The 72,089-nt window shown below is 37.2% G+C and overlaps 7 protein-coding genes and 2 pseudogenes across 7 annotated transcripts; 6 read left to right on the forward strand and 3 right to left on the reverse strand.

The window, feature by feature from the left end:
- The first annotated feature begins 12,627 nt into the window (after window positions 1-12,627).
- LOC136774906 (clumping factor A-like) lies at window positions 12,628-13,353 on the forward strand. Its single transcript, XM_066729381.1, has 3 exons — window positions 12,628-12,639; window positions 12,683-12,853; window positions 12,895-13,353. Exons 1-3 carry the CDS (start codon window positions 12,628-12,630, stop codon window positions 13,351-13,353), a joined length of 642 nt encoding a protein of 213 aa, XP_066585478.1.
- A 1,604-nt stretch (window positions 13,354-14,957) lies between these two features.
- On the reverse strand, window positions 14,958-16,268 carry LOC136774907 (V-type proton ATPase catalytic subunit A-like; annotated as a pseudogene).
- Window positions 16,269-20,224: 3,956 nt separating this feature from the next.
- Window positions 20,225-21,275, reverse strand: LOC136774908 (uncharacterized; annotated as a pseudogene).
- Window positions 21,276-22,327: 1,052 nt separating this feature from the next.
- On the forward strand, window positions 22,328-23,761 carry LOC136774909 (piggyBac transposable element-derived protein 2-like). Its single transcript, XM_066729382.1, has one exon. It carries the CDS (start codon window positions 22,328-22,330, stop codon window positions 23,759-23,761), a length of 1,434 nt encoding a protein of 477 aa, XP_066585479.1.
- A 646-nt stretch (window positions 23,762-24,407) lies between these two features.
- On the reverse strand, window positions 24,408-26,369 carry LOC136774910 (uncharacterized). The gene has a single exon (XM_066729383.1). The coding sequence runs from the start codon at window positions 26,367-26,369 to the stop codon at window positions 24,408-24,410; it is 1,962 nt and encodes a 653-aa protein (XP_066585480.1).
- Window positions 26,370-35,300: 8,931 nt separating this feature from the next.
- On the forward strand, window positions 35,301-37,157 carry LOC136774911 (uncharacterized). Its single transcript, XM_066729385.1, has one exon. The coding sequence runs from the start codon at window positions 35,301-35,303 to the stop codon at window positions 37,155-37,157; it is 1,857 nt and encodes a 618-aa protein (XP_066585482.1).
- Window positions 37,158-37,298: 141 nt separating this feature from the next.
- On the forward strand, window positions 37,299-38,455 carry LOC136774912 (uncharacterized). Its single transcript, XM_066729386.1, has 3 exons — window positions 37,299-37,383; window positions 37,492-37,640; window positions 37,685-38,455. The coding sequence occupies exons 1-3, from the start codon at window positions 37,299-37,301 to the stop codon at window positions 38,453-38,455; spliced, it is 1,005 nt and encodes a 334-aa protein (XP_066585483.1).
- A 166-nt stretch (window positions 38,456-38,621) lies between these two features.
- On the forward strand, window positions 38,622-39,097 carry LOC136774913 (uncharacterized). Its single transcript, XM_066729387.1, has 2 exons — window positions 38,622-39,020; window positions 39,080-39,097. The coding sequence occupies exons 1-2, from the start codon at window positions 38,622-38,624 to the stop codon at window positions 39,095-39,097; spliced, it is 417 nt and encodes a 138-aa protein (XP_066585484.1).
- A 481-nt stretch (window positions 39,098-39,578) lies between these two features.
- Window positions 39,579-40,577, forward strand: LOC136774914 (uncharacterized). The gene has a single exon (XM_066729388.1). It carries the CDS (start codon window positions 39,579-39,581, stop codon window positions 40,575-40,577), a length of 999 nt encoding a protein of 332 aa, XP_066585485.1.
- Window positions 40,578-72,089: the final 31,512 nt, after the last annotated feature.

Here is a 72,089-nt window from a genome sequence, read left to right on the forward strand (position 1 = left end):
GACCCATAGCATCTCAGCCTTGCTCGACCGCTGCTTGACCGCAGCAACAGCAGCATCTTTGACGCCTCCACGGCTTCTTTTTTGGACGCCTCAACGGCAGCGCCTCCTATTGGCCAGCAAAAGAGCGCCTCCACTGCCGAACTCGACGGGTAGATCTTTGGTAAGTATCACCCAACCACCCACCGCCTACCAAGAGGGGACTACCCCTCTGCGGCAATATCCTCCCTCCTAAGGGGAAATTTTTCCGGAGACTGCCCGGGAGAAGTTAACCCTCTCCTTCCCCTCCACACTGCCTCCGAGGACCACCTCGGACCCAGTGTTCCGACCCTCAAGTCCAGGGCTCTCGAAAGAGTCGGGTAGCGGGAGGGGTAGCATTCACCTTAGGGGTTAGGGTGGCTCGGAGCCACTATAGCTCTAGGAGAAGTAGGCCGAGGGGTAAGGGGACTTCCCCTTCCCTAAAACCACTTCTCCTATTTCGCTTCCTCCCGTGGCTGGGGATTTTACTGGGGAATACTTCAGGGAAAATTGCCCAGTCCGGAAGCTTCTAAGTCCGCGTTCCTTTCTGGGGAATTCTGATTTCTGGGGTTCTAGGGAATCTTCGTAGACCGAAATTCCCTAGAAGTTGACGAGAGTAAATTCCCTAGAAAGTCGATCATTAGTCTAGCGGTTCTTTTGTAAATATATTTTTGGACATTTTATTTATTTAAATAAAAACTACTTTTACCTCTTATCTTTGGCTTTGAATATTTTATTCTAGAATAAGACCTTCCCTTGTGACCACAGGTACGGAGCCAACTTGGGACATTGTGTCGCACAACGACTGTATAGTCTGCAAATAGGCTCGCACAGATTCGTTAGCACCCTGAGTTCTTGTTAGAAGCTCAGTCTCCAGTTCTTCCTCCCATGTTTGTGATCTGAAATAAGACCTTAAGGCGGACTTAATATCAGACCAGGTTGAGAATTCATTATCCTCAAACCACATCCTCGCCACACCTGTTAGGATGTGGGGAAAGACGTCAACCAGGTCGGAATCTCTTACCATGAGAAGGTTCAGGACGGCATCGGTTCGAGAAATAAAACTCTCAACCGCCTCCGTTCCATCGCCCGCAAAGGTCAAGTTTGATCTCTGGAGAGATTCGAGAACACGCTAACGGAGCATAAAGTCATCCCCTTGGCCGGTAGCTTTTCCAGGTTTTCCCTTCAGGACCCTTGTCCTGTAGGCCCCCTGGAATATCTCAGCCGAAGCATCGTCTGATGTCGGTTGAGATTCGAGATCATCGCTCGGCCTTGTCACTGTCAACACAGGTTGACCCTGATTGGCCAATGCCGGTAGAGCGGCCGCGGTCTTTCGCGATCGGCCTCTAGCGCGCTTTTCGGTAGCAGAAGCAGCTGCCACTGCTGCTTCATCGGGAACAGTCTTATTTTTCAGCAGCTTGTCAAAAGCCTGCTGGACTTGAGATATGAAATCCTGGAAAGACCCTTCCAGTTTTTCCATTCTCTCGTCTAGACTCGAGATCTTCTTCTCCAGGTTTGCCTGGGAAGCATCGGTAGCTGTTGGTTCTACGAACTCATCAGAGTCGCCCGACCCGGTACTCCTCTTCCGTCCAGTGGACTCAGCCATCTACGTATCAATAATAGTGCGTGTTGTTTGTTCTGTCTGGTCCAAGGGTTATCGCTGGAGTGATCCGGCACAATTCTGTTTTGCCCCGTTAGCCGTCGGTCGGATAGGTTACCCCTACCCGAACTTTGAGCATGCGCAGACGATCTAAGTGATTCTCGTATTCTCACTTATCGCTTCTGCTCGATAACAATTGCCTTTCGATTAATCGAATTTCGATCTAGGCGTTCGATAGCCCTGCTTCATCTACGGGCCGCTAGATGGCAGCACTAGGATCGAGTTCATCAACCTCTAGTACCGTCGATCACGACCGACGGCAGCACTTCGACGAATTATTGATTCATCTTGCCGTCAATTACCGCTAGATGGCAGTACCGGTATCATTTCTCGACAGAGGGTCCATGTGTGGTCTCTGTCTCACCTCGTCCTGAAAACATTGGCCTTTACTGGCTCAAGCTCATCAATTTCTGTTTTTGTTTTGGATGGATAGGAAAGGAATGAAATGGAAGGAAAATAGGGTGGAAATTGATGGGAAATTCACCGAGGTGTACGGTAGCATGCGGGATCGTACGATTTCTCGTACCGGTAACAATTCGGTAACTTGCAGGAGGAGTATTTCTAAGGCTCGACTACCTGCGAAACCCTATCCATGCAAACCTCCTTACGAGCCGCCTTCGTCTTTAGCGGCATCGAAGGTTTTTCCTTCGGTGGGGTCACCACCTGGGGAACTCCCTTCGGAGTCGCCTCGGAAGGTCGTGGTTGGGCGTGTGCTTTCCCACGCTCGGATCTGCGTTTTGCCGCTATCACCTTACGTGGTACGTTCGTACCCGCTTTCGCCACGTATGGACCGATTGTCTCCCAATGCGGCCCACAGGCAGGGCAGGTGCGCAACGTTTTCCCGGTGCGCCCACACCCCTTACAGAAAGCATCTGTAATTGGCGTAGGACACTCGGAAAACCGATGGCCCTTACCCTTGCAATTCCAGCATACACGTATGCCGAAATTGCCGGTAGCGCGCGTGGACACTGGATCGGAAGGCTTCGCCTTCTTCACCGGTGGTGCCGGAGTCACCTTAGGCGGCAACGGTTACTTTGCTCCTTTTGGAGGCTTAGCGGTCGCCATCGCTGCGTACGACGGCCGCTTCGTCTCCGGAACAGCTACCGCTGTCTCCCGTTGGGCCTCCCTGGCCCGCTTACGCTCCACTCGGGAGAGCTTGCGGACAGGGGTGCTCAACCCAGGTGCCTCGGCCACCTCGACCGCTGCCACGACTTCGTGGTAGAGGTCTAGGTCCGCTCGAAAGAGAGCAGCCAGCAACTCCACTAGACTACGTCTAGGAAGACCCTGATTGCTCCCCTCCATAGACGTCGGGATTACCGAACGCATCCTGCAGTGTCGCTGCATTAATTCGCTAAGTACATGCGTACCCAGCTCCTTATACCCAGACTCCGCAGGGTGTTTCGCCAACCCCCGGTAACAGGTGGGCTACCGCCCACCTCGGTAACAGCAACGCAGGTTGCCGCCGGAACGTCAACCTGCGCCACGGGAACAGGTGCGAAATCGGATGCGGGACCCTCAATAGGGCCCGCAGGAGATGGGGATGCCAGAAGGGCATCCTCATCGAAGGAATCCTGTGCCATAGGCACAGGAGGAGCGAGAGCGTCGCGAGCGGCGACAGTAGTAGCCGAGGGCGAGGCGTTCGGGGATGCCATTGTACAAGGTGGCGAGAGAGAGAGAGAGAGAGAGAGAGAGAACAATAGTTCTGCCGGGATCCAGGGTAGGATGAGTTGTGAGGCTTCTTGCCGGGTCGGGGAACGTTAGCGAGGCGTTATCATCTGTTGCCAAATTTCCCATTCTGCGCTTAATTCGTTAATTATGTTTGGCAACATCTCGATAGCTGGCTAATTGAACTGCTCTGACAGTTAGCCGGTCGGGCTCCGCCAGGCAGCATGGCTCAGCTCAGCCGGTCGACTTGTTTACAAACAAGCGCTCAGCTGTCACTTGCCAAGTCAAGAAGCCTTTTCAGTAGCGTTAAATTTTAACACGGGCGAAAATAAAATTAAATTATATTTGCGCCCGTGGTTCTCATCCAATTTTTCCGTTAGCTTAGCATGGGTTGCTCGAATTCTACGTGAACACGTCAATTCGATCAGGCTATCAATTCTTAACAGAATTTGATCCCTTTCACAACCTGATGATCTTTTCATGCATTTTCAGCGTTTCTGAGCCTCCAGAAAATAGTGGGCCACCTATTCCCTGAAAACTCCAACACTTCCGGTAACTTCTCGGACTTGTGGATTATTCGTTCGCCGAATAATTAATCTATAATCAGAAACCACGTTGGGCGCCATTTGTAAGGTTATTCCCGTCAGTGTGAGGGGCCACTCACACTACGGGTTTTCCCATTACCTTCGCCCGTCCTTTTCTATCGGTATCAGGGTGCCAGTTGGTCAGTTGGGTGGCCAACAACCCTACGTTATCAATTGGGTCCTTCGACCCCATTCTCTATGCATCTTATACAGCCCTGCGGCCATGCACATGGACGGCAGCGGTAGCCAGGGTCGCTCAGGATGCTAGGTCGTGGAGAGAGGGGGGGTTCCTTACGGAAGTCCGAGCCTCGCAGACCTACCTGCTGAGGGGCATACATTCATCCCTCACCACCCATACCCAGGCGGTGGTGAGGAGTGCGGGAACGTGCGGTATCATTGCCAAGCATAGAGTTTGCCACGAGCGGACCACCACGGAGGCAATGTTCGCGGCCCGACCAGCCATAGCGCCAGCCTATGGGATTATGGAGGGCACCGGGACACATTCCAGCGGGCTAACTACGCCCCTGCACAAGCTACTATGCATTGGCCGGTATCCAGTCGTGACGTACGTGCAGGCTGGCCTATAGCACACGCCTCACGTACGCGAACCGACCCATGGCTGTCTGAGTGCCGCGTCACGCGCTCACCAGCACGCACGGACACATCAGCACAGTCTCATGGTCGCGTTCCGACAGCCTGCTATGGCAGTCTGCGCACGACATTCGCGCAGCCTGCTTGACGCGCGTAACTAGCATTCAAGCCAGAGACTCGATGTTCTGTCTCCCCTCCTCGTGGGGACTTATAGACACTGTCATTCCTTTAGGACTCCCCGAGGCCGCTTCTCCTTATCTCAGGTTGCCTGGGTTGTTTGGCATGGCCCTGCCTTACTTCTCAGGACAACCTGGACATCGTTTACTGGAGCGCCGGTCTTTTCATCCGGGCCTCTGCTTGTCAACGGGGTCTATCCTTGACGTTAGCTATAATCCACTCGTGAGCCTATCTCACGAGTCGGTAACGTAGGGATTAATAATATCCACTGTTCGGTAGCTTTTATACTTTTTATTCGGTATCTCGCATACGTAACGGGGAACTTCGTTACAAATTATCCATATGGGACGGTCGAAACAACAAGTCAAAATAGACCCCATAGTTGGACAAGCAGGACTCTTTTACGAACGTATTGGAACTATAAACTACTATAAAGAAAAATGGAAGCTAGTAATCACAACGGACGTCACTTAATATTATACGAGACACAGGACACTAGAAAAAATAATGACAGAACAACGATTTTGTAATAACGACAATAATAAGCAAACTTGCATGAACACGATAAACGACATTGACTACAAATTAAACACGACAAAACGAAACTTACAAGAACTTACTGAAATAACGGAATACACAGATAGGTCAAACCGAGGTTTAGTTAATGCGATTGGTTCCTTAGGAAAATCGTTATTCGGAACAATGGATAGCGAAGATGAGGAAAGAATAAATAAACATTTAGAAGATCTAGATAACGAAGTAGACACTAATAAAAAAGCATTAAAAATTCAAATACAAATTGTTGTTAGGAATCTAGAAATATTTAATAGTAGCGTAAGAAATCTGTACGCGAACGAAGAAATTCTATCACGCACGGCGAATAATCTGCTTACGCAGCAAGCAGAAAGAGAAACCTTATACAATATAGACTTTGCCGCAGAACAGTTAATGATAGATACCGATCATCTCCTAAATTTTGCGATACAAGCAACAGACAGAGTAATAAACCCAAAGGTTATTACACATTCAAAAATCTTACAATATTTAAAAGATGCGGTACAATGACCGGCAGAAATGGCGTCCCTTGATGCGTTTAGGAACCGCATTTTAGGATCCTTCACTGTATACTCTATTCTGCTTGGCGGAGATAGGGGAATGGAACGCGATAACTATAGTAGTTAGTTTATCTCGCTCTAAATGCGTGAGTGCGAGAGAGAGAGAGCTTTATACGGCATAGCAGGGCAAGCCAGGCATCCCGAGGCTTATTTCTATCTGTGCCATTGCCTATGGCTATCTCTCTCGCTCGGTAAGAATCATTCGTCCGTCCTTGTTTAGGTCAGTTCTACGCCAATGGATACTCTCTAAAGAAGATTTTCTCAGGCGACACCATTGAAGACTGCGATTACAGCGGGGATTTTAAAATACTGTGCACCTGTCACTGTCAAACGTCAGTATGAAAGATTATTGTCGCTTACAGCGTTTGGTGCAATTAACATTATAAGTCTGGATTATTATGTGATATTCTGTAATGCACAAAAACAAATTCCGAAGAAGCGAGCTCCTGCTCATATGGATTAGATTACAAAAAAAGCATAAATATAACATTTTATATTTTAAGGTTTGCAAAAATATGTTTGGAGGCAGTAGCAATGCTTCCAAATAATTAACAAAAAGAAAAGATAATAATGCTTTTAAAACGAAAAAAAAATATCTCCCGCGGGACTCGAACCACCGACAAAAGCGCTTTAACTAATCTTCGAGGCAAGCGACCTAGCCATTGAGCCACGAACTCTTCATGACCATTGATCAAGATTTCTTCAATGTAAATGATATTTTAAACTGAAGGATATTGAGATGTATTATTATCAATGTGTAACGATTATAAAAATATTTCTCTAATAATAATTAGTTAAGTGTGCGCGTTTAGGATATTATTCTATACATGTTAAAATTTAAAAGAAATAACTCTTAGTCTGATTAATAAACGAGTGAATTTTATTAATTAAAATTATGTTATATTTACAAGAAAAGTTACATAAGTGGAAACCAGTATATTCTTATATTTAAATGAGTTTCTTCTATAATGCCAATAACTTATTGGTTTAAAAAATTAAAAGTAAATTAACATATGTATATATATATGTGCATTACAGAATATCACATAATAATCCAGACTTATAATGTTAATTGCACCAAACGCTGTAAGCGACAATAATCTTTCATACTGACGTTTGACAGTGACAGGTGCACAGTATTTTAAAATCCCCGCTGTAATCGCAGTCTTCAATGGTGTCGCCTGAGAAAATCTCCTTTAGAGAGTATCCATTGGCGTAGAACTGACTTAAACAAGGACGGACGAATGATTCTTACCATGGAGGTACGAAGTACCTGGAGAGAACATATAAGGCAAGGGGAATGTGGAAAAGGGGACGGGGGAAGGTAAGGCTGCGGCCATATTGTCTGTGGAGTTTTTGGCATATATATATCATATACATATGTCAGGTTGTGGAATTCATCCGTGAATTTAGACGAAAATTCTTAATCTACATTTGTGATTAGATTTATGGAATTAATGGACTGGGACTGTTAAACTGAAAAAAACAAACTGGAATCTGGACCAATCAAACGTTTTTAGACTGTGGACACTTGAACGGATCGGACTAATTTTTCAGGTTAGCACTATTCTTATTCATTTTGAAAATATTAGAACTAATTAGGTACAATTTGGTACGTAATTTGAAAATTTATTTTTTGTAATTATTTTTTACAAAATAAAATAATTATATTTTAATTATTTGCATGAACTATTTGTAATATGCCTGACTGCCAAGCAAATGGGTGTAAATGTAGAAGAGGATCCCAGAGAAGCAAAAAACAAATTGCTTTGGAAAAGGAAACAAACAGAAAGATAACATTTCACAGGTAAAGTTATAAATTCTGGTTCACATATTATAAATTAAATTAATGTTTAGTTAGCATTACCCTAAGCAACTGCTATTCTAATGATATTTTTACTCAATGTATTACTTTAGGCAACGTTAACTGAGTACTATTTTAATAATTTTGTTGCTTAATTTTGTAGACTGTATATAATTATTAACTTTCAGATTTCCTAAAGATCCTGAAGAACGTAAGAAGTGGATGGAAATAATGGATATAGCGAATAAGGATATTCCACTAAATGCTACATTGTGTTCAAAACACTTTGAAGAAAAATATATGGATAGAACATCTTTAAGTGTTGTTCGCCTGAGATCTGGTGCTATACCTTATGTAAGTATCTTTATTGATTCACTATTGCTTATTTAAAAGTACTGGGGTATTTAAATTAAAATAGTTTACATATACATTATAAATTGCAAAGTCATTTTTAATTTTTTCTTTATGTTCTGATTTTAATATGTATTTGATTTCAACAGAATGATAGAAGTGAAATAGTTCTGAATCCTGCAAAAAGGTGTAGACGAACAAATTCAAATTCAGAAAGAGACCACGAAGTACAACAGGATCGTACTGAAAGTGATTCAATAATAAATGCATCTACCTATACCCAAGTGTCAGAATGTGAAAGCCAAAGTGGCCCCTCAAATTTCAACAGGGAACAGATAAACAAAGAAAATGTTCCTGCAGAATGTGAGTACAACTTGTGACTTTCTAAATAAAAATCTATTCTTTATTATTCATTAACTGCAAGAGCTCAGGAGTCTTCTTATAATATAATATATAAAATAATAGTTTAATGTTTTAAAAAGGAAGCGAGGTTTAAATAAAATAGAGAAGCATGAACCTTTTTATCGTAAAATGGATGGCGAAACTTAAGATCTCTTTGTTAATACATTACTCACCACACTTTTTCCTTTTATTGATCTATTTTACATATAATTTTTGTCTTAACTCTAACATTTAAATAAATATAGAAATATAAAATCTGTATAAAACTTAACTTAATATAGAATTTGCTAAGACTTCACATAATTTCTATTATTCTCAATTATTAAATTAGTTTTACTCTTCTTATACTTTCATTTCTTGTGTTTATCTGTAAACATATAAAAATAAAATTATTCTATACATATAATTCAGTTTTATACAGTTTGATAAATTAAATTTTTTTATACTCAAATCTTAAATAAATTCTTAATTTTATTCTTAAACTAATTTAACATCTTATCTCAGATATTTATGCGCATCTAATTGCAAAGGTTTTGTCATTATATCCGCTAAATTCTCCTTAATTACATTCCAAAAAACTTTAACTTTTTGTTCATCAACACATTGTTTAACAAAATCACCATGAGTATCAGCCATATGTTTTCTGTTACCAGTTTTCTCTCTTTCTAAAAAAATTCCTCTCAATTTCTTCTATGTTATCATCAAATATTTTATGTTTATGACTTCCATCCTTTTTGGTACAGTCTCCAGCTTATTTATTGTCACACCAAATTGTCACAGGGAAAACGTGTTTACCTATAACATATCTGATCGACTTAACTATTGATATTAACTCTTTGCATGCATCACTCATTGCCAAATATTCAGCTTGACACATTGAGAGAGACATATATGATTTTTTATGACTTCTCTAAGCTATAACGTCTCCGTAAAGTTTAACAATATAACCTCCTATAAATGTTGATTTTTGACCAGATCTAAAACTTGCATCTTTTAATGCTTCTAACTTATCAGTTTCACCTCTATACTGTAATCCCCTAGTCGTGGAGCCTCTCAAATATCTAAAATCTCTTTCAACATCAGACCAATCCTCTTTAGTTGGATTTAATTGTGTACTTGCTAAATAATTAACTGTAAATGTTATATCTGGGCAAGAAGCATTAGATAAATACATGAGACTTATGATAGCTTCTCTATATGGTGCTTTCTTCATTTCTTTAACTTGAAAATTATTTTTATAATCATTTTCTTCTATTTTTATCGTTTTGTTTCTATTATTTATGTACCGTGTGACCATTGGAATATTTCGAGGTTTACAGTCATGCACATTGAATCTCTCTAAAATATTCTCTATATAATTAGCTTGATGTAAAATAATAATTTTACCTTCTTTATATATTTCGCTCTATAGAAATTCCGAGAAAAATGTTAGGTTCTCCCAGATCTTTTTTTTCAAAAACTTTACTTAAGCAAACTTTAATTTCGTTTATTTTATCTGAATCATTGCTAGCAATAAGCATATCATTTACATATAGGATTATTACTGTCACTTTACCTGTTTTCTTCTAGGTAAAGAGACAAGGTTCATGTAAATCATTTCCTGCAGTTTTACTGTAAAATTTGTATTCCTAGTATACATAGAATTTTCAATAAAAATTGTGAAACTATGTTTCTGAAATATAATCTTGCCACAACCATAACGGCAGATTTGACAAATTTTATTGTGACTTACTGAATTACTAAAAATTATTTGCAATTCCTGTCTATCTGAGATAAACTGCAGTAACCTAAGTTAAAGATTTTGAGTCTTTTAAAGGATCTAAACAAGTAGTTTTAAATATAACAAAATATAAATTGTAATAATTGAGTTTAAAAAAGTATTTGCTTACAACTTATCCTATCTCAATAATTATTAAACCTGATTTTTTTTCAGGCTTTAATAACAATTTAGGGGAGAAGACATTTCAAGATAAAGGTGTCACCGTTTCACCACATTTATCTGAAAATACACCGCGAAAAATGGTATTAAGGAAAGCTTTAACACATACAAAAAAAAATTTAGCAAATAAGATAAAAGTTATGGAGCAAAGGGATAAAAGAGCAAAAAAAAGGATTGCAAATATGAAGGATGTTTTGGATGCATTGAAGAAAAAAAATCTTATTAATAGTGAATATTTGGATTGTTTACAAGACCTAGGTAAGTTTAACGAGCAATTATTAATGCGACAAATGAGCAAAATTAATAATAAATCGGTAAAAAAGCAATATGAAGCCGAATTAATAATGTTTGCATTAACGTTACATTTTTATTCACCGCGGGCATATAATTTTGTACGCAATAAATTTAACTCGTGTTTACCTCATCCAAAAAGTATAGGTAGATGGTATCAGTGTATAGGCGGCGAACCTGGTTTTAATGAGGAAGCTTTAAAAACAATAAAAGCATGTTCGGTTTCTTCTAATTACCCTTTGCTTGCTGCGCTTATATTTGATGAAGTTGCGATAAGGCAACATGTAGAATACGACGGCAATAAATTCTCCGGATATGTTGATTTAGGACCTAATATTGATTGTGGATATGGAACTGTAGCTAAAGAGGCATTAGTGTTTCTAGTAAATTGCATTAATGCCTCTTGGAAGATCCCAATAGGATATTTTTTAATAGCCGGGTTGAATGCTGATCAAAAAGCTATTTTGGTTAAACAAGCACTTATAGCATTGCATGAAAATAATATCGAAATAGTTTCCGTCACATTTGATGGAGTATCAACAAATTTAAGTATGTGTACTTTACTGGGATGTAATTTAGACCAAAGAAATTTGCAAACTAGATTTTTACATCCTGTAACAAATAGGAAAATAGCTGTTTTCTTAGACCCATGCCACGCATTGAAACTAATGCGAAATTTACTTGGAGAATATAAGAAAATAATAGATGACAACGGTGAAGTAATAGAATGGGAATATTTAATAAAATTGGATAATTTGCAGAATAAAGAAGGTTTGCATTTGGCAAATAAGCTTAAAAGTGCTCACGTGCAATATCATAAACAGAAAATGAAAGTAAAGCTTGCATCACAATTATTTAGCAATAGCGTAGCAGATGCAATAGAATTTTGTAAAAATGATTTACAATTACCGCAATTTATAGAATCCACTGCAACAATACGTTTCATAAGAGTAATGAATGATATCTTTGACATATTAAACTCAATGAATATAAGGCAGTACGGTTTTAAAAAACCATTGAATAAAATCAATTGTGATATAATAATACCTAAGTTAGAAGAAACTTTTATTTATTTAAAAAATTTACGTGAACCGCAAGGTCAATTATTAATACATTCGAGAAGAAAGTGTGGGCCTCTAGGCTTTATGATGTGTATTAAAAGCTTATTATCATTATATAATGAGCTAGTTGATAAATTAGATATATTGCAGTATATACCTACTTATAAATTGAGCCAAGATCATTTAGAATTGTTATTTAATACAATTAGATCACCAGGAGGTTGCAATAACAATCCCACAGCAAGACAATTTAAGTCTGCTTATAAAAAGATTTTAATTCACACAGAGGTTCGAGAAAACTCAAGGGGAAACTGTATTCCATTGGAAATGATATCTATTCTGCATGTATCAGGAGATTCAGCTTCCATTATTAACCGATCAACTCCAAGGTCTCGAATAATAGAGGTCACTGATGAAGAACAAAATTTCGAAGATGACCCTATTTTATTTGATTCTGCGACTTTGTCTGAATACTGTAAACGAGTCATACCCTACATTGCAGGATTTGTTGTAAGACACTTAAGAAAAATAATTCATTGTGATACATGTACCAAAGTATTGACTGATGATACAGCAGATGAACGATGTTCATTAATTACTATGAAAACGCATGGTGGATTAATTTTCCCTTCACACGATGTCATTACTATATGTTCCAAAACTGAGTCCATAGTAAAAACTGCTTTACGTGAAAGTGGAGGAAAACACTTATTAAAGAAATTTAGTGAAAACTACCTTTTGCATCTAGTTTTGGAATCTATGATAAATGTAAATGTTTTTCAAAGTTTGGACGATCATTCGCACGACCAAACAATTTTAGAGAGTCATAGCTTTCATTTAATAAGAGCTGTTGCCAATAAATACATTAAGATACGACTACATTATATAGGTCGTAAAATTAATGATAGAATTAGTATTAGACAAGAATCTAATAAGCTTGTCTTATTTAAAGGGCAGTAGACTAATATTTTTATGTTATTTTCTGTGCAATATTTCTAGTCTGCAATAGACTCTCAGTCTGTAATAGACTCAGTCTGCAATAGACTCTCAGTCTGTAATAGACTCTCAGTCTGTAATAGACTTTCAGTATGCAATAAACCCTCAGTCTGTAATAGACTCTCTATCTGTAATAGACGTTCAGTCTGCAATAGACTCTCAGTCTGTAATAGATTTTCAGTGTGCAATAGACTCTCAGTCTGTAATAGACTCTCAGTCTATAATAGACTTTTAGTCTGCAAGTCTGCAATAGACTCTCAGTCTGTAATAGGCTTTCAGTCTGCAATAGACTCTCAGTCTGCAATAGACTCTCAGTCTGTAATAGACTCTCAGTCTGTAATAGACTTTCAGTCTGCAATAGACTCTCAGTCTGTAATAGACTTTCAGTCTGCAATAGACTCTCAGTCTGTAATAGACTCTCAGTCTGCAATAGACTCTCAGTCTGTAATAGACTCTCAGTCTGTAATAGACTTTCAGTCTGCAATAGACTCTCAGTCTGTAATAGACTCTCAGTCTGTAATAGACTTTCAGTCTGCAATAGACTCTCAGTCTGTAATAGACTTTCAGTCTGCAATAGATTCTCAGTCTGTAATAGACTTGTCTGTAATAGACATAAACATGATGGAAGCGATCACCACCTTCCCGTGGTTTCCGTCGAGCAACAATTTATTTTTTGCAACAATTATTTGGGGTAAAAAGTAAATTGGCCAAGAGTGATCAATCATTTCAATTGTTCCGTTGAGAAACATCGATGATTGGGACGAGATATACAACTTCCAGGGTGTCAGGAAATGATTGCGTGTTCAAGCTGCTCGCTGTATGGAATGTGATGTGCCATTCTATCAAAGTAGTCATGGCTATCCTCTGAGAATTATTATTCCCAAATGGAACGACTTCATTTTCCACAACGATTGGATGGATGCCGTCAACCAATTACTTTAGACAAACAATTTTCTAGGTAAACTAGCACGATTGATTATCACGAAAAAGATGATATTTTAACAAATATATTGTGTTTTCAAAGTTTACTGGTAGGCTTTGTCCGGTACCATGCAAAGGTGCGTGCGTCTTTTGAATCTCTGAGAAGAATATCGAGTGTGCTATCATTGACCATCCTTTTGAGCAAAGTTGGATTGCTCCTAATGTATCTCAAACTAGAACTGGTCGTCGTGTAACTGTAATGGGTTCTGGATCAGCTGATTTGGCTACAACATAAAAAGACCCTGTATATATGTTTAACAAAGCAGAACACACGGTGATCTTTTATGAGAGGAATTATCACATCGGCGGTCTATTGCAATAAAATAAATGGAGAAAATGGAGATAGTACAAAATCAAATGCCGGTAAGTAAATGAGATGATTCATATTTCTTCAAATATTTATCTTCATTGAAGATTTCAGATTGTTAAATAATCAATGCGATTTTAGGCTTACTCGCAGTGCCATAGTTTAGTGTTTTACAGTCACTACGCAAGTCTATTGTAGAAAACAGTAATACTTGTCCTTTGACTCAAAAACATTTTGTACAACTCGATTGAAAATCCAAGGAGGATGGTTCATATATACTGACTGTCGCAGTTGGATACTGTCAGCTTCCATTATACGCCTGATTGTAGCTTATTCGAAGTTTCATGAGTTGCTTGTCCAGTCTTGCCCTAGTATCACCCTAAGCAGTTCATGGAACTACTGAAGTCTGGCAAGGTCAGATGGGCAAAGGCTATCCTGGCTCATTTGGTGAAGTGTGCATTGGTAGTCCATACATGTTAAGAGCGGATGATGAAAATATTAAAAATGTTGGAGCTGGAGGTACATTTTTCTCATTTGCATTAAATTTCTAAGCAAGTATATTAACAAAATTAAATTTTCTTACTTTCGTATTTTAGGAGGAAATAAGCAAATGGGACAGCTGAATATTATGATACAACAATTGAAATTGTTAACTCGTTTAAAAATTCTCATTTGCGTTCAAGATTCTTTAGCAACGTGAAAATAGGATTATAATGTAGCTGAAACAATGTTCAAAGATGTATCAAATTCATTGGATAAAAACAAATATAAGAGGCCCATTGTTTTATTTGTATAAATGAATTTTAAGAATGAGAAACACTATCCTTACGTACAATTGAAAGAATCATTTGATCTTAGCGAGTAAAAATTAAAATAAGATGAGATATTCTTGATAAAGTGAGTTTTCTCTCATCTTCCTTCATGTTTCTAGCATCTTTAAAATGAAGCACAACATTCTTAAATCGCCGAGGGTCATCATTCCGTAGAACCAACTTATTTTTTAAATGATGCGAGTGAATTAAACTTCTATATTTCCGAATGTCTGTTGGATGTCATTGTGAAGTTGATAGAAGTCTGATCAAACCTTTGCTTCATCGTCTCCCACAGACTCCTAAGAGAGATAGATCGTTAGATAGGAATATGATATGCAATAATGTAAATAGTTGTAAAATATTTACCTTAATCTTTACGAAGCTAAGTTGATAGAGAATGTTTCCCATACTATCGTAAATTACGTTCTACGTAATTTTATTGTCTGACTGAGCTGTCGATTTTACGGCGTGCCTAGCCATATCGTCAAAATCGATCATGTTTCGCAACATTCCTACGGTTTTAAACAATGAACAGAAACGATCGTACAGTGAGTAGCTAGAGAGAAAAAAGAAAATGGAATTTACGAATAAAAACCCCTAATTTGCACATTATACACTCGAATCGTTGCAATTACCTGTATGGTACAAGAAGTCGTCCTATTAACAGCTTGACAACTTCTAAGATTATACTGTTTTTTTCAGCTAAGGAAACTTTACCAACCAATTGCACGATTTCACAAAAATCCTATTCTTCCTGAAGAATCTCATAAACTTTTGCTCTCAGTAGAACAAATTCAGGAAAGTTCTTGTCGTAGAAATTGTTGAAGGCTCTTAAATATTTACTGCAGGAGATAACATCTTGTGCTTTACCAGTGTGTTCTCGTGAACAATTCCAAAGAAATCAACACCAGTGATGTGGCTGCCACTTTAACAATTGATAGATTGAAATACCAGGATGTGTAGTATGGAACAAGCAAGGCACATTAACACCTTTTGAAATATAAATGGAGCTAATGAGCTCATTTTTATGTGTTTGAGTGCACGCTGAATACCATCGAAGATGCTTCCAAGAATACCAGGCTACAATTCAACAGACAAGGGCGTTTCTGTTCTGAGCACTGGATAACCTACAGTCACACCACTGGTTCCCTTGTAAACCTATAAGTAAATAAGTATTTAGGTAGGTTAACAATTTTTAACAGAAATTGACTAATAATAACCAAAAATATATTATTTCCTGAATATGGTAGCCATATCATCTAAACGAATAATCCCTCCTACTATTTCATAGTATCCTACTCGTATCAGCTTGTATATAGCTGAACCAGACATCTTCTCTGCTGTAACAACCACAATTAAAAACGAAATATTATTATAATATAGTAGACTATAAGAAATATTTGTATTAATAAAAGAATAAAAATAATTAACTAACCAGGTCTAGAAACAGCATAGATATATCCAAACTTGTTTTGTCTCTCTTAATTTTCAATTTTTGGTAAACTATGGCCTGTCATTGCGAAATATTCACAGAAAATAAACAGAAGATATATAAACATAATTCTTTGTGAAAATAATCTTAAACGGTTTTGGCAAAATTATATAGTCCCTTTGTTTCTTCTGATGCATTTTTAAAATAGCTTTAACCCAGTTTGCTATATTTTATAATTATTGTAAGTTTTCACAATTATTATCATTGTCAAAGTTTTAATATAGAAATAAAAAGGAATTTTACTTAATCACAATGAATAAGTGTTATATTTCATATTTAATATTTTAAATTACAACTAGATTACTTCTTCATACATGATATCCGTTATAATTATGAAATGTTTTTATATATTTATCACAAGTTTGCTGAATCACACAATATGCATTATAATTATGATTTATTTTTAATTATCACAAGTTTACTTAATGACAAATTATATCAATTATAGTTAGCAACTATTCTTAGTTATCACAGTTTTTTAAACATAATATAATTGATCATTTGGCAAGAATTAGTTTGATTGCCAACGACAAAACTCAAAATAGTTTCGATTTCTACTTATATACCATTATTGCAAACATTTTTTTTTTATCAATTGCAACGTGGAAAAATGAGCAAAATCCCTTTTCTTCATTCACCTTAATTTAAATAAAATTTTTTCTTTTTTATTATAAGAATCATGAACCTGAAAAATAGAGAATGAAATGTTATTAATCAGGTAAATTATATGTGTTACTAATATATTTAAAGTTATACTTACAAAATCAAAGATATATCCATATATTTTATTATTTTAATTATTTATTGTAATAATATTTGGCGTTCTCTTTCCTGCCAAATAACGCCTTCCTCTCCAAGTGGCCCTGGCCCTGCCTCTCCCTCTGCCTCTCCTCAACGCTGAAAGAAACAGCAATAAATTGTTAAATATATTGTACTCAATATAAAATCATATTAAAAAAATTACCAGCTTTGAATGCTCCTTGAGCTTGTATTTCTTTTTCGTGTACAGATTTTTCGTGTGCAGATTTTTCTTCTGCAGATTTTTCGGCTGCAGATTTTTCTTCTGCAGATTTTTCGGCTGCAGATTTTTCGGCTGCAGATTTTTCACATGCACATTTTTCCTTTGCATTTTCTTTATTATTATTAACTTCCATTACAGTTTCTAATTCCTTTATTTTTTCATCTTGCTTTTTAATCGTTTCTTCCAGTTTAGCATTTTGTTCCGATAAACTTTTTACAATTCCGTACAATTTTTTCATATCTACATCTAAAATATAAATATTTAATTTTTATTAACATTATTTAAAAATTAATTATACATATTACTTACTTTCAATTTCGTTTTCGGTTTCGTTTTCCATTTTAATCTGCAGAATTACAAACGTACATATGCTCCTGCCTCTAACCTCGATGAAGACAAAGAATAAAAGAAACGAACCAAACTGGAACAAAATTAATCACAAGGAACGAGGGAACGTCAAAGGAACGATAGAACGTTACAACGGCCATCCGTGATTGTAACTGATAAATCTACATCGACCGCCATATTGGCTGTAGATATCCGGTACGTTAGACTATCATTCCCCTCACCCCTTTGTCACAATTTCCGTAGGCAAATGTTCTCTCCAGGTACTTCGTACCTCCATGATTCTTACCGCGCGAGAGAGATAGCCATAGGCAATGGCACAGATAGAAATAAGCCTCGGGACGCCTGGCTTGCCCTGCTATGCCGTATAAAGCTCTCTCTCTCTCTCTCGCACTCACGCATTTAGAGCGAGATAAACTAACTACTATAGTTATCGCGTTCCATTCCCCTATCTCCGCCTAGCAGAATAGAGTATACAGTGAAGGATCCTAAAATGCGGTTCCTAAACGCATCAAGGGACGCCATTTCTGCCGGTCATTGTACAACACATTCCATCGGGTACGCAATTCCCAATAACATTAGACAATTTAAATATACACTTGATAGCAAAGCTAATGAAACCTATAATTTGGTCTAAAACCAATAAATTAATAGTAATATTAAGTATCCCACTAGTTACACCAAAGGAATACGAGCTTATACACTTATACCCTATTCCAATTCCAACAAACTTTTCAAAAACACTCTTTACAATAATAAATCTGAAAAGAGAATACTTAGCAATAGACAGTACCACAGAAAGATATACAGAATACGACCTGAAAGAATTAGAAAAGTGTAACATAATTAACGACCAATATTTCTGCCCGTTAGAAAAACCGATAATAAAAATAAAAAGCGTAAACCCATGCGAAAATGCCTTATATCTGAAAGCGATAGAAACAAATACATGTGAACATAAAGCAATACACTTGGTTCAGCCAATGCTGATACCAATGAACAATCCATCATCATGGATATTTACGACTCCGCATAAAGAAATTCTAGAAATAATTTGTAAAAATAAACCGAAATTCAGCGTAGAATTAATGGGCTCCGGGACAATTCACCTACACAATGATTGTTTGTTAACAGCTACTGATTTTATATTGGAAACCGTACAAACCTATAGAATAAGCAAGCAAAGGAATTATATTCCAAACTATAACTTTTCTCTTAATACAATTGATCCCAAAAACAGCATAAATACAGCGGACACTAACAAGATACCTCGACTTCACAATGTGTTAAGCAAAGTGAACGAACTTAACACCCTCAGCGTTCAGCTAAAGGACCTTGAGAAGGACCTAGAAAAAAGAGGTCAAGGGACGGGTCACTACCTGTTTCACCACACAGTATCTTCCTACTCAGCCTTGGTTCTACTTCTACTTGGAATAGGACTCTACGCATTATGGCACCATTGTCAACGTAGGCCCACACCCAAGCCAAGGACCAGAGTACTACAGAAAGAAACTATGGAGATGCAAGAAGACGTTAATTCTCAAAACTCCGACCATATGTCCGTGCTCTAAACAATTAAGAGTTCCTAATGGTACTCTTCCCCCAGGGGGGGGGGGAGGGTTGTTATATACATACAACTACTGATACCACTTTTCTCTTTTAACTTAAAACCTAGCCAATAACTAGAATTAAAACATTTAATTAATTAAAGTTAGTTAAATTAAAAAGGCTCCGGTTGCATTCTCACCAAACGCCGTGTGGCGTCATTCGTATGCAACCTGAACCTCTTTCTTAGGCAACAGCACTTCTTTGTTGCCAGGGCTTCAGAGCGCGCGTGGCCAAAAGTCTTAGTCAGCTATTAGAACAATCGACTTATTGACGCACGGTCGACTTAGTAACCATTGACGCACGATCGATTCCCTAAAACCATACCATATATGGTCATGAGAATCGATGCATTTTGAGGCAACGACTTAACTGCTTGGTTCCTGACCGATCAGTCCAGGCCCAGCAGTAACTAGAACAAGTCATCTGTGTGACTTTACCGGAGCATTAGCTCTTAAGTTACTCTAAATTCTATCTAACTTCAATTTAGAAACCATTTAATTAAAAACCTCTAAAAACCTGTATAACTATAATTTATTTTTATAATTCAACATTGTAAAATAACTCTACAAGGACTGAATAAATTTAGTTTTACCCAAAAGTACTTGAATTAGTTCGTCATGGTGTGAACTCATAACAGTATACTTATAAATTTCACAACATCACTCTAATCAGTTAAACTGTTTTATATTCTATATTTAAAAATGTATGAATAAATTTACAATATTTAAAAATTATGTTTTTATTTCATTTTATAATATAAACTTTTTTTAAATCTTATATAAGCAAGCTATTTTCATTATGGAAAATATACAATAAAACAGTTATTTCTTAACACTTTCTAATAGTTTCGGAAATACATTTTGTTTCCAAAATGTCATTAATTTATCCATAAGTAATGTAGTGAAATCTTGGTCATATTCTATCCATTTTAGAGTAATTTTATTAGTATTTTCAAAATGCGGATCAGCAACAATAAACAGTCCTTTGGTTACGCCAATAAAAAACATTTACAGATTAATTTGAGCCTGACACTGTTGACTAATCTCTCCATTCGGCAAAAAATTGTTAAATCCCTTAAAACTTGAAGGACATTTTACTTCAAAAACAAAGTCACTGCATAGGGCATCAGGTGATGGTCCAAAAATAGGGTGAGTTGATTGAAATGCGAAGCCACAAAATATGTAACTAACTTTAATTTGCTTAAATGCTTTTTTGAGAACTTTTTTCTCCAACATTCTTCCTCGCTGCATTTCTTGTGTGTCAAACACCTTGGCTGCTCCAATAAAAGATCGGACAAAACTTCCATCAATAGTGTTGCAATGGGCAGCTTCATACAACTTAGATGCTGTGATTCTACCATATCTGAGTTCATACTAAAGAATATTATAGCTTTGGTCTCTTGTCTTTATCTCAGCTTCTTTGCACAAGCTGGTATTCATGCAATAACAAGCAAAGACAACGAAATCATCCGCAGAAGATTTACCAGTTGACAAAAACTCTAACATCTAATGTAAAGATAGTTGTAATACTTGACGTTCTCTTAACTTGAAACAGTGTCTACTTAGTTGACTGTCTAGCTGTTTCTCTTCTGCTTGTTTCATAACTTTCAAAAGAAAATTTGAATTATTTAATTGATATTCATCTAATGGTATTACATATCCATTTATTTCTTGAGCTGTTTGGTATTTAATAGAAGTAACAGCACAGGACAATACAGATTTTCTCCAATAACACTTGATTTCAGTAGGCGATGGTTCTAAAGACCGTCTATGCAATCACATTAATACTGCCACAGCATGTTGACATCCTCCTAAAGTTTGATGATATAATAGATAATAATTTATACAAACGTAGTTGTGAATTTTAAATTGAAACACATTGTTGGGGAAAAAATTGTAATCATATCTTACCATTCCCTGCTGGACATTCGTAACATGTCAAATTAAGAATTTCCTCCTCCTGCTCATTAATAATTATTGAAACTAAATAAGGCTTTTCTCTGATTTTATGTTCAGGACAAACTGACGATTTGACAATACATTTTTGCCTCTCTCTTCGTAGACATTTTTCACAATTGCATGTATTGTATTAAATAAAGAACTCTTACTAGACGTATAGGAAATAAAATGGGATCTCTAATCACGAAATAAATTAGTACACTCTTAATTATCATATATTGAAAACAAACTGAAAACTTTATCTTTTTTTAAGAACCTCGGCATAAAAAACCTCGTTTTATCTGAGGAAAAAAGCCTTTTACAATTGTCTATAACTTACTTGACTATACAATATTTCGATCTGCAGATCGGTCCGCTCGCAATGTTCACTCGCAACAACAACCTCTCGCTCGCCTCCTCAAGCACGCCCCTCCCCTCCCTCTCCCTGCCGCCAATACATGATTGTGGGGGGAGGGGGGAGGGGCAGGCACAATGTCTCGCAAGCATACATACAAGATTTAAACCGCGCAGCTCAAATCAATGCACCAAGAACGGTCCAGGGTAAGATTCGCCGACATCCCACCCGCCTTCGTCAAATAGACGAAACTGATACAATATTAATTTTTGGGACACGGTAAATGAAGAGGGCTAAGACGAGAAATATGACGCTTAACCCTTAAATGCATAATGATGTATTTCTACATCAGTGTATTTGTCCTTATATAATTTCTAAACGGTAACTCAAACACAGTATTTTTTGCTTTTATTAAGTGCTAAAAATATTTATCTTAGTTTCTGAACGCAAGCTGTCACAATATGGCAGTTAACTTTTTCAATTGTCATAATTTGACAGCTTGGCGCAGCATTTTCGAATACTCACTTTGGCGGTCAAATTAAAATTTTATTTTAATACATACTAAATAGTATTATTACGCGATAAAAGTGATTGACGAGAGGATAGAGGTAAGCAGAACACGTTACATTATTTTTTTTTTAAATATAGTAACAGTTTTTGTAAATATTAGCTGTATAATTGTGATGTAGAAATACATCAGTATGCAAAATCGGTTAAAAAAAAGTTTTACTGTAGGTATAATATATTTTTTTATTTTTGACTTATTTGTATACAGATACATACTATATTCATATGAATTTTATGATTATTTATCCAGAATGTCCCGTAAATTGGCAGACAAAGACATAGAACAACTTCTGGCAGCTTTAGAAGATGGAAATATTTTTGAGGATGGCTTGGACGATGAAAGTGAAGATGAAGAAACCTTTCTCGCTAATGCAAGAGAAATAATTCAAGAGTTGGAACACGAGGATGCAGAGGACCATGAAGATCCTACCTATAGTGATCCACCACTAGTTCAAGATTTGCCTGGCCCATCAAGTCAACCTATTATTTCATTACCCATGCAAGAAGGTATTCAACAATATGTAGAGTTTGATAAAAGGAAACTCATTTGGAAAAAAGACAGTTTGTTGTTTGACGAATCGAAAATAATTCACCAACCAAACATAACAGACTCTGCTATAACTGAACTTGATACACCATATAAATGTTTTTTACACTACTTCACACCAGAGTTTCTTCAAAAAATTGTTGATGAAACTAACTTATATGCAGTACAGAAAAACCCTTCAGTATCTTTCACTACTACTGTTGGGGAGTTTAAAAAATTCATAGGTATTCTTTTATTTATGTCAGTGGAGCAATTCCCTAGTGTACGCTCATACTGGCATTCCAAGTTTGGGTACGATCCTGTAAAGAGCGCGATGCCTGTAAATCGGTTTGAGATGATTCGGAGCTACTTACATTTCAACGATAATAATAAACATCTTCCGCGAGACCATTCCGATCACGATCGTCTCCATAAGATTCGGCCTGTGATAGAACAGCTAAATACGACATTTTCATCAGTTGCAATAGACCAACGACTTTCAATAGATGAGCAGATGTGTTCCACTAAAATTGCACATTTCCTGAAGCAATATTTACCAAATAAGCCTCACAAATGGGGCTATAAGCTTTTTGTTCTCTGTAATCTTATGGGATATTCTTACAGATTTGAGGTCTATTCTGGACAAGAAGAAAAAAATGACAAACCAGCCAATGAACCTGATCTGGGAATAACAAATAACGTCATTATACGTTTGGCGAGAGCTATACCAAGGATGAACAATCATATTGTATTCTTCGATAATTTTTACACATCCCTGCCTTTGGTAAATTATTTGAATAAACAGGGTATACAATGTGTCGGAACTATTCAGCAAAACAGGCTACCGAATTGTCGACTCCCTGATAAAAAGGAACTTATGAAAACTTCTGTTCTGAGAGGCACATATGAGGAACGCGTTTCCCATTCAGATGGAATAGACTTTTCGGCCACTGCGTGGAAAGATAATAGAGTCGTCACTCTTTTATCGACTTACGTCGGCGCCGAGCCTGTTGGAAAAATATCAAGATACGACAAGAAAGCTAAACGAAAAATTGACATCCCTTGTCCGAAAATTGTGCAAGAGTACAACATGCATATGGGAGGAGTCGACCTAATGGACAGCTTTTTAGGACGATATCGAATTCGAATAAAGAGCTGAAAATGGTATTTACGCTTGTTTTATCATCTATTGGACCTCACTACAATCAACTCATGGGTGCTTATGAAAAAAAATTTAATTGCTAAAGGTGTCACAAAAAAGCAGCTGCCTAATCTTGGGGAGTTTCGTAATTGTTTAGCTGACACACTGTGTAATATAGGTATGTCTGGAGGTAGTAAAAGAGGGCGCCCATGTACTTCCTCTCTAGAACGCGAGCTTCAAATAAAAAGGCAAAAAGGTCCGCAACATCCACTCCCGTCAAAAGATGTGCGCGTAGATGGATTCGAACATTGGCCCGTATTTGCCAATCGATTACGGTGCAAGATGCCCAATTGTAAGGGCACCACACAATGGTCGTGTACCAAATGTAATATACCGCTGTCTAAATTAGAGAAACAATTGTTTCAAAGATTTTTATTCACTGCAGTAAGCCTAATTCGACGACAATCGTCCAATAGCACAGTACTTAGGCTACATTATTAATATTAACTGTAATGCATACTGATGTAGATCTACATCAGTAAGTTTTTTTTATAAAAATATACTTTTTGGAAAATAAATATTTTTTTCTTTATTTTTCCCTTTATCTATGCTTAATTATCTACCTGTGTCAATTTATGGTATTAAAAAAGGAAAAATCATGCATTTAAGGGTTAAACACTGAAGTCGCAGTTTTCAGTGTAACGACTCGAACTAACCCGTCAGGCCCGCTGTGCACTGCTATGATTCTTCCCAATGGCCACTTTGAAGGTGGATAACGGTCATCTTGCATGATAACCAGCTGCCCCACAACAAAATTCTGCGATGGACGTCTCCACTTGCTCCTTTCTTGTAGATGGTGCAGATATTCAGCTGACCATCTTCTCCAAAATGTGGTCCTCAATTGCTGCAATAGTTGATAACGATCGAGACGGTTCTCCGCCAGGTGATCGAACTCGGCATTAGGTACCAATCCGTTTGGAGTGCCGATAAGAAAATGTGCAGGTGTAAGGGCTTCTAGATCGTCTGTGCTACCATTTAATAGATAGAATGGTCCGAAGTTTAGACAAACCTCAAATTCAATGAGTAATGTTGAAAACTCTTCAAATGTGAGTCTTTGTTCTCCCAGTATCCGCTTCAGATGATGCTTAGTGGATTTCACACCAGCTTCCCACAGTCCACCACAGTGTGGTGTATTGGGTGGAATAAAAGACCGATTAATCCCATCATTGGCTAGCGTGCTAGCAGTCTCCTTGTAAAATGAAGAAGCTGCTGAAAACATCTCGTGCAGTTCTCGCGCAGCTCCCTGGAATGTAGATCCGTTGTCACTATATAATTTGTGGCACAATCCCCTTCGTCCTGAGAATCTTCTAAACGCTGCTAGGAAGGAAGCCGTCGTCATATCGCTTACCACCTCCAGGTGGATGGCTTTAGTTGAAAAGCATACAAATAGAGCTACATAACCCTTATATGCTCGATGACCTCTGCCTTTAGTTGTCCGTAATTGAAAAGGTCCAGCATAATCCAAACCGGAAATTGAGAATGGGCGTGAAGGGGTAATGCGATCCTCAGGAAGATCTCCCATAAGTTGTGTGGCCAGTTTAGGTTTCGCACGCTGACATATTATGCAAGAACGTATCTCTTTCTTTACTAAAGACCTGTTTCCTAAAATCCAGACTTGTTGCTGGAGAAAATTTACAGTTAAGGTAAGGCCGCCATGGAAGGATTGCCTATGAGCTGATGATACATAGAGATAACTAAGATTGAAATCTCGCGCTAAAATAGGAGGATGTTTAGCCTCGTTTGGCAACGATGAGTGAGACAATCGTCCCTCAACCCGCAGTATACCATCACTCTGATCAACGAACGGTTTCAATTTATTCAAAGTATTTCTCTTCGGCAAAGGCTTGTCATTGATTAGAAGTTCAATTTCCGTTTTAAAGAATGAAGCTTGAGACATACGTACTATAAATTTAGTAGCATTCTTAAGCTCCGCCGCGGTTAAGAAAGTCAAACCCGAGAGCAAGACTGGGTCAGACCTTCTCAACCTGAATACTGGACGTAAACAGTAGGCTACGACTCGAATCAAACGCGTCAGGCTAGAATAACGCATTAATAGTTCGTTCTCAATAATGGTAGACTTCCGTACGGTATGTACCGCAAGTGATTCTGATCTCATAGTCTGCAATGAGTCCTGTTGATAGAACCAGCAAGGGCCGTGCCACCAGAGGTCTGAAATATTAAGGTCCGCTGGAGATAGCCCAAGCGTTATTAGATCCGCAGGGTTTTCCTTTGTCATAACATGTCTCCATTCTGCAGCTGGTAATTCCGTTTGGATTTGAGAAACTCGATTGGCAATAAAAGTCTTCCAAGAATTAGGATGTTTGTGCAACCAGGCGAGAACAACCTGACTATCAGTCCAGGCAACCACAGGCAAATGTTTAAAGACATACAACTTTTGAATATACAATACCAATCTGACCAACAGTGTAGCGCCCAGTAGTTCCAACTTTGGAATGCTTACTGTTTTAACTGGGCTGACCTTACTCTTGGCCATCACTAGAGTAACCTTAAACCCATTCTCCTGATCAGGTACTCTCAGGTAAACCACTGCCCTATATGCTCGCATTGAAGCATCTGAGAACCCATGTAGTTGGCACCCTGAATTATTCAAGGTTCCCAACCAACGCGTAATGGTTATTTTTAGAATGTCCACCAAGGCTCTACAATAATCCTCCCACCGTTTTACTATCTCATGAGGGAGAGGTGTATCCCAGTCCACTTTTATAATCCATAGGTCTTGCATGAGGATTTTAGGTAATATAGTAATAGATGACAACCACCCGAGTGGATCGAAAAGGCTGGTAATATGTGATAACACGCTATGCTTTGTGTGCACCTGACCTTTAATAGAGGGTTGCTGTATGATAAATCCAAATTCGTCTCGCGTAAAAGACCTGTTACGTACTGGGTAGTCGTGGCCGCCTATCGGTCGAGTTTCGGCTGACTTGACACTACTGTCTGGGTCAGTAGAAACGCCGACTGAGCTTTGCGACTCACAGTAAAATATACTAAAGTATTACACTCCGAGCGGTAAGAATGTAATGAGTTGGCAAGATTCGGGGTGAATGATAGTATGTATAAACATACGTTGGAACAGCAGGTTTGACACAAAACTATGTATTTTCAGGTATTACAATTATACTTACAGTAAACGCTAATTATGCTGGGTCAGCATTCGCAGGATTATTTACTATTTGTCGCAACTATTGGAGAGACTAGACTCTCCTATGGTTGTGGATTTCTCGCACTTAATTACTTATGATCAGTTCGTAGTAGTTGTGTTTGTCTTCCAGAACGGTACGTGTTAGGCACGACTGAAAGATGTACACTCGCGACAATTTCTACACGACTTGTTTCGGATTGAATTATACTAGACTTAACTACCAATACACGGTGACTGGGCAAGAGATTTGTTAGAATACGGTGGAGTACTCTGCTCCCGTGGAACGAACACTAGAGTTACGACCTTGGAACGCGGATGATGCGGCAGCGGCTAAGCTTGCATAGAATAAGACTCAACCTGAGGGTCGCGGAACTCGCATATATGTAGGAGGCTTAATAGGTCATGTGTCGTCAGTAGCGCCATGATCTTTCGACACATGACAACCAAAAAGTCTCCACATCCACGGCCGACGCCCAGGGTTTGACGCATTTCCGGAAAAGAAGTCCGGGTTTCAGCATGTTCAATACTACCGGTATTGCACACGGACGCGTGCGATCTACTTTGCTTCGGCGAGGTGGCTGACCCCTACGTTACACCTCCCCCCTTAGATGAAACATTGTCCTTGAGGTCAATGTTTCCAGGACAAGAAGTATGGGGTAGGCCACCTGCCGAACGTTTTTAGAAGAGTTTGGTGCTTATTAACTAAAGGGTAGCGAGTCCCGTGGCATTGATATTGGTTCCAGGTAGGGCATACTCTGCGCGTGGCGAATCGTTTGTTGATATGGCATTCTGACGGTGCATACAGGAAGCATTGGCATGCTTTCGGCTGCTATCGTTGGAGTGCTTTGAACTCTGATGGAGGTGGTTGACGTCGGGCTGGCACGCGCAGGTGTCGGATTTCGTTTAAACCACAGGGCCGCAGCAATTAATATAATGAATATAAAAAGAGATCCGGATGAAGCATATGAGATGATAGATGCTCTAAGGGTGGTAGAATCTTGACTCTGTAGGTCCTTTGCTTTTCGGGCTATGTCCTTGAGGGCTACGCTGTTTTTGGACAGATTCCAGTCCGCTAATGGTTTAGATTTAATGGCCTGTATCTTTATCAGTTTCTGTAGGGCTGGTAGGTGACCTTCGGGTAGAAGTTCGGGGAGAGGCATCGGCTCTAGGGCTTCGAAGTGGGTCACATCGGACACCATCAGGGTTTGCAGAGATCGTAGCTGACTAGATGTAGTGTCCGCGAAGCATCCAGCTTCTAACTGTATAATTCCATCTCCAAGGATGGTTTCAGTCCCTCTTACGTTTCCTTGGCAAAGAAGGGTGATTTGTTCAGGTTTTGGTAGAGAGTATGACCAGGTTCGGGGTTGGACCAGGGGTGTCCAGAAGGGACCGCGGAAAGAGGCGACCCTGATGTCGCAACCAGTCCATTGTTTGGTGTCATGGTGCTGGAGGATGGATAACTCACATTCCTGGTTATACGAGATCTTATGAAGGGGTGTTCCAGGAGCGCAGTAGTATGTTTTCAGGTGATGGAGGCAATAGGAGAGAGATTCGGAAGGAATGGGGGTGTAGAAGCGTTGGGAAGAGGAGACTGCCAGGTAGGGATGGGCAGGTTGAATAAAGGTGGTGATAGTTTGGTTATCGGGACGATTATGATGGGTTCGGTAAGGATAGGTTTTGTACAGATTGTATTCTTCCTTGTTGAGGAGAGGAATTTCAATGACGACCACCAGTTGTCCTTTGTAATGATTAACATGTAGGTGAGAGAGTTCTTGGATGTCTTCCATCATTAGTTCTTCTTCATCGAACGGCAGGGAAAATCCGGTCTTAAGGGTGACTTCCTGCAAGGCCTGTTGTAACCGGGTAGGTGTAAGTATCATGGGGTGCAAAATTTTACGACGCGCGAAGAGAACAGCATCCACAAGGAATAAAATACTGGTCCTGTATTGGTCTGTGTATATTTCCACTTGCCGGATATAATCTCGATGTACCCTCGCGTGTTTTTCTTGATCAAGGGCGTCATCGGTGAGAGCAATAGCGTCAGCCAAGGCCTTGGTTTGTTCTTGAAGCTCTTGGGTGTGGTTATTTAGGCTAGTGATAGAAAGACGCAAGGCGGAGAATTCCGACTGTACCACATGCGTCTGTTTTTCTAGCAAATGGGCGGTGTGTGCTCCTTTTTCTTGTAACTTTAATATTTCGCTGGTGTAATATTCGCCATCTTCTTCGGTCAAGGTACCAAAAAGGGTTTTAGAGAGTCCTCCTACGAATCCTAGGGGAACGCTTCTATGGTTCCGATTAAGGTCTGTAGGATGTAAACCTCGGCGAAGTATGGAAGCAAAAAGTTCAGTGTCAACAATTTTACGTCCGATCTCTTCGAGTTTACTGTCATTGATGCATGAGATGTTGCCCTTGCACACATTGAAGAGAGTATCATAGAATTTTCCGAAATTAGGGGCTTGGCTAGTCAAATTGGCTAAGTGAATGGTTGTGACGACCTTCCATAGCACAGGATAGTACTGTAGGGTTGCGATTTTTTCGAAGAAGATACCAGGGTTGTGTTTCAGGTGAGTGATGTTGTATGCGTGGGTCCAGGAGATCTGCGTGAGGCTTAGCATCATTATAAATAATATATTTATAATGGTCGTCATGGTAATATCGGTTGTGTAGTGCAGTGAATCTCGTGCGTCATGAAGTTGGTGTTGCAATCTCGAGCAGAGTGGGAAATTTGGTATAAAAGTGAGGTTTTGGTAAGGAACGATATTGTACTCTGATTAACTCCAGACTAGCCGGTTACAGTGTTGACAAAGTAGAAAGGGACTGTTCCGTTGAGAAGGGAAAATGGCAAGAAGAAGATATCCGAGTCTCCTAAGCTTTGGCGGAAGGCGGTTTGCAGAAGGGGTGGCGGTACACACTCGCTCTGGTAAGTAATGTGATAATTGTGGGTGGTTGAAATTAGGCTACAGTGAATGGTTATTGAGGTTATAATTTGTTGTCTTCGTTTTAGTGGTGGTCCTGGATATGGAGGAGATCAGGTGGATCCGGGAAGAAAGGAGGTCCTCTCGGGCTGCCAACGATGACTTGGCTGACCGATTGATGGAGACCTGGTCCTTCAGGGAGGACTTCGACTTCCTGGGGCTACGCTGGCTCCAGGACAGCGGATGGAGGAGGATCAACCTCCAGATGGAAGATCCCTGGAGCGAGTGGGAGCCAGAACTCACGGAGCAGGAGGTTCTGGAGTGGCACGGGCTGGCGTATGTTAAGTTTAGGAATTAAGAAATATTTGTATAAAGAGAAAAACCTGTAACAATGTATGGTAAACCAAAAGAAATTCTTGCGTCTTTATGTATTAATTGTTTCCCTTGCGTCCAATCCTATGGGATTCCGATTATTGAGGAAGGGGAGGGACAGGGTTCGAGGAGGGGCAGGATTGTAGTGGTTTGGCGGGAAACGGTATTCTGGATTTAGGCTTCCTTCTGAAATCGTCTTCTTTCTTCTCTCCACCATATATATATATATACTTTTATTTTTCTTCCTTACTTGTATACTTGCACATAGTTTGATTTCAATCACTTGCTTCCTGACTAGGTGTTGAAATTATATTATAGTTAACATAAGGTTAATAAATTTGGTGCATAAGCACATTGAGATAGGAGATTCAGAGACTCCGTTGGACAACCTTAGTCATATAATTTTCTTAGTGATGATTTAGATATTGATGGACCTGGCTACGCCTTACTTGACCTGGTGTTACCTTTTTGCTTGTGCCTTATATTTCCTACAGGGATAGTGCAGCAAGTAATTAGGTTCTTGGAGGGCTAGCGTTGGATACACTTGAAAAGGGTCTTTTATCCAGTTGGATTTGTTCATGCCTGCACTGAGAGTCATACGATTGATCCATCTCCTCAGTGTTATCTACTATTCATTCTTTTATTTCTTATTTATATATAGATATTTTCTTGTAAATGATTATCACTTCATTGCTCTGGTCTTTAAAAGTTAACGGTAAATTTGGGGAGAAATCCCATGTATAACTGTATAATTATCTTAACTTTATACTTGTAAATTGATAGACAGAGCAGTTATAGAATATAATTCTTATTTTGATTTTTATTAATGTGTATTGGTAATTTTCCAAGAGAATCCAATTTAATTTCACAGCATGCCACGTCCTTGAAAAGTCTCCAGCCGGCAAGCCTCAGACTGGCTCATATATAAAGTTCATGAGCCTGGCGCTCTTTATAAGTAAAGTCTGTGTGCCTTTGCAATGATTTCTTGTTAAAATTGGGTCTTCCCCACAATAGCAGGAATTCATGTCGCAAATGTCCTAACAATAAAATGACTTAAAAACGCTAACTTCACATTGGTCAAAACCCGGTATTAGAGATTATTGATTAAACCGTCTGAATGTCTAAAATTGAAGAGCTGGCAACGTTGCAGTGCATTTGGTTGTGTTTGTGAATATCCATGAGTTCTCTTAAAATCAGAAATTTGAACTTTTAGCAGCTAACCTTAATTACTCTGTACCCTGTTACAATCTTCATAAATTTTATCTAATCATGCTAATAAAATAGCAGATAAATGGGAGGCTAGCAGTTTAGCAGATATCATTACCCTTGCATTAATGGAAAGCAAATTTCATCAGTTGATAGAAAAATTACAGAACATGAATGAGAATAAGTGATTTGCAGCTGATTTGATAGCCTTACTTGATAATTGTAGTAATTTAATATTCAGGATAAAAATCGAATTAAAGTTAGCAAATAACTTTGCAAATCTCTTCTAGTAGTGTATGTCCCTACGTTAATGAGCCAACACTCATTATAGCAGTGTGGTGCTACTTACCTGATGCATTGTGAAAAGCAAGGTAAAGCATGATTAGAAATATTTTTGCAATCACTGCCAATGGAATATAAATCTATAATATCTAAAATAATAAGATTGTCAAGGATACTTAACATGAATTATGCTGGTAAGTAATTTAATTCACTTTTTGATGTTGACAATTAATAAATATTTATAAAATTGTATTATAGTTACTACAATATGCAAGATCTAAGGAATTAAGTGCGTCAGACAAGGATGAATGGGAAATGCTCTTACTCGGGCATAGAAAGTGAAAGATAATGGATTTATTAATTATATCACTGATGAATTCATGAAGCATTATGTTGATAATGGCAAGTTGGAATGTCATGATTTATATATACACGAGAATTTAGCATCCTGTATGCTGGCTATTGAAAGACACATTTTTAGGTTGGTGAATATTATACTTAGCTATAGTACCAAAAATAACGCAAATGGAATATGTTTTGTATTGATTTATAAAGCTTATTTAATTTCAGGTAAGTATTACGAATATCACCAAAAGTATGAAAATGGAGAGTTCAAGGATGCAGCGAGTTTTTGGTCAATCCTTTGGTTTCTAATTTAACACCTAAAATATTAAAATATTTAAAACGGGTTGTTAAACAATTTGTATATCTAATATAACTACTAAGCTATACTTTTCGTTTTCCTAGTTTTTGGCTGAATTTTTTGACTGATCATAAACAATTCTTGGAAGCAGAAGCCGTTCTTCTTTCATCCAACGATAATTTGGAGTTATTACGCTACATGGTAGTATATGGGAATCATTCAAGATAAATTCGAAGAGAAAGCAGATAATTTCAGATTAGCGGTCGTTAGAAATTTGGAGTGAGCGTGAAACTTGAAAGAATGTCAAGAATAGTATAAAAAATCATTCTTCAATATATTCAAAAATATATTAGCTTTTTAATATGACTATTCGCGAGCCTGAATGTGTTTATATACATCGTTATTTGTACAAATAAAACAAATATATCATGTGGCTTCGTTTATAAAGTACCTATTGCAATAAATCTTTTATAATTCACAGTATAATATATAAACGTAATCTTAATGAAGAAAAAGAAATATATTGAAAGGTTAATTCATTATATCCTGTACCCTACTTACAAACAACATTTAAGATTTCTTTCATCCTCATTTATAATGCAGGACTTATATCCAAACCTAATACTGGAAGGCAAATCTTGTAACATTTACCAGACCTAAGAAAGCAAAGGAAATATAAGTTTTAAGATAATAAGTTTTGAAAATCACTACTAAATTGTCAGAATGATACATCTACATCTTATTTTATTAATACCTGAATAACAATTCTCTTTTTATTAATTATATTTAATTTCTGCATGGAGATCCCAAATTCTTAGCAGAAAAATTGACAAAGCATTATCTCATTTTTATTCATCGACTAAATGTAGTTCATCAGCTTTGTTAGAAACCTGGACCTACGAAGCATAAGAAAAACCACAAAGGATCATATTCGAATACATTTCATACATGATTATCAATAATATTACTCATCTAGGAAAACAGGTTGGCTTATTATATATGTGGAAAGCATGATGCGTAAACTATCTGAATTGTAGTTCCATTTCTTAACTTTGCTTAATTCCTCTGATTGAAATCAACATGATGATTGCACTTGATTCTTGGCAGGACTTTCCATAGTACCTTTACACCTGGGATAAAGAGACATTATAACTAGCATTAATTTTACCAACTGAGTAGAGTAGCAATGCGGTTCCGATGACAGGGAGTGGGGGAAGCTGTTTTGTGGTGTGGAAGGGGGATGGGTGAGGATAAGACTCTCTTAGTATGGTAGTGGTGGGGATGAGGAAAGAAATGATCTTATAGTGGGATCGAGTTTGGTTAGGGAGGGTGGGGGTATTTTTCACCCTATGTCACAGTTGGAAGGTCGGGACTGCGACATTTTACCACCCATTAGAGGAACTTTTCGTCTACAAGGTTTGCAGCACTGAAAGCACAAAAGTTTTATTCAAGATAGGATCCCTATAGCCATTTTAGGCAACTACTAACACATACAAGGTACATAATGAGTTTTTGACAGGATGAGGTTAACTGAGAAATAATTCCAGTGAGAAAATAAGAGCAATATATAGTATAGAATTGGAATACTTGGAAAAATATATAAGAAATATTAATAAATGAATTTAATTGGTTTTTGTATATAATTAATGAAGAATACTTTATTGTCACATCGCATTGAAGAATGGAGATACAATTAGATAAGTTATCATTTATTTTTATATATCTATCAAATGGTTAAATTAATGTAAGGGCAAAATTCTTTGTTCAAATGTGGCTTTAATTTTACAGATTAAAAAATTATAACCTGATGATTGACTTCGATGCATAATCCATAGGAAATAATAAGCCAATTGAGATTTTCCATTGATTTATGGATGGACTTACATTTAGCGAAGACTGCATGCTCAAATCTACGTACCATTGTATACAGCTGATTAAACTCATATTTATATTTCATTTAACAAAGGCATTAATATGAGTCGCACTTTGCTAGAGCATAATGTTCATGTATTTATGAATTCTAGTGTATTACCGCCGATGAGTTGGGCGCTAGTCATCCGGAATCGACACGCTTAGTCCTGTAGGGACTACTTTTGGCTGTAATATTACTACGCGTAGGTTAATATATAGAGGTGAGGACGAGAGGCGGTAGATCGATCTACGACATCGTGCGAAGCGAAACTGATTGCGAATCAGAAGAGTACTTGCTGTTATTTGGACACAGCAATTCGGGACTTATGGCACAAAATGTGAAGTGCTAGTAGGTTTTGTCATTGGACAATTCGTGAATTGTAGCCGTTGACATGCACGGCAGCGACAAATACATTTTGTAAAATTGACTAGTGAATAAGGTATTATAGTGAGGCTTTTTTCTTCTGATGAGACGAGGTTTTTTTGGGCCATGGTGTAAAAGTTATCCAATAAACGCTTTGTTTGTTTGACTGGAGGATCAACTAAACCTGTGGAAATTATTTCATTATCCTTCCCAGAGTAGTGAATAAGTACAGTTGCCCTGGAGAAAAGAGACAGTTCGCAATAAGCCTGGATAATTTGTGAATAAACATTTTGGTCCTTCGAGCCGGATCTCTGGGAACTTGGTAAACTGTAATTTTCTTTAGTTACTAATGACATCAGGCGTGTGCTATTATTGATTGTAAGAGATTAAAGATTAATAAGTGATTGAGTGTTTAACGTGACTTAATTTGTAATCGGTGGATTTGAGGTGGATGTTAATTAAAGGTGAAATAATTATTTGGTATAATAAGGCAGAATAGATAAAGGTCAGACGTGATTGGAGATATATGTGATAGTAACAGATTTATGTACGCTATTTGAGAACGTAGGGCTGTTACATTTTTGTTGTTGCGTGGCGCAGTAGTTCGCGAAAGCCTTACAATGGTAAATAATACGAAATGAATGATAAATCAACAGTGCTCTCGCAAAGCGGAAATAAACAATACGCTGAATCGCATTAGAGGAAGAGATCAAAGTACATTAAGCCGAGAAAGTGTGCAGTTACGTATAAATGGTGTAAAGGCAGCTTGGGACGAAATTCGGCAGCTAAATGCAGAATTAATAGGTCTAGAGGACGCGGAAGCGGTACTATACCAAAATGACAATGTCTTGGAAAGATTGCAACAGTTGTTCGAAGATGCTCGGGACGAACTGACATTGATAAAAAATAATATTCCGGATGTATTATCCAGTACGATGACTTCATCTCAGGGAGATGGTAATGATGATGGTAGTGGAGATTCTAGGACGGCTAAACTGCCTAAATTAGATCTGCCATCATTTTCTGGAAAGTATGAGGACTGGGAAAGTTTTAGTGACTTATTTGTATCCCTAGTTCATAGTAGAACGAAATTGTCAGATGTAACCAAGTTGCAGTATTTGAAATCATGCCTTAAGGAAGGTGCTGCTGAATTTGTAAAAGGCATTTCTGTCACCGACGCGAATTACGTATCAACGTGGCGGGCGTTAAAGGTCCGCTATTGTAATCCGAGGCTGATAGTCCGAAATTACTTAGTAGAATTGTCCTCATTAGTGTCGGTAAAGAGGGAATCCGCAGAAGGGTTACGCGGGTTGTTGGATAATGCACAAAGAATAATAAGAGGGTTAGGAAATGTGGGGATGCCAATAACCCAGTGGGACATCTGGCTGGTGCATATAGTATCCAGTTTGATGGATCCAGAATCACAGAAGTTGTGGGAAGCTGAAATAAGCAAAAAAGACCGCGGAATAGTTACACGGGCATTGGAAGGAAACCAAGAGCCTGTGGTGCTGGAACGGTTTCCTACCTTTTGTGAATTCATTGACTTTCTAGAGAGACGCGTACAGTCCTTGGGTATGATAGCGTGTACAGAGTCGAAAAAAGATTCCGAGACTAAATTACCGTTCGGGAGTAATCATAAAATGAATACGCGTTCAAAGAAAATTTTACATGCCAGTGCTTCTAGTTTGACATGTCAGGCTAAAGAGAAAAAATGCTATATATGTGCAGGTGATCATATGGCATTCCAGTGCGCAAATTTCATTAAGAAATCAGTAAAAGATAGGCGTATCGCGGTCAAGCGTAACAAGTTATGTTTTAATTGTTTGGGAAAGCACACATTTGCGTTATGTCTAAGCGAACGCCGATGCAACGTATGCAATGAGAAACATCACACGTTAATACATGTAAAAAAGGGCAATCAAAATATAGCGGCAAAAGAACCTACACTAGGTCCTTCCTCTGAAGCTAGGAGTTCTGTTAATACTGTAACTGCTTTGACAGCAAATGTTATATATCAGAAACGCATAGTGGTATTAGCGACGGCTCATGTAGTTGTAGAGGCATCGAATGGTATACGATGCACTTTTCGAGCCTTGTTGGACCAAGGCGCTGAATGTTCGTTGGTTTCAGAAAATGTTCAGACATTAAAATTGAAAAAATGGAAAGTTAACATACCACTATCTGGCGTAGGAGTTTCACAATCGGGCATTGCAAAGGCAAGAGTAAATTTCAGGTTGAGATCGATTTATCATACTGAATTTGAATTAAAAGTCAACGCATTGGTATTGCCGCGACTTACTACCCAATTACCGTCTCGAGAAGTAACAATGTGGGAACATCAGCCGGCTATAGATCAGTCATTAGCTGATCCTCAGTTCTATCAACCTGGTCAGGTTGATTTAATATTAGACGCGGACGTGTACGGACAACTGTTATTGGATGGGCTACACAGATTTTCTTTGTCAGGGTTAGTTGCACAAAACACTAGCTTGGGGTGAATTATTTCCGGTTCATCGGAATCTCGGGGCTCATGGCGGGCGGAGAATCATTCTCTAAGAATCCCAAGGATTAACATACATTATTGTTCGAGTGATGAAAGCATATCTCAAGCGTTGCAAAATTTTTGGGAGATTGAGGAGATGTCTAATGAAAAAATACAGCTTTCACCTGAGAATGAACAGTGTGAGGATATATTTAAGCGGACACATAAACGTCTAGAAGACGGTAGATTCATGGTCCGGTTGCCGTTCAAATCGCCTTTGCCACGGGTCGCAAAGGAAACGCGCAAAATTGTCTTAAAAACGTTGTCGCAAATCCATCGTCGACTTTTAGGTGAAGAGCGTCTAGCTGAAGCGTACAAGGAGTTCATGGAAACTTATGAAAAATTAGGTCATATGGAAAAAATAACCGGAGAGACCATAGAAAATGAAAATGCATGGTACTTGCCGCATCATGCAGTAGTGCAAAATGATCCTTGGAAGGTTCGAGTCGTATTTAATGCGTCGCGTAAAACTTATAATCACAGTCTTGTTTAAATAATTATTTGCATACTGGACCTTCGTTGCAAACGGACCTTTCACTAATTTTAACTAATTGGCGTAAATATAGAGTGGCATTTACTGTTGATGTGGTGAAAATGTTCAGGCAGATAATGGTTCATCCTGCCGATAGAGACTGCCAAAGGATTTTATGGGCATCAAGTTTAAGCGACCAGGCGGTCGAATATCGTTTGAATACCGTGACTTATGGCACTGCTTGCGCACCCTATCTTGCTATTAGAGTCTTGCAAGAATTGGCGCGAACGACAAAAAAGTTACCTTTAGGGGCCAAGTGTTTGACACATAATACGTATGTGGACGATGTGTTTTCAGGGGCTGATAATTTGGTAGGGGCAAAGGCAAAACGAAATGAGTTGATTACCTTATTGCAATCAGCAGGCATGGAGTTAAATAAATGGGCAGCTAATGATCAGTCTTTAGATCCCAATTCGGCTATAGATTCAAATAAACTGGCTAAATTAATTGACGAATTATCACCCATTAAAACCTTGGGAGTTCAATGGCTACCATCTGAAGACATGTTCGGATTTAACATTGATTTGTCCGGATGCAATTCGCAATCGCCTACCAAAAGATCGGTTCTGTCCAGCATTGCAAAGTTGTTCGATCCTTTGGGAATATTATCGCCAATTATCGTAGTGGCGAAGATAATTATGCAGGATATTTGGATAAATAAAAGCGATATGGGACGCACCATTACCTGCCGATATAGAAAAGCGATTAACTACATATTGTAACAATTTACCTTCTATAGCATCTATTGGAATAGAAAGGTATTTAGAGTTTTCGCCGAGCCTAAAGTGCGAGATACATGGATTTTCGGATGCGTCGGTTAGGGCCTACGCCGCGGCAGTGTATTTAAGACTATATTTAGAAGACGGTACTTACAAGGTGGTCTTGTTAATGGCTAAGAGTAAAATAAGCCCAGTAAAAACTATAAGCATTCCTAAGCTTGAATTGTCGGGGGCTGCCCTTTTAGTGAAGTTGGTTTGCTATCTGCAAAGACTTGAGTTCTTAACGAATCGCCCTGTTTCCTTATGGTCTGATAGTCAGATCGTGTTGTCGTGGCTACGTAAACATCCTAGTACGTGGAAAACCTTCGTAGCCAATAGGGTGTCACAGATTCAAACTGAGCTACCGTTAGCGGTATGGAAATATGTATCCGCGTCCGACAAGCCGGCTGATTTAGCCACTAGAGGCCATTCTCCACAGGAGTTGAGAATTTCTAAATTATGGTGGCATGGGCCATCTTGGTTGTCCTTGGATGAAGGAGAATGGCCAGCTCAACCTCAGGTGAAACAGGTATTACATGTTCGGGGTGACATTCTAGAGGAAAATGAGTTATTGAACCGTTTTTTCAGTTTAACACGGTTGATTAGAGTTGTCGCGTACTGTCGACGACCGCTACTTAAAGTCCGCTCGAAAAGATTAGGCGTTGCGTCAATGACAACTTTTTTAACTTCTGAAGAGCTTAAAACTGCATTATTTTGCGTAATCCGAATTTCCCAAGCTGCCTAGTTTCAAGCGGAGATTGACTTATTAAGTAAAAACCGAGAATTGCCGAAGAATTCTTCGCTATTGAAATTAAATCCGTTTTTTGATAAGAAGGACAGAATTTTACGTGTAGGAGGTAGGTTAGTACACTCATCTTTAAGTCACGAGGCGAAGCACCCACCGCTATTGAATAAGAGATCAAACTTAAGCATTTTGTATATTCGACATGCGCATCACGCATCATTACATGGTGGTGCTACCCTAACTTTAAGTTTTGTGTATAAAAGTATATGGATACTAGGAGCTGTTAGCTTGGTTAAGCGAGAAATTCGTCTATGTATGAAATGTCAACGAATTAAACCAAGAATGTCTGTACAATTAATGGGAGATCTACCCAGCAGTCGAGTGACACCATCGCGACCATTTTCAACATCTGGACTGGATTATGCTGGACCCTTCCAAGTTCGAGTCAGTAAAGGAAGAGGTGTCAGACCTTCTAAGGTATATGTGGCGTTATTCCTTTGTTTCAGCACTAAAGCGATTCATTTTGAGTTAGTCGGTGACTTAACAACCGCCTCCTTCTTAGCAGCTTTTCGCCGATTTACCGGACGACTGGGGAATTGTCAACAAATATATAGCGATAATGGGTCTACTTTCCAGGGAGCAGCAAGAGAGCTCCGTGAAATGTTCCATGCAGCTTCTCAATTCTACAAGGAGATTGCTGTGGTATTAGCTAACGACTTCACATCGTGGAACTTTATTCCACCTAATACACCGCATTGTGGAGGTCTATGGGAGGCTGGTGTGAGATCCACAAAACATCATGTGAAAAGAGTTCTAGGAGAGCAGGTTCTAACCTATGAAGAATTTTCGACTCTTCTTGTGGAGATTGAAGCCTGTCTCAATTCAAGACCCCTATGCCCTATGTCAGGAGATGTTGACGATCTTAATGCTCTGACGCCAGCTCATTTCTTAATTGGAACTCATTCAGGATTGTTGCCAGAAGACGATTCTACTCAAGGACCGATAAATCGACTCGACAGGTTCCAGCTTATTCAGAGAGTAAGGAATTCCTTTTGGAAGAGGTGGTCAACGGAGTACCTTCACCATCTGCAAACAAGGAACAAATGGCAAACCCGCAAAGAAAATGTTACTGTTGGACAGCTAGTATGCATGCGTGACGACCGATATCCACCGGCCAAATGGCCATTGGGTCGAATAATTGAGCTCCATCCTTCTGTCGATGGTACAGTAAGAGTTGTTACAATTAAGACTGCGACCTCAAGATTCCGCCGACATATATCGCCTCTATGTCCACTGTATACTACGGATCAGGAAGCAGTATTGCTATCAAATATAAGCTAAGACAATTTGACTGAGAGTTCGTCATATTGAGGAAGGCGGGCGGGAAATATTCATGTATTTATGAATTCTAGTGTATTGCCGCCGATGAGTTGGGCGCTAGTCATCCGGAATCGACACGCTTAGTCCTGTAGGGACTACTTTTGGCTGTAATATTACTACGCGTAGGTTAATATATAGAGGTGAGGACGAGAGGCGGTAGATCGATCTACGACATCGTGCGAAGCGAAACTGATTGCGAATCAGAAAAGTACTTGCTGTTGTTTGGGCACAGCAATTCGGGACTTATGGCACAAAATGTGAAGTGCTAGTAGGTTTTGTCATTGGACAATTCGTGAATTGTAGCCGTTGACATGCACAGCAGCGACAAATACATTTTGTAAAATTGACTAGTGAATAAGGTATTATGGTGAGGCTTTTTTCCTCTGATGAGACGAGGTTTTTTTGGGCCATGGTGTAAAAGTTATCCAATAAACGCTTTGTTTGTTTGACTGGAGGATCAACTAAACCTGTGGAAATTATTTCATTATCCTTCCCAGAGTAGTGAATAAGTTACAGTTGCCCTGGAGAAAAGAAACAGTTCGCAATAAGCCTGGATAATTTGTGAAAAAACACATAATATTGGATATGAGAATGAAATTGTTTGTATTGGGAACAGTTTAGTATTTTATATGTATGTACAATGTAAACACACAAGTGAGTAATCCAAAATTATCATATTTATTATTATGAGTTTGTAAGTGTTAGGTTTTGTTAATTATTTATAGAATTATCAATCTATTGTGTCCGATAAAATCTGTTATACACATATGCATATGTAACATGAGTTAATGTATCTTTGAAATTTGTAGGTCTAACGTTGAAAAATATGAATTAACTTATTTGGTTTACTATGGTAGATAGTAATTCACATTAATTCTATGTCTATATGAAAGGATCTGAAAATAATAACACATAATTGTATAAAGACAATATGGGCATAAATACTATTCGTTCATTTACTTTTAAAAAACACCTTCATTTATAATTACAAAGTGGAGTTGTTTCTTCTTTTATAAGTATTTATTTTTTGTTACAATCAATTTATCTGCAATATTTGTTGAATTATCTATTACGATAGCTGAAATTTCCTTGTAATTAATAGTTTGCACTTCTGATCCTCTGCCACCAATATTAAGTAATCTATTTACCATGCTCGTTCTTACTTGATTTATCAATTCCTTATTTATGTTCATAAACTCTTCCATCAAATTTAATATCTAGAATTCTGTATTTCTTGTATTATTTAGTATTTTTAAGTTACTATAAAATTTATTTATTTCGTCGTTTAACATTGATATTTTCTTTCTTTTATCTCTTAGTTCATAAATGCCATTTTGTAATTGTTCAATTTCCTTATTGCTTTCTTTTAATAGCATCTTTATAAAGCCTAATAAAGTATACAGATATTTGTTAATTGTATATATATTTAATTCTATTTTGCAGGAAACTCAGAAAGAAAGAGAGATTGAATCTACATTATTTTAAGGAATATGAAAACAATTATTTGGAATTAATAGGCAAAACATGGAATAGATATGAAAACTTATTGCCTCTTTAAAGGAAGGACAAATTTGCAAGATAGATAAGAGTTAATCAATTCAAGGCAAATTTTTGGCGCTTTTATAAGTGTGATACGTTTAATCCATATTTTATTCAAGTAAGAACGAGCATGGTAAATAGATGACTTAATATTGGTAGCAGAGGATCAGAAGTGCAAACTATTAATTACAAGGAAATTCCAGCTATCGTAATAGATAATTCAACAAATATTGCAGATAAATTGATTGTAATAAAAAATAAATACTTACAAAAGAAGGAACAACTCCACTTTGTAATTATAAATGAAGGTGTTTTTTAAAAGTAAATGAACGAATAGTATTTATGCCCATATTGTCTTTATACAATTATGTGTTATTATTTTCAGATCCTTTCATATAGACATAGAATTAATGTGAATTACTATCTACCATAGTAAACCAAATAAGTTAATTCATATTTTTCAACGTTAGACCTACAAATTTCAAAGATACATTAATTCATGTTACATATGCATATGTGTATAACAGATTTTATCGGACACAATAGATTGATAATTCTATAAATAATTAACCAAACCTAACACTTACAAACTCATTATAATAAATATGATAATTTTGGATTACTCACTTGTGTGTTTACATTGTACATACATATAAATTACTAAACTGTTCCCAATACAAACAATTTCATTCTCATATCCAAAATTATGCTCTAGCAAAGTGCGACTCATATTGTAATGGATTCTTCTACCACGATGGGCTGATCGTGATAGCTATCTTCCTATTACCTTCGGCCGTCCTTACATTCGGTACTTTCAGGGCGCCAGTTGGTCGTGTGGGCGACCAACAACCCATCGTTAACATAGGGGTCTTACCCCGCCATTCCAATCGTATGCATTTCCCAATGGGCTGATTGGTAGTGCATAGAGGACGGTACGGAAGCCTGGTTTGCTCAGTGTGCTAGGTCGTGGAGAGAGGGGAGGGTTCCTTACAGGTAGCCCGAGCCTCGCGACAATAGACACACTCTCCCACCCACCCACTCATACATATGAGGGGAGGTGAGGAGACGAGAACATTATCGTGACCTTTTCCCATAAGGGACTGTCAGGGTGGTGCATCCCCGCAATGCCCAAGTCCGCGGTGCCATGCGCGTAGCCATGGACTTAGCGGCGGCACCCGGCATGCAGCAGAAACCTACCATACCTGCACAGGTCCCTTATGCATCGATAGCATACAGTGTGTTCGTTGCGTAGGGAGCAAGCTCACCTCACGCACACGGACACACTCATCGGTGAGCCGGTGTGGTGTACGTCCGCCTTGCGCGACGTCCCAGGCCCGACTCACTCTCTTATTTCCCCCTCCTCAGGGGACTAGAGAATTCGCCTTTCGCAGGAGTCCCTGTGCCCACTTCTCCTCGTCTCAAGCCACCAAGTTACTTGGCACAGCCCTGCCTTGCTCGCTTGGTCGGCTTGGACTTTTAAGTGGAGCGCCGGTCTTTTCATCCGGTCTTCTGACGGTCCACAGGGATGTTCCTAGACGGTACTTCCTGTCCACTCGGAAACCTATGCCCCGAGTCGGTAATGTAGGGTTTGAAATAACCACTACTAATCGTTAGCGTTTCTTTAATTTCTTTATTAAATCCGGTATCTTGATACGTAACGAGAGAACCTCGTTACATACCCCCCTCCGTAACGGAGGTTTCGACCCGAAACCGATACTTTCGAACCTAGTTCGATCTATCCTTGTCAAGGGTCTACTTTTGGCGGTATTTCTGGCTTGTAAGGCTTGATGTCAACTGTTGACATTTTTCCAACCATTTTGCCTGCCAGATCTGACAGTTCAACCACTGTCTGCGATAACTTTTTAGCAATCATGAACGGTCCGGTGAATGGTTTATTCAACGCGGCCGATATATGCTTTGCTGCATTCGATAGCTGTCGGTTTCGAATTAGAACTAATTCGCCAACCTCGTATTGCTTTTCACGACGGCGTAAGTTGTAAGGCTTAGCCTGTCGTTCGTGAGCTTCGTCGAGAGCATGCTTGAAAACCAACCTTAAGGTTTCTAAGCGTTTCATTCTCGCTAGCCACTGTTCGGTAGGCTGCGGAATGATATCGGTATCGCCTTCTAATTCACGCTTCATCGACCTTGCTGCTTCTGGTTCTCTCCCAAAATTCGCAAAAGCCGGTGTAGCTTGCAATGAATTATGGTGGGCCGTATTGAATGCAAATTGGAACGCACTCAAGTGACGATCCCATTCTCGATGATCAGAATCGAGAAAGGCCCGTATCATCATTTTCAGGCTTCTATTAACCCTTTCTGTTGGGTTTGCCTGAGGGTGGTAAGGAGGTGTTGTCGTTTGCCTCATACCCGTTAGTTGTAACAAAGCGTTTATATCTTTGTTAACAAACTCAGTACCGTTGTCGGTCACTAAGACTTTCGGTGTACCCCATCTGTGTATCACCAAGTTTTCGATAGCTTCTGCAATTTTCTTGCCGGTAGCTTTTCGAAGTGGAGCGATCTCGATCCATTTCGTGTAAAGGTCTTGAATGACCAATACGTACGAGAACCCTTGTTTACTTGGCGTCAGTGCACCCATAATATCTGCCGATATCACAGTCCACGGCTGTTCAACAATTCGGCGACCCATGAAGCCGACGGGAGCTTGTTGTTCTACTTTGCAGCGTTGGCATTCGTTGCAATGGCTGACGTATGACGTCACGTCTTTGAACATACCTGGCCAAAAATAATTTATCGCAAGGCGTCGATAAGTACGATCGATACCTTGGTGGCCGGCTTGCGGTAATTTATGGCACTCTTCGAGTACCTTCTGCTTGTATTCTCTTGGTATTACCAATTTCCAAGCATCGAGATCCTCTAATTCAGCGTCAGCTAGATTAGAGCGTCGTTGATGATACATCAACTCACCGTCTAGTTTCCAATCTGGGAACTTTTCTGGTGACTTTTCGATATCTTTTACGCGCTTCAGATACCAAGCATCTTTGGTATCGGTGTAAGTTGTCGGTATTAGTGCATTCAAACTTTCCGGTGCTCGTGACAGAGCGTCTGGAACATGATTTAATGCTCCTTTTCGGTGTACGATTGTAAAATCGTATTCCATTAAGGCGAGAGCCCATCGAGCGAGTCGTCCGGATGGGTCTTTTAAATTGTGTAACCATCGGAGACTGCTGTGGTCGGTAATAACAGTGAAACGGTAGCCTTCAAGATAGCATCTAAACTTCTTGATGGACCATACCACTGCCAAGCATTCTTGCTCGGTTACGGTATATTTTCTTTCAGGTTCGGTAAGCGCTCTACTTGCGTAGGCAATTACCCTTTCCTGACCTTCGATAACTTGTGTCAAAACAGCTCCTAAGCCAACGTTGCTGGCGTCGGTTTGTAATGAAAACGGTATGGAAAAATCTGGGCATGCGAGCGTTGGTGCGCTCGTTAAACATCCTTTCAGTGCGTCAATTGCTGACTGCTGATTGGTTGTCCATTCCCACGCTTGATTTTTCTTCGTTAGCTTTGTTAATGGCTCAGCAATAGTCGCAAATTCGGGTATGAATCTCCTGTACCAGGAAGCCATACCCAAGAATCTACGAATTTGCTTGAGATTTTTCGGTATCGGGAAGGCAATCACAGCTTCAGTTTTAGCTGGATCTACCCGAAGTCCTTGGCTGTCGACAATAAACCCGAGATATTTCACTTCTGTTCTACAGAAATGGCTTTTCTCTTTGTTTATTGTTAAGTTTGCTTGCCTTAACTTCTCGATAACTCTCTCTAACCACAATAAGTGCTCATCGAATGTTTTGGTGACAATTATAATGTCATCCAAATAGACGAACACATGAGGATAGAATTCGGGACCAAGTAATTTGTCCAGAGCACGCTGGAAAATTGCGGGAGCGTTAGTTAATCCATACGGCATACGTTTGAATTGAAACAAACCTCTGCCTGGAACGATGAAAGCCGTGATACCACGAGATTTTTCCGCTAACGGTACTTGCCAATACGCTTGACTTAAATCGAGCGTCGTTAGATAATTGGCTTGTCGTAACTCATCAAGAATACCCGCCATATTTGGTAATGGGTAGGCATCTTTTTTCGTTACTGCGTTAACACGCCGTAGGTCTACGCAAAACCGAAGTTTGCCATTGGCTTTCTTTGCCATGACCACCGGGCTTGCCCAATCGCTTTGCGATGGTCCGATGATGCCATTGGTTAGCATTTCATCAACCTCTTGCCACATAGCTTGGCGGATTTTCTCCGTGCATCTATGAGCTCGCTGTCTGATTGGCTCGTGATCTTGCACGTCAATTATGACTGCCGGTAATTTGGAGATTCCCGGTTTTCCAGAAATGGGGGGTAGTTTGATTTCTAGAAAATCGTGTAACCTCTGAGCGTTATCTGTATCGGGAACTGTTAAGCCGTTACATATGACTACACAATTTAGTCTTTCGGCATTCGAGAACATAAATTTATTCTGTGGTTTTTCCTTATACGCCCACTCTCCTGCTGAGAAGTCGACAATCACGCAAGCGTGACTAAGGAAATCCAGTCCCAGAATAAAATTGCTAGACAAGGATGGCATCCATAGTGTTTCCACTATAGTTGTCTTCCCCTCCAACAGGATCGGTATCTTAGCGGATTCATTAACTTTGCAAACGCAATTGTTTCCGACGGTAACTTTCAAGGTTTCTATTTTTCTGGACTTTATACCCATTGATTTAAATAAATCTATGGCTTTTTGTCCTGCGAACGTGCGTGATGCACCAGAATCCACTAATGCACGCAGTTCGTTCCCTTGAATGGTGACTGTCGTGTAAAATGCTAATTTCTCAGCATTATTACCACATGTGGTAATTATTACATCGGCTAAATCACCAGTCGATAACTTGTCCTCGATCGATAAATCTTCGAAGATTTCGGTATTGACAACCAGAGCGTCTGGACGCTCCGCATTGTTTTTATTTACATTCTCTAACCTGGGCATTTCCGATGGGTTTGAGAACGTGCGATAACTGTAATCATGCTCGATATTCGAACATCCTTGTTCCGAAATTGGATTTTCGTGATTACTCGGTATCTTTTCGTCTTGCTCCATTTGCGAGATTTGCGATATCTTTTCATCCGACGCCTGGAGCTGCGTAGAATTCTGGGTAGAATTTACGAGCTCCTCTTGCCGTTTTTTGACGAACAGTTAGGACATTCCGCAAGGGAAACGTCTTTTTGCCCGCATCGATAGCAGAACATCTTTCTGGCCTCTTTACACATACTCCAACCGTGTCCCGATTTACCGCAATTAAAGCAGGTCATATTCGAGCCAGGTTGTTTCTGTTTAGAGCCGCGCTGACCTTGATGTTTATTAGTAGCTTTCTCCTTCGGTTTCGATTTGGAATTATTATTCCTTCCTCGATTACCGGATGATTTGAAAGCTTGTAGATGCTCTTCGGTATCTTTTGAATCTTCTGGTGTAGATTCATCGGTATCTGAGTCGGAACTTTCGTCCACTTCAAGAGCACGCACTGCGTGTCTCCTAGACTCCCGTAGTTTTCCACGATTGCCTTTATATGCCAGTTCGGGAACTAAAGTTTCCTCTGGCATAGCAGGTGGGCGATATCCTAATGACGGCCGATATGCGGCTTCGAAATTGAGCGCTAAACGCTCAAATTCTCGATACGTCATCGCAGTATGTATAGCGATACCTCGTCTATACGCCGGTAGCATGTTCTTGTGCGCGATAGCAATTCGGCTCCAATCCGATCTATCTCTGCCTATTTTGCGAATATACGATTGTATAATTTGCAAATAGGCTCGCACAGGCTCGTTAACTCCCTGAGTTCTTGTAAGAAGCTCAGTTTCCAACTCCTCTTCCCAGGTTTGTGATCTGAAATACGACCGTAAACCGGACTTAATTTCAGACCAGGTTGAGAATTTGTTATCCTCAAACCACATCCTCGCCACACCCGTTAAGATGTGGGGAAAGACGTCAACCAGGTCGGAATCTCTAATCCTAAGCAGATTCAAAACGGCGTCGGTCCTGGCAATGAAGCTCTCAACCGTTTCCGTTGAATCGCCCGCAAAGGTTAGATTCGATTTCTGGAGTGACTCGAGAACTCGCCAACTGGGCATGGTGTCTTCCCCTCGGCCGATATCTTTTCCGGGTGTCTTGCGAGTGGCCTTCGTTACGTAGGCTCCTCGATACACCGCAGCGGTACTTAATCCCGAAGCTTCGTCAGAAGCTAGTTGTGATTCGATATCTTCGCCTGGCCTGGTCAGTGTCAGCAAAGGCTGGCCCTGATTGGCCGGTCCCGGTTGGTTCGTCGCGTTTTTAGGCGGACGGCCTCTGGGACGCTTAGCGGGAACAGCCTGCGCTGTTCCTCCGATAACTTTTCCTTGAGCTAATTGCTCGAAGGATCTCGATATTTGCGAGATGAGATCTTGGAAAGAATTTTCCAATTTCTCCATTCTCGCATCGAGATTCGATACCTTGCTTGCCAGGTCACCCTGGACAGCATCGTTATCTGTCGGGTCATCGAAATCCTCCGATGTATTTCCCGACCCGGTACTCCCTCTCCTCTCCGCATTCTCTGCCATCGCACTTACTTAAGGCTCGTTCGGTGTTAAGGCGTCTATGAATGTCGGAGGTTGTCGCTGGAGTGAGCCAGGTCTGTTCCGCTGGCTCCGATAACCCGCTCACGGTAGGTTACCCCCACCCGTGGCTTGGGTGCGCGCGCAATAGTCGTGGAAGGTGGCGCCACCACTTGTCCTATTCGCTAATTACCCAATTTGTGCTTGATCTATGATCTAGCCATCGATAATCAATTATCTGCGGTCTAGTTCGAACAATCACCGCTAGATGGCAGTGCTTGTATCGATTCAACCATCGATAATCAATAGCCAATGTTCTAGTTCACTCGATCACCGCAAGATGTCAGCACTTGTATCGATTATCGATCAGTGGCTCTCTTGGTGACCGCTAGATGGCAGCACCGTTAACTTTTTGGCAGAGAGTCTGTTTACAGCCTCAATCTGCCCATTGTGTTCCTTGCGAGAACTGTTTTGTTTATTTATTTGGGAAGGAAGGAATATAAGGAAAGGAGTTTTGGATGGGTAGGAAAATCACAAGGATTTGCGGTATCATAAGCGATATCATAAACGGTAATTAATGCGGTATCTTGAACGATAGCTTAAGGAGGAGCTTCTTTAAGGTTCCACGAGCTGTGAAACCCTATCGAGGCTTACCTCCTTTTTCGCCGCCTTCTTCTTTGAAGGCTTGGATGGCCCCGCTTTCGGCTGTGAAGCCTTCCGCGATGCCACCTTCGCCTTCTCCGAAGGCCGTGGTTTAGGCCTGGACGCCTTCCGCATTTGCTTCAGGACGTCCCACGGTACGTTCGTACCGGCCTTCGCCACGTACGGTCCGCGTGTCTGCCACGTCGGACTGCAGGCGATGCAGGTCCGCAAGGTTTTACCCTTGCGACCACACCCCTTGCAGAAATCCTCCACAACGGGTGTGGGACACTGGCTGAACCGGTGTCCCCTGCCTTTGCAGTTCCAGCAAAACCAATTGCTGGGACCGCCGATACCGCTGGCCGCCGACTGTTTGGGCCTCACGCTGGAATCCAGCTTCGGCCTTTTTGCCGGCGGGACCTCTGCCTCCTTCGGCGGCAGGGGTTTCTTAGCCTTTGCGGCCTTGCCTGACACCACACTCGCGTATGATGCAGGTTTCGGCTGCGGCTTCGAAACCTCTGTCTCCGGACGAGGTCGCTTCCCCTTGCCACGTCCCTTGCGGGGCGGAGCTTGGGGGGGCTTCCTCGTCGCAGGACGCGAGGCCCCCTCGACCGCTTTCACCACACGGTGCAAGAGGTCAAGGTCCGTCAGGAAGAACGCCACCAGGTCCTTCTCCGCGTAGGACGCGGAAGGGCCCGGAGGCGATCCTCCTGTGGAGGAATGAGCAGCTGTGCTCATCCCACGGAATCGCTGGGCGAGCTCAGACACCTTTTCAGGTGATCTGGGACTCTCCCTGCGCAATTCCGGGGAGGAGAGCAGCCGTTCCTCCTCCATGGCGAGATCGAGCGAGCCTATGCTCGCTCCGGTATCCTCTGATGGTAGACCGAAGTCTACCACCAGGAGCTCGAGGGGATCAAGGTCCCCCTCGAAATCTGGAATCGGTGACCCAGAAGGGGACACCGATTCCACGGTAAGTGGCCTTACCACGGAAAGTGGTAAGGTCACTTGGACCCGCGGAGCAGGAGGGAGCGGCTCGGCCGCAGGAAGCAGCGGAGCTGCTGGAGGCAGCGAAGCTGCGGGGAGCAGCTGGGCTGCGGAGGGCAGCTGGGCTGCAGGAGCGACGGCTTCGCCGTCGGCGAAGGTGTGGGGGGCTTGTGAGGCCATGGTGAGTCGGAAGAGGTCTGGTCTGGTCCAAGGAAGGATTAGATATGAGCTCCTGCCGGCTCACTCACCGCTCGCTAGGCGGTAACCGATGTTGCCGAATTTCTAATTAACTGGATTAATCCGGTTAATTCAATTGACAACATCGCGGTAACTAGGCTGATAGTTCAGCCGGTGCGCGAGTACCGACGACTGTTGTCAGCCGGCTCGGCCTTGGCTAGCGCTTAGCTTTGTTTACAAACAAGCGCTCGGCAGAATCCTGCCTGTACTAAGAGCCTTTACGAGAGCATTTCGATTTAACACGGACGAATATAATATTAAATTATATTATCGTCCGTGATTCTCCTTTAATATGATTTTCGATAGCTTACACTGATTGCTCGAGTTCCATGGGGCCGCATGAACCCGATTGAGCAATTTACTACTGATGAGTAAATCCTCTTGACAATCATGTGCTTCATGTTTTTCAGTCTTTTACTGACGATATTTATGCTCGGACACATGGCTTATTTAGATTATCAAAATCTTCAATAATTTAATTTACATAAAACCACGTTGGGCGCCATTTGTAATGGATTCTTCTACCACGATGGGCTGATCGTGATAGCTATCTTCCTATTACCTTCGGCCGTCCTTACATTCGGTACTTTCAGGGCGCCAGTTGGTCGTGTGGGCGACCAACAACCCATCGTTAACATAGGGGTCTTACCCCGCCATTCCAATCGTATGCATTTCCCAATGGGCTGATTGGTAGTGCATAGAGGACGGTACGGAAGCCTGGTTTGCTCAGTGTGCTAGGTCGTGGAGAGAGGGGAGGGTTCCTTACAGGTAGCCCGAGCCTCGCGACAATAGACACACTCTCCCACCCACCCACTCATACATATGAGGGGAGGTGAGGAGACGAGAACATTATCGTGACCTTTTCCCATAAGGGACTGTCAGGGTGGTGCATCCCCGCAATGCCCAAGTCCGCGGTGCCATGCGCGTAGCCATGGACTTAGCGGCGGCACCCGGCATGCAGCAGAAACCTACCATACCTGCACAGGTCCCTTATGCATCGATAGCATACAGTGTGTTCGTTGCGTAGGGAGCAAGCTCACCTCACGCACACGGACACACTCATCGGTGAGCCGGTGTGGTGTACGTCCGCCTTGCGCGACGTCCCAGGCCCGACTCACTCTCTTATTTCCCCCTCCTCAGGGGACTAGAGAATTCGCCTTTCGCAGGAGTCCCTGTGCCCACTTCTCCTCGTCTCAAGCCACCAAGTTACTTGGCACAGCCCTGCCTTGCTCGCTTGGTCGGCTTGGACTTTTAAGTGGAGCGCCGGTCTTTTCATCCGGTCTTCTGACGGTCCACAGGGATGTTCCTAGACGGTACTTCCTGTCCACTCGGAAACCTATGCCCCGAGTCGGTAATGTAGGGTTTGAAATAACCACTACTAATCGTTAGCGTTTCTTTAATTTCTTTATTAAATCCGGTATCTTGATACGTAACGAGAGAACCTCGTTACAATATTAATGCCATTATTAAATGAAATATAAATATGAGTTTAATCAGCTGTATACAATGGTACGTAGATTTGAGCATGCAGTCTTCGCTAAATGTAAGTCTATCCATAAATCAATGGAAAAACTCAATTGGCTTATTATTTCCTATAGATTATGCATCGAAGTCAATCATCAGGTTATAATTTTTTAATCTGTAAAATTAAAGCCATATTTGAACAAAGAATTTTGCCCTTACATTAATTTAACCATTTGATAGATATATAAAAATAAATGATAACTTATCTAATTGTATCTCCTTTCTTCATTGCGATGTGACAATAAAGTATTCTTCAATAATTATATACAAAAACCAATTAAATTCATTTATTAATATTTCGTATATATTTTTCCAAGTATTCCAATTCTATAGTATATCTTGCTCCTATTTTCTCACTGGAATTATTTCTCAGTTAACCTCATCTTGTGAAAAACACATGTATGTACCTTGTATGTGTTAGTAGTTGCAAAAAATGGCTATAGGGATCCTATCTTGAATAAAACTCTTTGTGCTCTCAGTGCTGCCAACCTTATAGACGAAAAGTTCTTCTAATGGGTGGTAAAATGTCGCCGTCCCGAAGGTCTTATAGTGGGACCGAGTTTGGTTAGGGAGGGGGTATTTTTCACCCTATGGTACCGTTGGTTAGTTATCCTACGGGGACCCTAGTTGAGGGAAGGTTTTTTTACCCTTCGAAGTCGATGGTTAGTTACCTTACGTAGCCTAACTATTTCCGACTCTGCTACACAGATAAACTAGCTTGAGTTAATTGCTAGTTCCAGTAGTCAACGCTAGGTGACTGCCTTCCTTAATATTCTTTCGCGCTAATGGTATGGTTTTTAACTAAACCAATGCAACGGATCACAAAATATCCTTTAAATGAAAGGATACAATTTTAATAGTCTCCCCTATTGGGGAGAATAACAATTTAACATCAATTTCAGGAATATTAATATTTTGATAGGACAACTTATTGAGTCCTAGCTCTTATAAAACTTTAGATATTGAATAAAAAACTGCTCTAAGAATTTTTATAGGCTATCCTTAAGATTATCCCAACCTATGTCATGCCATTTCTCCCGGACTTACCTTTTAGCCATTTATTCTTTTAGATTTTTCAGGTAAGCATATCATACAATCCATCTAACAAGCAGGCAAGGCTTTAGAAAGGGAAAGAGTTGTCAGAGCACTTCAGTTTTTTTGAAGGGTAAAGCAAAAGAAAAATTTCACCTAGACATTAAGAAGCTGTATTGGCACCATTCTAGCGTTTGGAGAACTGATTGCTGGGTGTGCTGATATCTTCTAGAATGGATAAGCTCGAGTACCTGACGCCTAAGATCGTGTCATGACTTGTTACTTTATTTATGACCTTTTAAATCCTCGATTTTTTCATATTCTCTCAATTTTTTTATATGCCTAGCTATCCAGAGGAATGTGCTCGTAAATTTTACCGTTTCACTTAAGAAAAGTCTGCAACACGATTATGCAATTAAAAGAATTTTGGAGAAACCACTGGTAACGTGTTACGACTTGCGTGACGCAAATTTCGTAGGCGGGAAGAATACCCACAACCCAAATATTAACTTCGAATAAGAGTGCATCTCATCCCCTTCCATGAATGCATCTCATCCCTTCCACCATTTTTAAAACCCTTGTTGTTAGCAAACAGGAAATTTCAGTCAGTCAGTTTTCATTAGAAGCTTCAAGGAGGTGAAAGATCCAGTGCAAAGCTATATTCCGAATATTTTCCTTGCTGTACCACAGAAACTCTTTTGGATGGTAAGAATTATTCTTTTATTATTATTCTCTTTTCTTGCTATTCTATTTCAATGTTTTTCTTTTCTCAATTTCTATGTTTTTTCACAGAAAAATGGATTTAACCAAGATCAATGCACTTGCAAGTGTAACTTACGAACCTAAGACTTTCGTAAAGCTGAATACTTTTGAGGAGAATAAGGAGTATCAAATCACTGAATTAGTGAAAATTAAGACCAAATATGGAGAGAAATTAATAGCGAAGCTGGCTACAGACGAATGGTTCTTCCTACCCTCAAGGATGATGAAATTACTGAAGTCGCCTGAACTAATCAAAGAACTTCAAAATGCTGCATCAGCGAATACATTAAAAATCTTATATGATGGAGGACGATACAATAATTTAGAATTTAAAGTTACCCAATGATAATCATAAGATAAAATTTGGAAATGTTTGTAAGGAATGTTTTTAAGGAATGACATCAATAACTGCTTATTATATCTTATTTATTTATTTTTTCTGTAACCCTCACTACATTAGTAAGATACATATAAATCTAGTCTATTAACTTACATTTCTAACAATACTAGTAAGCGGGTTATATTCAACGATTTTATCATGTATAATTAAACCAAACGCAGTAGTATTACTTGGAATATTTCTAGTACAATCAATCTCAATTTTAACGTCAACAGTGCCTGACTTTATAGATTCATTTTGATGAGAACAATCGATGACGAAGAGAGGACCGTATTCCACAAAGTTTTTGTAATTAAGCATTGGTTTCGACTGTTTTTCTCCTGCATAATATGAATGGATAAATTTAACATACATATCATATAGTACAGAATAACGGGTTTTTTCGCTATCACTATCAATTCGGTCATATGGATAAAATTCTGAATTCAGATAGACTTTAACATCACGAACAGAACTGTCATTGAATCTAAGCACCTCCATATGCTGCGTTCTCTTCTTATTTTGTCTAAATGCTAGTATAACATATCGAGGTTTCTCCAATTGTGTTGCAGCTTTTACTGCCCATGTATGCCTCTTAGACCAGGAGATGGTGACATAAAAAGTGTTGTCATTTTTTACACTTTGGAACCCATTTTAAAAGTTAATTTTTAGTATTAAAATGAGAATTATTCCAGTATGGCAGGCCGCCGAAGGGGCGCATCGTCCTGGCACTATATTCAAGTTGTAAAAAATGCAATAATATCGAACGATTTCTTACACATTTGTTCTGGTCTTACAACTTCAATTAAGAGACGAATACTCCTAGAAAAGAGTTGTCATACTGATTCCATTGGGCGGGTTGCCTGCCATACTCATTTAAATGTGTTGATTTTATATCAGTTTGAAATCGATTTTTTACAGGCTAAATATTTATATATTTATTATTTTTAATTAATTATTGAGAAATATAGGTTTGCCATACTTTAATAAATATTTATATATATATATATGTATTTTAAACGATTTTTTACACTACACTAATTATTTTTCTAGAAAAATAAAATAAATCTAGCTAGATAATGTTTTTGCCATACTGTTTACAGAGGTCTAAGTACATGTCTTACAATTATTTATATGTTTTTTTTAAATTTTTTTCAAACGATTTTTTACAGTATGGCATAATTTTTTTCATAAAATAGGGATTTAAAAATATATAGAAATAAATTAGTAGATGAGTATGTTAAAGCAGTGTTTTCATACAGAGAAATGATTCTAATAGATATAATTAATTTACAATAAATCTTTTATATATATACAGGGTTGTTGTCTAACAGCGAAAAAGTAGGAGATTACGTATTATTTGACTATAACACTATTGACTATACCAAAATTATCATATGCCATTTAATTTAAATACGAAACGCAATCGGTGTAATTTATTAAAGTAAAATAATGTTGATAATGAATAATGAAAGCGATTAAACAAAAATAATTGTTAAAAATTAATACTCTAATGTTTTATTAAATATAATAAGAAATAGTATGTATATGAGTGCTATAGTCGAATAACACGATCCTATGTTTCGCGACTAGTAAACACCTCAGTATATATTTTCTTATTTTATCATATATTATATGTTACTGTGTGTAGACGATTCACTCGAGGAAGAAGCAGGTAAGAGGATACAGTGGGTAAACCGATCGCGCATCTCACTAATTAGGAAATCCTCATGTGTAACATAACCGGAATATATTTGAAAGCGCGCAATTTCCTATTGGTCGTTTTTAAAATATTTCTAGTGATATTGTGTATAAGGTTTTTATATTTAGAGTAACTTTAACTATTTTCTATTAGTTTTACGGAGGTTGGTTAAAGTTTCTCATAAATTGTTACAGCGGCCCCTACACAAAATGACGTTACTTATCAGTGGTGCCAACATGATTTTCCGTTTTCAAATTGTGATGCGCTAGGTTGGACATGTGGCTTGCCTGTTTTGTGAGCTGGGCTGTTGGTAATCCGTATCAGCCATTACTGCTCAAATCTCGCCGACCGTTGTAACGTCCTGCAGAACAGAGCTAATTCAGATTATAAAGCTTAAATAAAATTCTTCTTCTTCTCGAAGAATGACTGATGATAGTGATAATGGAAATGTGCAAAAAATTTGTTTTATTTGTGCCGATAAGTATGACGAAAATATCTTGTTGTTTAGTAAAACAACATTGGAAAACTGTTAAGAGTCATTGGCTATCCGTAAAACGCTTCATCTTAAAAATGGCGACAAGTATTTACCAAGTGCAATTAACAAATATACTGGATACCACGTTTCTTTCTATAGAAGTTCTAATGCTATTAATAAGAAATACCGTGAAATCTTTATGCAAATGCAAGTTCTGCCGAATACCAGCAGCAATTTTCTGAAGGAAAATAATGTGAACGTTAGTGATCCTAATGATCCATCATGTTCTGCATTTCAAGAAGTTCCAGAATCTTCTATGGAGTAAGTAAAATAGCTCAGGAATAAATAATAATATTTAACATAATGTACAGTGTTTTTATTTAATTGACAATAAAGTCAAATAACTCATAAGCAAGCCACTGTAGGAAGAAAAATTCTTGACAAAAGTTTAGTTTAAAGGGCAACGTGGCGTTATAAATTTAAATTGATTATGAATCCATTTTAAGATTATATAAAGTTTATCTTAAATTTTTTAATCAAAAAATTTCAAATTTTAAGAAATTTTCTAATAACTTACCTTGACAGATATCCGAATCTGTACGTATAATATAAGCTTTTTAATTCATGTAAATTTGAAATGGAAATTTGATATTTAAATTATTTTAATGAAGTCATTCTGTACTACAAATTATTGGTTCCGTTATGAAACTAATATTTTTTATTGAATTTTGGAAATAAAATTTTAACTTTGTTGAATTTTTAATATAGCACTATCTCTTGACAGATTTGAAGACGAAGGGGATGATGATTGTAATGGTCAAGAAAATCTTGTTTCAAATACAGCAAAATATGAAAATAATATTTGTGTATATTGTCAGAGAAACTACAAGAAATTAAAAGGCAGACGAATTGTTCTTATCATTATAAAAGAATACAAGTCAATGAATGTTGATAAAGAGTTAGCAACAAAAATTAACGACATAATCTTCTTATCACGTGTTAACAAATGCATAATTAATTCTCAATTAATTCACTATCACCGAATTTGTAAGATTATTTATAGAGCGAAAGCTAAGAAACTGTGCAACCCAAAACACACTGAATGGCATAACAAGAGAAACATTCATTCAATTGCTTTTAAGAAACTGTGTATTTTTATTAACGAAAATGTTATTCAGGAAAATAAATGTTATTTCCTGTCTTTTCTGATGCAATTGTTTAGAGAACTATTAGTAGAAGAATATAAAGAAATTTGCACTCTAAATAAAGATATTTTCGTTGCTAATCACATTGAAAAAAAGTTGTTTGCTCAAAAATCATTTAAACAGAAAATAAGAATTATGATGTGTGATAATAAAAAAACTTTAGTACGATATGATATAAAAGCTATCAATAATCTGGAAGAAATATACAATTATGATTTATTTCAAAGAGCAGCTCTTAATTTGAGGTCTCAAATTTTAAGCATTCATGCAAAAAAACTACCAAATAAAATCACAATACAAAATCTTACTACTGGGGAATGTGAGATTCCTCTTGTTTTGCGAACATTTTTACAAACTCTTTTAGGAGGATATAATTATCGACGAAAAAATAGTTCAAACACAAATTTACGTGTAAATTCAATATCATCTGACATTATTTACGCTGTAACCAATGGAAAAATAATACCTTCCAAACAACTGACGCTTGGAATAACTGTTAAAACTTTAACAAATAGTAAAAAAATTGTAAGTTTACTAAATAAACTTGGCCATTGTATTAGTTATCCCCCTAAAAAACACTTTCGTGTAAAAAAAGAACGGCAAGTAATTTAGCGCTTTACACAAAAATTGTATTCCCAACAAAACCAATTATTGCAGACAATTTACCCTAAACAAAAAATCTCAAAAAATATTAATCCCAATAAAAACCAAAAAAAAAAAGTTTAGAGAAAACAAATCCCAACAAAAATACCGGCAACACAAAGGATTGAAATCACTTAAACTCTGCAAGTAATTATATTTGATCCCAAACAAAAATACCGGCAACACAAAGGATTGAAATCAAATAAATTCCGCAAGTAATAATTTCATAACAAAATTTTAAGCACTAATATGGAACATTGAAGTTAAATAAATTAGTCAACCGCCAGTGATTTAACCTTACAGAATTTTACCGGCAACACAACGGATTAAAATGATTTAAATTCGACTAGTAATAAACCTACAAGTAAATTTTTTAATAGCAAATATAGCATTGAAAGACGATAAATCCTATTTCTAATAATAAATTCTGTTGGTAATCCAAGTACTTGCCGGGCCCGTGCTTCATTGCATAAAATAGCCAAATTTTTAGTTTACTCCGTATATAATAGTAAATACTCAATTAATGTAAAAACTGAATTTTCCATTTAAATTAAAAATTTGGCTATTTTATGCAATGAAGCACGGGCCCGGCAAGTACTTGGATTACCAACAGAATTTATTATTAGAAATAGGATTTATCGTCTTTCAATGCTATATTTGCTATTAAAAAATTTACTTGTAGGTTTATTACTAGTCGAATTTAAATCATTTTAATCCGTTGTGTTGCCGGTAAAATTCTGTAAGGTTAAATCACTGGCGGTTGACTAATTTATTTAACTTCAATGTTCCATATTAGTGCTTAAAATTTTGTTATGAAATTATTACTTGCGGAATTTATTTGATTTCAATCCTTTGTGTTGCCGGTATTTTTGTTTGGGATCAAATATAATTACTTGCAGAGTTTAAGTGATTTCAATCCTTTGTGTTGCCGGTATTTTTGTTGGGATTTGTTTTCTCTAAACTTTTTTTTTTTGGTTTTTATTGGGATTAATATTTTTTGAGATTTTTTGTTTAGGGTAAATTGTCTGCAATAATTGGTTTTGTTGGGAATACAATTTTTGTGTAAAGCGCTAAATTACTTGCCGTTCTTTTTTTACACGAAAGTGTTTTTTAGGGGGATCTCAGAACTTTTTGTAAGATTTCACAAAGACATCTTAAAATATATTTTGTATGGTAATAAAATAAAAAGCAGTAAACCCGTAGGGAAAGAATGTGTTTTATAATAATTAAATTTTATTAAACGGGAATATACCTTGAAATATAAGTAATTACATTTTTAACAATATGAATATTCGGAAAAGTACATTCTTAGAATATACTGAAACCTTCTTTAATATATATTTGAAAAAGAATATTCCACAAATATTCTATGAATATATATTTTTGAATATTCGAAAAAGAATGTTTCGGTATAATCTACGAATATTTATAGAATAATTGTGCTATGTGGGAAGAATATAATTTTTGATGAAAATAAAGGAAAAAACAGTAAACTCGGAGAGATAGTGTGTTTATTCGATTTATGGAATTTTATTGAACGGGAATATACATTATAATATATAAATAATAATATTTCGTAACAATAATTAAATTTATTTTACAATGATAAATGATTAACATTGAAGGCAACATTTTTAACAATTAGAAGTAAAAAAATTTATAAAATCGAAATGAATATTTTTTTTAGGAAAAAAAATATTTTTATGAAAAAAGAATATTCGTTACATGATTTTAATTTAAATGGCGCTCTACTCAGTAAAAAAACTATTTGAAAATGATAACAACTTATTGTGGAATTGATATCTTTTCAAATAATTTACTTACTGGGAAAGTTGCAGCCGAAGGCGCTATAAGTGCAGCCATTATTTAGTGAAATGGCGCTTTAAATGCAGCCGCGGCGCTAATATTATTGAAAATGTTAAACGAGTAAGATGTTCTTACGCATAATGTAACAACTTTCAATATTTATAGAAGCAGCCATTATAGATAAGAATGACAAAATATTGAATGAATTAAATTTCCTCGAAGAATATGATATACGCACCTTTTGAATTCCTGGGCCATGTTTTATTTTGAACGATATTATCGTTCACATATATCCATGATTTATCTTTACGTAGCATACACGTATAATGACCAGTTGTAGCACTCTCGCCATCATGGAAAATCGCACAATTTGCTTTATAAACTTTCTCACCGATTTCTAATTTCTCAGTAGGTATACCTTTAATATTCCAGTCTTTAAGAATATTCCAATCTTTGATGTTTTCTACATTTTCTCTTTTGGTATTAAATAACGATAATTTAACAATCAGAACTTTGTTAGTAACTGTAATAACAATTTTTTGCTGAATTTCTAAAGAACTCATACAATTACTGCAAAAAGAATTCTTCAGTATTTTCCACTTAGAGAAATTGCTCTGAATTATTTCTTTCATGCTCCAAGCATTACTTTTGTGTAATTTTTTGGGAATTAACAAATTCTTCATACCATCAGGTAGCGTAAGTAACAAAATATTATTACAGTATTGGGTAATATCTGTATAGCCACATGAAATACATTTGACCGTTTTTGTTAGATAATGTTCTACAACGCGATTCAAGCAACTTAATTTGTCACACAGAGCAGTGATAAAATCACTAGCATCATACTGCCGTTTTATAACAAATTGGTTTCCAGCAAATTGTCTAATATCAATATTCTCTAAAGTTTTATCTATACCTCTATAAGCAAACATAAACGATATTAGGGCATTATCGTCTTCTATACGAAATAATACATTTCTAATTGAATAACAATTTACAATGCATTGTATAACTGCATTTGCGTATGATGAAACATTATCACGTTTCATTATCCCCTTAATAATCCAATCACTATCATTTCCAAGTACTTCATCCATTTCTTCTGTTTGACATTTCAGTACACCCTTTGGTAAAGCCCACACTGTATCAGCTACTTTTCGATTTCGTATTTTTTGAATAAGTAAAGGTACAAGATCCAGTCTATACTCTTTCCGTAACCTGTTATATTCAAGTATAGCTGCTTCACTTGCTTTCACAGAAGCTGGATCATAATTAATAATATGCAACCCTTCCAAAGAAGTTACTCGTGAAAGAGCTACATAGGTTTGGCCACAAGTAAATATTGAATTTCCAACATCTACAATTGCATTTTTCAAACTCAGACCTTGACTTTTGTGAATTGTCATACCATAACTAAGGCATATAGGAAATTGTTTCCGCATCACAAATACTCTGTCCATCAATTCAAATTTAACACTTAGAGGCTCGATTGTGTGCTCAGCTCCATCAGTTAAACGCACATTAACCGAATCCACATCCTCTTGGTTACTATCAATAGATCTTTTTACCGATACAATAGTAGCCATCGTACCGTTAACAAGACCCAAGGTAACATCAATATTTCTTCTAATCATTATTTTAGCACCAATTTTAACTCTTATAACTCTTCTTATTCCAGCAGTACGTGTGCTATCTTCGTCAGTTTCATCATTATTTGTCAATACTTTTAAAGCTTTCTTCCTTAAGTACGATGGACAATCAACGGTATCTTTCGCAACAAGTTTTATTTCCTCAGAAGGAATATTTTTAAGCATTATCGTATTTAAAATATCGCACTTTTCACATGTAGCGAATATACAAACTGTATCAATAGGTAATTTGGATATATAATCGCACAGCTCGTATATTCTGATATTATAATCTGAATCATTTAATTTTATCATTCTTGATGCTAAAACTTTAATGTCTGTGTCAAGCACTATTCCTACACGAATTCTTGATAAGATATCTTTGTAGGAAAGGTCTTCTTTCTGTCTCATATTAATCGTTAATTCATCATAATTAAATAAAGCTGCCCATAAGTCAGCCGTACCTATAGCACCGATATGTTTTATTACTTTCTCATTTGACAATTTAATATATGCAGGTTCCTCGTGAACAGGAGGAAGTTGCAGTAAATCACCAAATAATAAAATATGTTTGTTACCAAACCATCCATCTTCGCAATCATCTGTATTAAAAATTGTTGTTAATCTAAGGTGAATGTACATAAATATAATATTGGATATCATAGAAACTTCATCAATGATTATTAAAATAACATTTTTCAATTCGTCACGAACTACTTTAAGAACTTGATCGGAAAGATCTGTATATTTTGCAGTGTGTCCATGTTCAACTGGTAATTGAAATAATCTATGAATCGTAAGACCATCTATATTAAATGCAGCTATTCCTGTTGGAGCAGTAACAGCAGTATCTTTTCCTAATACTTGTTTCGTCCAACACCTTATAGTTTTTATAAGAAAACTTTTACCGGTACCACCTTCACCACTAACATACATTCGAAGTATGTTATTTTTAGATGTAAGAGCTTCAGTTACTTTATCAAACACTCTTTTTTGGTCAATATTCAATTCTGATACCATTTGCGTAATATTTATGTCTTCCTTTTGCTTATCTTCTGCATCTTTAAAATCTTTCATAGCACCTATTGCTTCAAGAGGTACACACTCAATTTCATTAGAATCATTTACTTCTTCCTGCTTTTTATCTTCCTCTATTTTTTGATTAACTAATTCCTTTAAATGATCCAAAGCTTTTCGTATATCTTCTATACGTTCGTGATATTCAAGTGCTTTTGTAAGTTCAGATTGTAAGGATATAAATGCTTCTGCATAAGTATCTCGCTCATTTTTTAATTCATTAATATCTCTCCAATGTTTGAAAAGTAACAACAGTGCGAAGTAATACTTTTCAGGTTGGGTATAAACACTGTAATTGAAATGATTAATGAGCGCAGGACGAGAACGCTTCTTTAAAAATAATGATTTTCCAATAGGATAATACTCAGCTGTACTCCTTTTAGGCTCATCTTTAATTACATCATACCATTGCGCGAAATCATAAAGACACGTTGTTTCTAATTTTTGTGGTCTAATGGGATAATAAGTATCTATCAAGGAAGGACAAAATATTTCAGTCGAATCAGCATTCATAGATTCTATTTCCTTACGTGTTTTAAGTTTTCTGTTTCTGACTATATTTATATCAAGCCACTTAATAGTAGTATTTGTGTCCGTAAAATACAATGGAATACCTAAAAGGCTATCTGCAGCTTCAAGAGCTCCACATTCTCTATGATTTAACATTCGCATCCCAATATTCCAAAGATTGCTACGTAAACTTTTTGTTGAATTAACAACATCAAATAGATCTGTAATATTGTTTTTTTCAGACTTTGACACGTATTTGGTAGCATACCAAGTTAACAATGTGGATTTTTCCCCTACAAATTGAATGTCCATATTTCCTTCCCAAGCTGTAAGAATAGCAGGATTATAATCATTAATATTTACTTCTTTTTCTGACCTAGGAAGATCGTATAACCTTTTTTTCGTTTTCAATTGTTTTCTGCTGGAGATGGATATAGCAACATCTCTCATTTTCAAAGTATCTGCGACAGGACGTGAGAAACCAAACCGACAAACTTTATTAGGACCAGATTTAGTTTTCTTATATCGTAAGCAATAACTATTGTGGTTGTGTCTTTGATGAGTATTTACTCGTTTATATAACTGTGGAGAAACCTCTTTTAAAGGTAGTCTACATGTTACGTATTTTAAAATAAATGCTGCAACTTCTTCATTTGTCGATTTACCAATAATTGGCGCATCTTTTACCCAAATAAGGCAATGAATATGTTGCGTGCCCCTTCCTTGGTATTCACGACGCACAAAGTAATGAGTAACTTCCCCAATAGGATTGTCTGGTGAAGTAATAAATTCAATCATGGCATTAAATTTATTTTGTATAAACCTAGATACTGATACAGGATCTGAAGCAATAAGTTCATTTGCCGACATTTTAGTTGCTCCAGATCCATTTATCTCTCGAAGATATTCTATCATATCCATCCAAAGCCATTCACTAGGACTCAGGGTGAGAAACCATGTAGCAGGTCCATAATGAAATATCATACACCTCAGATTATTTCTAGGAATGCTCCAGTATTGCGATGTGTTTCTTAATCTGGCGAATATGGTATTTAAATTTGTTTCTAACTGCTCCTTGTTTAATTTTTCTAAATAAGTGGCAGCGGTATACTTCTCACGAGGATTGGTAACATTCATTTTATGATATATTCCAGCATTTAATTGCCTCATATTATTATCATGTAATAAATAAAATAGATATTGTATATTTAATCGAAATTGGGGATGCTTAGACATTAATCGGGTTTTTATAAATTCAAAATTACTGAGTCGAAAAGATCTTTCTTCATATTGCCCATTAATTCCATATGGATAAAGATCTGGGAAACATTTCACATCTAAGTCATGAGTGCGATAATCTATAGGACAATCCTGTACTTTCAACATTTGATACAAAGCAGTGGCAGTGTCATTATTTCGTTTGTCATACATTGGATATATCGTATACTTCTCATAATAAGAATCGGACTGTAACTCTTGTGTTAATAGTGCTGGATTCTTTTTTTGAATATTCTCAATATTATTTTTGTCGGAGAATTTGTTTGGATCATCAAGATATTCTGAATCTAGATCTCTTGAATGGATTAAATTAATTTTATCAATAATTTTATCAATAGCAGAAACATTGTTATTATTGTTTTTTGCAAGAAATTCACCTTGGTTGTCCAGATCCTGGGATTCCTCTAAATCATCAAATTTATCGCTTTGGAATTGAAATTCTGTATCTTGCAAAGAAGAAATTGATAATAATTTTTTAGGAGATTCTGGAATAATTATCTCCTTATATATAGGATTATGATCTTTTAACCATAGTAACGCATTCCATATTTTTATAATATCAACTAAATTTTCCCAAACTATTTTTGATTTTGTAGGAATTCCACGAACCATTATGTATAATTCGTGGTTTAAGTTAATTGGAGTTTTCGAGGGACAAATTTTCTTTAAAGTTTCTTCGACAGGCAGAGGTAAATGAAATGTTCTGCCTTTAACTTTCGGTACCATATGTTTAAACGGTATTTTTTTATTGGCTACAGTTCCCATTTTGACAACTGTCTGAAATGCCTTTGCCCTTTGAATAAGTAATCGTTCATAATCGTTTAATATTTTTATTTCCTCGGGTACTTCGCGTACATCCAATTTATTTAGAATACATGTGGGAGGCATTGTATTTTGTTTAAATTTTGTAACACAATATGTACAAATAAAACAGTTTTCATTTCTTTTATATTTTATATGATCTAATAAATTACTCCAAATTTTCGTAGAATGTGTTTTTTTCAACAACTTAATCATTTTTCCCTGTTTCTCAAAACAAAGTTTTTCACAAGAAATACAAGGATATTTCGGTAAATCCATTGATCGTCTTGTGAAAGCTTTAAAAGCTAATAAGTATGTCGATAGTATATCATCTTCATTTAAACAAATTTCAAATTTACTTCGTTTGTAAATATCTTGCGCATTTTGTTGTGCTTCTGTTGCTATTTCAGTAAGCTGAACAATATCATTTTGTTCTAAAGCATCGTCTAAATCACGTATTTTTTTGTCTACATTCATTAAATCGTAGATTAATCTTTTTATGTATCTTATATCAATGAAATGCGATGATAATATTTGAATGATAACAAATTTCGATGCACAATTTTTATGGTACATATAGCAAATATGTGGATGACCCAATTTTCCACGAAATTCCAAATATTTCTCTTTATTCGAGCAATAGTGTATTTTATTTAAAATTTTATGCACGTTTCTTAATGTACAATCCAATAATTGCTGAAAGAATACTTTTAAAGTATTTATCATATTGCTATCTCTTATTCTACACAAGGAACTACAGGTCCATTTTTTAATATTTTTACCTTTTCTTTCTATGAGTGGTAAAACATTGACAGCTTTGCCTTCTTCATTCATAGCAATAGGATTAGTATCATTATAAGGCAGATAAGCTGTTTCATAGAAATATGGTTCTGACGAAGGAGTATGCTCCGATTTACCGCATAAAGCTTTGAAAATATTTTCAATATTACCATGGTCTTTTAACTCATTATAGCGAGTTAGAGATACTTCTATTTTTTGTTTCATTCGTTTTAAAGATTTGTGCATCTGAGAAATATATGTTTGTCTCAGATACATAATCCATTTTATAATTCGCTGAGCTTCCAATTTACTTTCTGTTTTCGATGGTAAACCAAGTTTTGTAGTAATATTTGAAATATATGTTTCAATACTTTGTTTAAGTTTAATGGTATTATTAGCGACAGTAATATTCTTATATTTAGATATAATATTGACTGCCGCATTCATTTTTAATTTTGAATTAAATTGATTTTTCAATGAGTTTCGTGTTTTCATAAAATCAAGTGTAGCTTGTCTGTTTCTTTTATAATAATCTTTTTTCTTCGACAGTATTTCGTTCTTATGTTTATCGTAATATCTTTTCTGCCTCTTGCTTTTTTTTTTTTTAGAAATTGAATCATCCGAACTTTTATCACTTTCATTTTCCTTTAAACGTTTTAAATTAATACTTGATGTATCTGTATTTTGTCTACTACTCTCTTTTTTGTAAATATTAGCAACATTAATTTCTTTTGCTTCGATCGATAATAAATTATCTGATTTAAATTGATTCTTCTCAAATGTTTCTGGTCCTGAAGAATCTGGCATAACTTGTTTTTTTTTCTTATAATTTACTCTTTTTATCGATAGTATTTCACTTTTATGCTTATCATAGAACATTTTTTGCCTCTTCTTTTTTTTTTCGAAATTGAATCATCCGAACTTTTATCACTATCCTTCTCCTTTGAACGTTTTAACTGTATATTCGATTTATTTTGATTTTGCATAATATTGTCTTTTTTGTAATTATTATCAATATTAATTTCTGTAGCTTCGACCAATAATGTATTGTTTGATTTAAATTGGTTCTTTTCAGATTTTGCTTGTTCTGAAGAATCTAGTATAACTTGTTTCTTTTTGATATAACGTTGTTTTTTCTTCGATAGTATTCCGTCTTTATGTTTTTCATAATAACGTTTTCGATATTTCGCGTTTCTTTCTTTAAAAATTGAATTATCGAAAGTTTTAGTATTATCACATTGGTTTTCTATTAATGTTTTCTTTTGATCTGCTAATTTTCGCACTGTTTGCAATTGATCAAAAGAAGTAATTTTAATGTTTTCATCAGGCCGTATAATAGTTGGAAAATATTCTAATCTATTAGTTTCAAATATAAAAAGCAAATGTTGTCGCATAAACTTGTGATCGTACACAATCTGATCAGGTTCTTCTCCATATAAAAGCGATATAGCAAAGGCGATTGCAAACACTCCACAGTCATTATAATTAGGTTGTGATTGTACTACCGGAAATTGAACATTGTTTATATCAAAATTATAAAATGGAAATAATTTTTTCAGAAATATCTCATGATGTTCATGTAGCATTTTTTGATTTAATGAATCATAAATCAATACATCTTTGCCATTATAAAATGAACATACCCAATGTCCACCTATATTCGTGTTTAATTTTTGTGAACTATGAAGTATTTGAATATGTTTATTACCCAAAGATACCGACTCTATTGTGCCGGGTAGCTGTATTCTCCACGTATTACGTGGCTTGTAATTAGAGCAAGCTTCTAAAAGCGATGCAAAATAATCCATATGTGCATCTGTCAACCATTCTCCTCTCCGAATAATATCAATCTCGTGAGAGGATAATTGGTGCGATGCCATTTTTCTATAATAAATAGAAATAAATATAAAGGCGTTCAAACAACTACCGGAAGGAAGTGATATAGTAGTTGGAACTTGCCGTGGGTAGCGCTCAAATGAAAATCTGTTTTTTCAGAGCAGCTAATAATTTGGTCAATGCTGCTTTCAATGAGTATATAATACTCAAAATAGCAAAAAAAATATGTTTTTGGATAGGATGGGGGAACAGGAAATAGCCCCAAGTGCTTTCCTTAGGTAATCTGAAAAAAAATATATATATATTTAACTCAGAGGAATTGAATACATTTAAAATTTTTGTAAATTATTTTTATTAGATATTTTTGTATACAATTGATTTATATTATTTGTATAAAAATAATATTCCAACTAATAAAATTTTATTTTAATAACCACAAACTATTCAGATTTTCAACGATAAATTTCATGTAATGAAGAATATTCATGTTGAACAAAAAATTTTGTCTTTGTTATACTTAATTTCTGTTTTATTTGTATAAACATGGTATTCTAACTAATGAATTACTTGATTTATAAGTTAAAAGAAAGAAAAAACCTAGCAAAAGTAGGACTCGAAATTGATATAAAACGTAATAAATGAGAGTCGGCGACACTTTACAGAACGGTTTAGAGTTTTTCGTGTTAATCAGTTGGCAATAAGCATGGTGTCAAGCAAAATGCCTAGATGAGTAACTCGATGGAAAACTACTGTATCATTTTGAGTATGAGTCTGTGTAGTGTGTAGGTTGTAAAAATTAAAATGAAAATATTGATACAAATGACATAACTTTTTGAAGTAAAAATTAACTGCAACTAAAGTTGTCTAAGTAAAAATCTAGGAAAATATTAGATAAGTGATTTTTTATCATACTTGTATCTGCTTTTAATTAAATATTAAGATGTGTAGAATAAATGTCTTTGTGAAAATTTTATAATTTTTACAGGTTCCAGAATTAAAATGGTACTTGGAAGAATAAGCAAAGACACCTCTATGTATATTAAATAGTCAAAAAGGGAAAAAGGAATTAATGTGAAATATAATTAGAATTATATAATAAGAATGAAATAGTTACGGTGGTGTGAGCACAGAGAAAAGTGGGTGAATTATTATAACGCAAGGTACAAAAGCATCAGAGAATTAAGAAAAACCAAATGAGAAATTTCTATTAAAGCAGAAGACTCTCTTTGGTCAGAAAGCTTTACATGGTTACCTCAATCGAAGCTGAAATACATGCTGAAAACTGCGAACATTTGATGCAAGTGAGAAATAGTTATATAGTAAGTTTAAACATATTTTTATAGATCTGTAGGTATATACTAATGATGAAAAATACATGATTTCATCAATTAATTACTATTCTTATTTTTTGTTAGATTTTTGAATTCACTAATGTATATATGAGAATATTAAAACCAAAAGTGAAATATAGAATGAGATAATTTGGTTGTCGAAGGAATAATACATTTTACTTCTAAAGATAATGTTGTTAAAACTCATGAGCAAAGTAAAATATATTTTATGTGACCTACAGTCAAGGTAAAATACAAGTAATGCCATTGTTTTGCGTTACCATTGGAATATTAGTCAACATAATATTATAAAATGCAACTTATAGGGCTTCGTACATAATGAGATGGTCTCTATAAAAGATAAGGAGAAAAAGATCAGATGGATATTGCCAACATACACAGAGATGGATGAAATTGTGGATGCTGTACATCAAAATCATATAATTATACTCTCTGGTGAAACCGTATATGGAAAAAGTATTCAGGTATAATAAATAGTAAATAAGATAAAAGATATAGAGAAAGATATATTATTGTATTGATTTTAAATTCAAATTTATAGGTATCACATTTTATATATGAGTTGATTGGATTACAAATAGCATAGAACAGAAGGAATTCATAAATTAATATCGTATATGCTATTAATGTAGCTTCAAGAGTTGCGACATAAAGGTTTCGGTCTTTTGCAAATATATGCAATTGAATATCAAGTTTGAGAGGTGTATATATATATATATATATATATATGATGACCTTTATAATTCAATTTCAGATTCCCATAATTTCAGTTTTGTTTCATTGGGTAGATAGCTTTCTCCTCTCAAACTTGATATTCAATTGCATGTATTTGCAAAAGACCGAAACCTTTATGTCGCAACTCTTGAAGCTACATTAATAGCATATACGATATTAATTTATGAATTCCTTCTGTTCTATGCTATTTGTAATCCAATCAACTCATATATAAAATGTGATACCTATAAATTTGAATTTAAAATCAATACAATAATATATCTTTCTCTATATCTTTTATCTTATTTACTATTTATTATACCTGAATACTTTTTCCATATACGGTTTCACCAGAGAGTATAATTATATGATTTTGATGTACAGCATCCACAATTTCATCCATCTCTGTGTATGTTGGCAATATCCATCTGATCTTTTTCTCCTTATCTTTTATAGAGACCATCTCATTATGTACGAAGCCCTATAAGTTGCATTTTATAATATTATGTTGACTAATATTCCAATGGTAACGCAAAACAATGGCATTACTTGTATTTTACCTTGACTGTAGGTCACATAAAATATATTTTACTTTGCTCATGAGTTTTAACAACATTATCTTTAGAAGTAAAATGTATTATTCCTTCGACAACCAAATTATCTCATTCTATATTTCACTTTTGGTTTTAATATTCTCATATATACATTAGTGAATTCAAAAATCTAACAAAAAATAAGAATAGTAATTAATTGATGAAATCATGTATTTTTCAGCATTAGTATATACCTACAGATCTATAAAAATATGTTTAAACTTACTATATAACTATTTCTCACTTGCATCAAATGTTCGCAGTTTTCAGCATGTATTTCAGCTTCGATTGAGGTAACCATGTAAAGCTTTCTGACCAAAGAGAGTCTTCTGCTTTAATAGAAATTTCTCATTTGGTTTTTCTTAATTCTCTGATGCTTTTGTACCTTGCGTTATAATAATTCACCCACTTTTCTCTGTGCTCATACCACCGTAACTATTTCATTCTTATTATATAATTCTAATTATATTTCACATTAATTCCTTTTTCCCTTTTTGACTATTTAATATACATAGAGGTGTCTTTGCTTATTCTTCCAAGTACCATTTTAATTCTGGAACCTGTAAAAATTATAAAATTTTCACAAAGACATTTATTCTACACATCTTAATATTTAATTAAAAGCAGATACAAGTATGATAAAAAATCACTTATCTAATATTTTCCTAGATTTTTACTTAGACAACTTTAGTTGCAGTTAATTTTTACTTCAAAAAGTTATGTCATTTGTATCAATATTTTCATTTTAATTTTTACAACCTACACACTACACAGACTCATACTCAAAATGATACAGTAGTTTTCCATCGAGTTACTCATCTAGGCATTTTGCTTGACACCATGCTTATTGCCAACTGATTAACACGAAAAACTCTAAACCGTTCTGTAAAGTGTCGCCGACTCGTTAGTGTAGATAGTTAAGATAGGTTGCGTTCGTTTATGTGCTGCCAGTAATGAAAACCAATATTTTACGTGACATACATTGTAGAGTTTTAATACTCGCAGTTAATAAACGAACGCAGCAATAGTTTGTCTCCGCAGTAGTCAAAAAGTTCAGCTTACCTGCTTTCTTTAATATAAAAAGAAAAATAATTTTAAAGAATAAATTACGTAGAAAAAAGAAAGGATTTTTATAAATAACAAAGAAGGAAAAATATATCAGATAAGTAGTAATAAAAACAAAACGCTAAATTTATTATAAATTTGTATAAGGAAATATACTTTGTGGTTATTTTATTTTTGTTACAGATTAATTTCTCTTTCTGGTGAGTTCTGTTTACAGAAGAGAAATACTTATGTACCAATGGATAATAAAGCACTAATTTATGAAACATTTCTGTTTGGCTCAGTCATTTCAATACTGTTAACATAAAATTATAATAATGAA

This window comes from Prorops nasuta, unplaced genomic scaffold (assembly GCF_024137725.1).
Source record: "Prorops nasuta isolate Cenicafe-Biocafe unplaced genomic scaffold, Cenicafe_Pnas_1.2 PNAS00007, whole genome shotgun sequence".
NCBI classification, from domain to species: Eukaryota; Metazoa; Arthropoda; class Insecta; order Hymenoptera; family Bethylidae; genus Prorops; species Prorops nasuta.

Bases quoted from the DNA above. Each gene is read 5' to 3' on its own strand.
- LOC136774906 (XM_066729381.1), top strand. The intron at 12,854-12,894 runs GTAATAGACTCT...TTAGTCTGCAAG, and splicing joins GTGCAATAGACTCTCAGTCT to TCTGCAATAGACTCTCAGTC.
- LOC136774909 (XM_066729382.1), top strand. From the start codon at position 22,328: ATGTCCCGTAAATTGGCAGACAAAGACATAGAACAACTTCTGGCAGCT.
- LOC136774910 (XM_066729383.1), bottom strand. From the start codon at position 26,369: ATGCGAGCATATAGGGCAGTGGTTTACCTGAGAGTACCTGATCAGGAG.
- LOC136774911 (XM_066729385.1), top strand. From the start codon at position 35,301: ATGATAAATCAACAGTGCTCTCGCAAAGCGGAAATAAACAATACGCTG.
- LOC136774912 (XM_066729386.1), top strand. From the start codon at position 37,299: ATGTCTAATGAAAAAATACAGCTTTCACCTGAGAATGAACAGTGTGAG. The intron at 37,384-37,491 runs GTAGATTCATGG...GTCGACTTTTAG, and splicing joins ACATAAACGTCTAGAAGACG to GTGAAGAGCGTCTAGCTGAA. The intron at 37,641-37,684 runs GTTCGAGTCGTA...TTATAATCACAG, and splicing joins TGCAAAATGATCCTTGGAAG to TCTTGTTTAAATAATTATTT.
- LOC136774913 (XM_066729387.1), top strand. From the start codon at position 38,622: ATGGCTAAGAGTAAAATAAGCCCAGTAAAAACTATAAGCATTCCTAAG.
- LOC136774914 (XM_066729388.1), top strand. From the start codon at position 39,579: ATGTCTGTACAATTAATGGGAGATCTACCCAGCAGTCGAGTGACACCA.